Raw genomic sequence first — 72089 nt, 5'->3', positions numbered from 1 at the left:
CAAACGTGGGACGTGAGCCGCCAAGAAGTTTTTTTTTTTCTTTAACGCCCTGTTGAGCCACCGAGAAGTGCCTTTTTCTACGTTCAAATGGCAAGCTATTCATCTACCACTTACCGCTGTTGGCGGGCATCTCGAGGGGAACTATTGTGTTTTCAGCATTATCACCAAGATGGCGCAATGCGCGCGCGGCGGCTCTCATCTCTCACGCGTACTTTAGCCCGCGTAGAGAATAAGGGGGTGTACGGTCGAACGCGCGCCCTTATCTTGCAGTGGGGAGAATCGTACATCTCTGCTAGCCTTTGAGTTTCGTCGGAACGATTATGTTCTAGTTGCCGGGCGCACAAAGGTCACTGCGATCGTTGCACAGCCTCCGTTTGCGAAAAGGGCACGCTTTTCAGACACAGCGAAGCAACAACTGAGACGCTTATTTGCGTTAATCTGTACCTGTGAGTACGTTTCGTGCGTTCTTTGTGCGTGAGAAACGCGGGTCACGTTTCGACCTTCTTGCCATTCTGCGCGTGACCTTCCAATTTTTGCTTTCGCGTTCATTGCTTCGCCTTTGCGGCAAATCTGTGACAGTTTTTTTCGAAAGCCTGCCTTTAAGCTTATTAGCGACTAATAATTCCGCATACGTAGTATGCCAAAGTGAGCGTAGTTAACGACCTAAATAAGTATGCGGATACTATAACCTTCCGATATCCAAGGGACCTTGCAACACGTCATTCATTGCGTTTTATCCTACATATACTTGCATACCCTGTGCCTACCTTGAGGCGTACACTAGGTCATTTATGCCGTGTGCACAAGGGATGCACAAGTTCTAGTGCGCACAATGTTATCATTTTCCTCATTAAACATGAGCTAAGCTCGTCTATACCCTGAAACAAGAATTTGGAGCAACCACGCTTTACTGATTCATTTTGCTGTTTTCTCCTTGGTTTGAACAAACGACACAATTTAAAAAAATAATGTAAGCTCTAGAAACAGGAAAAGCTTGGCGGCTTGGTTCACGTTACAATGCGAGAAAAAATAGCACAAACTCAGGAAAGGGATGCAGAAGAAGGTGCATTCAATCACACACCGGCGACAGTATGTGGTTGAATGTGGCCCCGCCGCGGTGGTCTAGTGGCTAAGGTACTCGGCTGCTGACCCGCATGTCGCGGGTTCAAATCCCGGCTGCGGCGGCTGCATTTCCGATGGAGGCGGAAATGTCGTAGGCCCGTGTGCTCAGATTTGGGTGCACGTTAAAGAATCCCAGGTGGTCGAAATTTCCGGAGCCCCCCACTACGGCGTCTCTCATAATCTTATGGTGGTTTTGGGACGTTAAACCCTACAAATCAATCAATCAATCAATCAAATCGTGATTGAATTGGCCTTCTTCTACGTCAAATATGGTTGATTGCGCGAGTTGATGATACGTGATTGTTTTGAAATGAGAGCGCCCTACTTAGACGCGTCCTTGCTCTGAGTTTTCACTTGCTTTTTTCGCATCTTAAAACGTGCTGAAAACACTAATTTCTTTGAGAAAGGGCTTGAAATAGCTTCCTCCCTTGTGGGTGAGCGGCGGGCGTGGCAGCAACAGCCCCATTCAGAGAAAGGAGAGAAAAAAAATCCCTGTTTGCCGAAGTTTCATGAAATGAAGAAATGTCAGAGTTCTCTTGCGAGTGTGGGAACAAATGCACAGAGAAGCATATTTTCTGTAAATAATCGGACACAGACAACGATCTCGTCTCGCACTATCGGCAGAGGACGACGTTTGGTGTATCCGCAAAACCCCAAAAGTGCGACCAAGATTTGCTTTCACGGACCCTGCTTTTTATTTATTAAATTTCAGACATTTTCTGCGCCAGAATCGGAGAGGTTAGGGCACTTTTCGTGGTGCTACGTAGCGAACCATATTGCGAATAAAGCGCCTGCGAATAATTTTTCTTATGTTGTGTCAAGACACGTGGAGTCAAACCGGCGAACAAAAAAACAAATGGTATAAGCGAGGGTGGCGCAGAGAGAATGACGAGTGCCTGAGTGTGTTCTCTCTGTCCCGTCCGCGTCAATTCAGTGCCACGCTTAACGTTAGAAACATGCGAAAAAAATAGGGCATTTTTACGCAATTTCTAACCAATAAACTCGGTAGGAAAAGGATTAAGTGATTAGGAACGCGGAGAAATTTCACTGCAGTGACCTCCCCCCTTTCTTATCTCATTCATTCCATTGAGGCTCTTCACAATCATAACGCAGTGCGAAAGCGAAAAATCGCCTCCCTCTGCCACCCTCCGGTGCACACGTCTATAGTTCGTACCATTCTTGCAGCCAGGCGGTGGGTTGGGGGTGTTCGAATACCGAAAATGAGTATAAGTGCACACATACGAACACACATGAACATACATAGAAAAGTGACTGCGCCCCATGCTGCTCATAAAAAACAAAAAAAAAAGCCAAACGGGTGTACGCCTTTGATAAAACAGGTTACACGTTTACACATTCACACCTCTGTATTACGGGCATTGCGTCCCAACGTCTTAAGCCCAGCGGCTTGACGTGTTCACGATGGCATCAACGAAAAATAACAATGAAAGAAACAGTCATCGGATGGTAATTCAGGGGGAAAAAATTACGTTGAGAAACTACACTTCGAGTTAAGGGGGTACCGTGCGCAGCCTTACTGCTTGGGATTTCTTAACGTGCAATTTTATCCAATCCAATCCAATCCGACTTAGGGTGTATGCGTTTCAGTCACTTCAGAAGGTGGCCATCAAGGGTGGATATTGAACCCACAACCTCAGCCACGTGGCCGGTCAGTCCTAACGTTCTCTTCAACGTCTCGCTATGCAAATACTTGCATGTCAGAGTGATTTCGCAACTATTTTTTGCTAAATGGGCAAAGAGGTAAAGTTAAGGAACCACTACGCCGACGGCCCGCGTTATGCGACATTCGCAGGCATTTCATCAAAACGTGTAGAACTTGATACCTTACCGTTTTTGTTCATGCTAACAGCGAAGCACTTTTGGAGCCTGCAGTAGGGACACCAGTTTCTGCGGGCCTTGTCGATAATGCAGTTACCATTGCCCGCTGTGAGGGAAAAAAATGAGGTTGACTTCATAAATGTTAGTCGAAACGCTTTCTTTTTATACGGATAAGCATGATGCGCATTCATTTGTTTTGTCTGAAGCGAGAGAGAAAGAGAAAACAAAAACGAAACAAAGGCAGAGAAGTTAACCTGGCCTAAATCCGGTAAGCTACACTACTCTGAGGAAGAGTAAGAAAATTTAAAGAGAATTCATTTTTTACACAAAGTTATAATTCTCACTGAAAAAATTGCCCTACGCTTTCTTGGCCAATCATCTTGAGGTGGTGTGTGCCATGAGTTCAAACAAACAAACAAACAAACAAACAAACAAACAAACAAACAAACAAACAAACAAACAAACAAACAAACAAAGATCAAAGTAACTGTTTCAGGCGACGTAGCAGTTCTACGTTTTATAATACCAAACGGCTAATGAAACCGGTATTCTTGACAAAACTCAACAGCTCTTTCGTTGCCTTTCGGAAGAGTAATGCGTCAACTGTGATGGGAACTGGGATGAAATTTGTGGATATCCGAAGAGGTTAGTGTGCGGCGGATGTAATCGAGCAACGACCGTGTACATTCGCACCTGCGTGTCATGTGCGTGCATGCTGATACAAGCCTCGATAACGTCTGCCATCGGGCTATTTGGGGCGTAGCTAAAAATACGACCTCCCCCTACCACCTTCTTCAAAGCTGGGAGCACGTTGGGCTGGCCAGGTCGCTCGGCGAAAAGCTCCACGTGTATCTATCACATCGAGGGAGAGCTTGCGGCCGGAAGAAGTCTCCCACCCCTTGTTCTTTGAGTGCCTTGATGATGATCACTTATCATCATTAACATAAAAAAGAAGTTATGCGCTTGACGTAACGAAAGCAAAACAACGTATGAAGGGGCAGCAAGCACAAAATATAAAGACGAAAAAAGGAAAATATAGGGAGAAAGACAGAATTAGCAAAGAAAGAGAAAGAAATAGATAAAGAGTGGGGAAAATATAAATGAATAGAAATAGAGAAGAAAGAAAAATTGAAGAAAGAAACGTCAAAGGAGAAAAGGCAAGAAAGAGAGGTGTTGAAAAAAAGAAAAAAGAAGAAGAGTAACAAAAAAGCATGCCCTGCAGCTCCGCTCTTCTCTCAGACTTGGCACCACCATAGAGAGAAGCGGCCCTAATTTTTTTTTTCTTTTTCTAAATGAGAAACAAGACACACACAAAGGGAAAGACGAAGACAATCGCTTGTCTGCACTTTTTTTCTCACCCAGGCCTGGTTTTGCTCCTTTAAAGAATAGGACCCTTCATTAAAAAATAAAAAAAAATGCTGCAGCATTAAAACACTCGAACAAAACAAGCGTAACAGGGGGGTCGAGGGCTCTTTCCTCTGTTAGACACGGCCTATTGAAATCAAAAGATGATGGATTTGAGGGAGGTACATTATTTGCAGGTTTTAATTGCAGTATAGTCATCATGGCGTAAACAGAAAGAAATTAAAGTAAATGAAAACACAACTTGCAAGAGGTAAAGATCAAATCTACAACCTTCAACTTTTTTTTTTTCAATTGAGCTGCAGTGGCAGTTACTTTCCCGGCCATTTTTATTGGGTATTCATTCTCCGTGCAATCCTGAAAGCGTCAGTCAGCTCCAATCGCAGCCATGACGGCGATTGCTGACCACTATTTTTTTTTTAACCAGTTGCCGTCACCCGAGCTCGAAGCTGACCAGTAAGCCCTCGCATAGAACTCAAGGCATCAAGTCTGCCCTGACGAGACCCTCACAATTCTAAGAACTTTGCAGGTTCGGTCTCTACCCTCGGTAACCTGATTTGTCATTCACTTTAATTGCTTTCTTTCTACTTATGCCATAATAGGCCACTTTCATAATCCGCAAGTGTGCTTCTCGGCGCTTCATATTTGCCCCACAAATGGCGGCACCTGTCGTGCTTCAGGACGAGCCAACGTCCTAGTTGCACTTACTGGGGTGTTTTCCTATTATGAGTGCTTGTAACACGACAGTCGAGTATACATTTTGCACGTTCTAGCGCAAGCAAACTGTGATTGAATACGTCGTTTGCGGTTAGTGGCTAGTTGCCACTAGTTGGGAAAACTGAATGGCAGAAAAGCAAGCTTTACAGTTATGAAAAATGTCTAATAACTACTATACTAAAGTCAAAACATAAAAATAGCATTTTCTATACCCTCTTACCAAGATGATATATGCTGGCTTCACCACGGACGGAACAAATCCCCGACAAGTACTTGTATTCAACTCACCAAAATCGCCAATTTAATCATGTACATATCCATGTAAACCTCAGTAAGTATCGTTACGCATTGATCACCGTCTTAAGGTTGCAGCTCCCTTTTTCAGCCCTTCTACTTTCCATAATTCTTTTCTTTTCCTATGAATTGCGAATATTCAGATTACCTTCCTACTCTCATAGCAGATATTAGTGTTTTTTAACGTTTCCGGACAGCTTCAACAATAACTAATTAGTTTTACCTAATGCACTTTTGTTGCCTGTTCATTATATTTTTTATGTTTATCTTCATTGTAATACTGTTTGTTGCTACTCTCTTTAATGCTTTGGCCCTCAGGGTACAATAAAAGAAATGAAATTAAGATTTTGTCAGAGAGGACCCGCCTTTTCCTCCTCTCTGTAAAATAGAACAGAGCAAACGTTTTTTTTTTTCTGACGGAACTCTCCTTCTTTCTCCCATTACAGGTTTCTATCTTTCTGAGTGAGTTGATGAGAGGTGCATTTAGTGACACTCTCACGCTACAAGATGGACAAAAACAAAACGAGCGGCCTCGCATAAGCACTAATCCCAAACGTTTCACGTGAATATTGAACGAAAGAAAAGAAATAAACATTCTGTTATATTGGCCTTTGTCAATGTCGCTCCTCCTTCGTGGTACTATTCATCTCGTATATGCATGTACTCTAACGTTTCAGGACGTTTTTCTAACAAACTTTACCCGAAATGTCTTACCCTCTACGCCAGGGTTCTCAAAGACATAGCCCTCGAGCCTCTCGATTCTGGCCCACGGCCCTCACGTGACTCTCTTCACTCCACTTTTTTCTTCTTGATTTTCTTATTAGGTATGTTCGGAAGCTGCACAGCTGATACTGCTATAAAGCGCTACTTTCGTGAAGTACCCCATGTGGTCGCCATGTTGCGAAACATAACCGTGAAACAAAAACTGTATGTCAGAATCGGCTTTTAAGTTTTAGTCATTTTGGAGATCGGTATCGACATGTTGTTGAACACCTGGAAACTAATGTTCTCTAGAAATACCGAGCATAACATATATTCCAACGTTTATATATGCAACGGCAATCTTTTCTGACAATTTGTGCAAACCCCGCTCCTACCTTCTCCCCTGTAGCGACCGGCCCTTGCAGGACTAAACTACTTGACTGCGACCCGTTTTCCTAGGTGAGTTGGAAACCTGTGCTCTGCGCCTTCGTCATGCTCTCAACGTTGCTCCTTCGCACCTACCTATGCAGGTGTAAACAATGCCACGACGTATGCTTCGCTTGAAGAAGCAGCTGCATCCGTCGCAGCAGTAGACGCCGTAGTGCTTGCCGTACGAACGGTCGCCGCACACTTTGCACGGCACGGGAACCGGCAGCGTGCGCCCTGAACAGAAAGAGTGGGAGAATGAAAGATGTGCGTACGCGTTCTACTAGACAACATAGCGCAATTCACTCTTACAAAGGCGTGACAGTCAACCGACTGGCATGCCAACACAGCGGATAATGAGGCGGCGGGCACATTTGCTCTGAATGCCTTTGAACTTGGGCAACAAAGAGGTGGGGTTGAGTTGGGGGAGGGGGAAATTCTTGGGGTTCTAAAGGGGTTGTTGAAGAATCTGTGACCAGACATTTTCATTATTCAAGGTATTATCAGCCCCCGCCGCGGTGGTCTAGTGGCTAAGGTACTCGGCTGCTGACCCGCAGGTCGCGGGATCGCATCCCGGCAGCGCCGGCTGCATTTTCGATGGAGGCGGAAATGCTACAGCCGTGTGCTCAGATTTGGGTGCAGGTTCAAGAACCTTAAGTGCTCGAAATTTGCGGAGCCCTCCACTACGGCGTCTTTCATAATCATATGTTGGTTTCGGGACGTTAAACACCACATTCCAATCGAGACCTTACCAGCCATGTGTTTTGATTTTCATTTGGTCTAAATGACTTATTATTTCGTAAATGTTTTGTACTGGGACACCCTCCCTTAGGAGAGGATGGTGGGGTGGAAGTAATAACTCTATGCAAAGTCATTATGACCATCATATGTGGGATAATGTAAGAGCATAACACCGCCAAAATGCCTGCGCTTTCATGTGGTACAAAGGTGCAGAAGTCCACGAGAGTGCATGTCACAAACATACTGCTTGGTTTCCTAGACAAACAGTTAGAAAAAATTTGCAATGCAAAGTATGTTTAGTGTCACAAACCTGAAATGACTTCGATGTCAGATGCCCGTGTTGTATACGAGAAATACGAGTACGCGAGACTGATAAATAAAACGCGCACAATTTTGGGGGAACTTCAGAACAGGAAAGAAGACTGCTCCGACGAGGGGACCTGGATTGAGTCATTTCTCTTCTATAGTTCAATAGGCGTGGTCCTCGGGATTCGTTGAAAGAGAAACCAACTGACGAGCAGCTGTCGTTTCGCACTGACGTGACCGGACAACGAAGAATGGCGGTGCGGTTTTTTGCGTAGAGATAATGGAGCGTTTCGTACTAGAACAACAATTCAGCCATGCTATAGTATTTTTTTGTTGTTTAACGTCCCACAATTTACCCATACAAGGGTACAATGATGTGCTTGTCACTTATTTTCCGGCGAATCTCTCATCGAGCATCGTTTCTGACAATTGGGATTGAACTGGAAATGCTATACGCAAACCCCTGAGCGTCAACGCATGGTTGCTCGCAATAAAGTTTAGCCTTTATGTGCTAACACGTCATTCGGATATATAAAAGAACACCCACCTGTCCGGTCCCGGCTGTGAGACGAAAACATGCAATATAGGAACGGGAGCTTCGCTGATGACTGAAAAGATCAGTAAGGGATATTCGAAACGATAACTATAGACGCACGACAACCTGATTAGATCAAGCAAGTACGGTGACTGATATTTTAACCCATTATCTCAGTTCTATCTTCAGCCTTATACATAAATCGCATTTCACGAACATGGACATCTGACTGTATAGTGCCTCACATGCTGCAGCGTTTATGACACATCGCGTCGTTGGCGGACTACTGATTTAATATGCCAAGAAAGAAAGAAAAGGAGTAATTGTGAATAACGCGAATGATATCTAAGAATAAGTTTAGAGCGTGCATTGGGGTGTTGTTACTTGTGATCCAGTGTTGCTACTGTATGTTACGGGTGAAGCTGCCTTTATCGCCGCGTGACCGTCTACGCCACACAGTACCACCGGTACTATCGCCGCATGGTGGTATCGTACTGCCACGTGGTTCTTTAGTGCTGTGTTAGTTCATTGTACCCAGAATCGACCCACGAAAATGGTTTAACCGTCACAAGAAATTTCGCTTAGTTCGTACACAGACAATGGCAAACGTGTTTAAACATATTCATCTATTGAACATATGACGGCATAATTAAGCTTAGATATATCTTCACTGCTTTAGGTTGCAAAAAACGAAGTGCCGACTTTTGTTTGTGCTAAACGTATGTGAGTTCATTTGCAATCCAAGGAATTTAAATACCGACTGGTTTTAAAACATCACGGTGAAACGTGAAGTCAGAAATTATTTCTAATTGTCGGTGATTGAAATTACAATGTCCGCGAGCAAAATGCAGAGTGACATAACCTTCCACCTGGAGCTTCTACTTAGGTGTAACTTCAAGCATTAGCACAGTAGAAGTATCAAGGATCTTAATTATATCTAACCACGTATAACATTTGGAGAAACGAATTTTTTTAAGCTTATAATGTTTTAATTATAGCGATTTTAAAACTTGTCCTGAATTTTCTCACAGACGCATTAACTTCTTGTTTAAGTGTTCATTGTAGTATTGTAGGCAATGTGCGGAAAAAGAGAAAGTATACTGTGTTTTTTAGGCCGGTAAGCAAGCTAAGAAAAAAATAAGCCATAAATAAGTCGTAACTTAGCCTGTATTCGCTGTGGCTTTATAAGGAATTAAATTCTCCATATAGGAAAGGAATGAAGCTGAGAAAAAGAATATTCTGTGACGTCATGACCATGTCCCCGTGGTTCGAAATGTCCCGTCTATGCAACAGTAGGCGATTAAACCTGTCGAAGGCGTCTGCTATAAGCTTCGAAAGTAGAACGATAATCACAATGCGAGTCACGAATCGGAGCCAGCTCGGTCAAGTGATCGGAGGGGTACTCACCCATGGTTCGATGGTTGACGGGACGAAGTGGATCGAGATGGAAGAAGCAGATATCAGGGAGCATCCCGTGACGTTGCCGTCCGGCCAACCGCGCGACGGTTGCCATGGCGACTGCGTCGCCGGTCGCGGCTCTCCATTGGTCAGAAGTCAGGCTCACCTCTTCGCCGATAGGAGGAGCACGCGGGACTCTTCCCCGTTCCTCATTAATATTACGCGCCGAGTGCTTGCGCTGGACGCGACCGGGGCAGCGACTGGGATCGCGGAGCGAGTGAGTTTTGATTTGAACGTAAAACAGAAAGCGAGTGGTGATTGAAAGGGGGGATCGTGGACGTGAGGAAAGCGTTCGATAATTCGTTCAGTTGAATGAGAAAGCAAGCATGCGATGTTATATATGAAGAGAGGGAAAGGGGGCGACGTGAAAAGAGAAATGGCCTTCTAAAAACAAAAATTGATAGCCGTCTTCTACTCTTGCGAAGCCTGTGGAAAATATAGATAGCAAGAGAAAGTGTGTGATGGAGAAAGAAAATGGAGAGGAGGGCACAGAAATTGGAAGACCACGTGATAGAGAATAACATCAAATATTTCTAGCTGAGAAAAAATTTTTGGTACACGAAATGAAAATCGCACGGCTAGAAAATGTTCGTGTTATACCTGTTTTTGTTTAATAATATTTTCTAAATAAGTTTGCCAACGATTAAGTGTCTTTTTTGTCTATTATGTAGCGTCTCGCTTTTGTTTTTACAGTAAATAACACTTATGAGCATTACCAGGTAACAGTAATGTGAACTTCACTTAATAGAATTCGTTGCTGGGTGAGTTGCTGCATTGTCTGACAATCTTTCGCACTCTACTTTAAATATTTTTATTAAAGTACACGTTTGCCACATCTGTGCAAAGATGTAAATAAAACACGTGTAAGTCGAACATTAAAATTGTGTCACAAAAGTAAAATAAGTATTGTGGAGCGGTAGAAAGAGAGATAGAAAAAAAAATATTACACAGATCAGTTTTCCCGTTTCTGGAAGGAGATCAAATTATTTGTGCTGTCTTTCAGCCAGACCTTGCGCATGAGAAAGCTTTTCTGCGTGCATACTAATGCTGAGGTGGAGCATAATCTACAGTACAAAAGTAGTCCGGATTGGTCTGCATTACCCTCCTGTTGTCCGTTTGAATTGTACCACAATCGGAAGGCGAAATTCGGCTGTGGAACCACCGGTACTGCAATGGAGTACCACCGGTAACACAAGTGGCATGGTGGCACTACCTGTACAGACACTATCGGTGACATTGGTACCAGATAACCTTGCCACTGATACAGTCGTACGCCGGCATCACTTTCATTCGGTGGCTCAGTTCAGTGGTGTCTCTTGTTCTAATACCGCGCGTTACTACCAGTACCAGTAAACCTTGTGGTGATACTATTGTTGTCGATAACTTCGACAGCACCAATATGAGACATACGTTCAGGGTTGCAAAATGGAAAAAGGTTGGGAGCATATACGACCAGAAAATGTGGAGGTAACTCACCAATATGTCTTAGCACTTATCCCTCCGCACATTTACTAACATTGTGGTGAAGTACCTTTTACAAGACAAAGGTTATCTATCTATCTATCTATCTATCTATCTATCTATCTATCTATCTATCTATCTATCTATCTATCTATCTATCTATCTATCTATCTATCTATCTATCTATCTATCTATCTATCTATCTATCTATCTATCTATCTATCTATCTATCTATCTATCTATCTATCTATCTATCTATCTATCTATCTGTCTGTCTGTCTGTCTGTCTGTCTGTCTGTCTGTCTGTCTGTCTGTCTGTCTGTCTGTCTGTCTGTCTGTCTGTCTGTCTGTCTATCTATCTATCTATCTATCTATCTATCTATCTATCTATCTATCTATCTATCTATCTATCTATTTCTGTCTGTCTGTCTCTTTCTGTCTGTCTGTCTGTTTGCCCGTCCGTCCGTCCGTCCGTCCTCCTAACACTGAACCATTCGAAGGGAGAGTCAACAATAGCTTCTCCGCAGCAATACTTGTGGTCAGGCAGAGCACGCTTTACAGGACAAAACGAGCTCCTGTTAGGTGCAGTCGGTCAGTTTGTCGTTCAGAAGGCGGAGAATGACGACAGTAATATGTTTATGATGAATTTAAAAAGAAAGCACTCTCTCACTCTCTCTCTGAAAAAAAGGGAAACTTATGACGTGAATGGTATGCGTATCAGATACGAAAAATACAGTTGTAATCAGGACACCTCACAATCAGCAATGAACTCTCCCAGCCAGCAGGATGCCAGTAGTTGCAGAAAGGCATATCGTGACAGAAACCAACGTTTGGTAAGAGTGAGCGAACGAAAAGAAAAGCTTAATGGCACAGCTACGATCACGCAATGCATGTGACGCGCAGGCGCACATCAGTCGCGCGGTGACAGCGGTGAAGCGACGGGGTATGTGAACGCAGTCGGGAAAGGACAGCATCGTCGTGGAGATCGTCACTCTAGCTCCAGGAATGGATCAAGGAGGACACAAAGCTACAAAAAAGAAGTAACGGACACCGTAAGCCACACATCCAAAGAGAGCCAGCCATTTCGCCGGCACCTCGCTCGAACGTTATCGACACTGTGCCCGCCCCGCCGAGCTCATTCATTATTTCTATCCGCCGAAGGATGGCGTACGCTTTTTTTCCCGGCGGCGAGTGGCTTTGTCCGTGAGTGCGAACGAGTGCGGATGCCGTTCGCAACGTGACACCCAAATGGCTGAGCAGACACGTCAGGCATCAAGTGTCCCACTCTCTCGCCACTCGAACTGCTGCAGCTAAAAACCTGCTCCCTTTCGTCGTCGAAGGCGACAGCGGTGCCTCCCCTCACGCTCGCCATCAACGCCAAGACGCAAAGTGTATTCTCCTTGCCTCGGAGACTCGCTTCAAAATCTAGCTTTTCTCTCTTTTCGATCCCTCTAGCGCACCCTCACGTCTCCTGCGCGTCTCCTTGTCCAGCCTTCACCTCTTGTCTTTTACTTCTTCCTCTTCATCAGTTTCCAACCATCGTCTCCATTTTGTTTGTGTTATATTTTTATCGGTGCTTCACATTGCGTTTTTGTCAGGACGCCGTTTCTGAGGTTTTAATTTCTTCCAGGCGGGCTGCCCCTTCCCCACCTCTCTTCTCTCGCGCCGCAACAGCAGCAGAGCTAAAAGTTTTGCTCAAGGTTTGTCCGCAGTGGCGATACTTGTAAACTTGTTTTGGAACTTATAAAGTCTCTACCGCTTTGTTTCGTTTGTCTCAAATTTCACCGTCTTTCGTTTTTTTTTTTAAATCCTCCCGACGCGCCGTCAAGAGGAAAGATCTCTCTTGGCTCTCTCAACGGGTCGTCTGAATAATTTCCGAGCGTGGTGACGGTATCGCACCCGGTTCTAAGGGAAGCCAAGAAACTAGTCGCATGGCCCCCTTTTTTTCGACCTTAAATTGGTGTTGAATAGGAGTCCTTGATCGGCCTGAGTTCTTGCTTTTGCGTGCGCTGTCTCTGAGTGCTATAACGCAAGTTGGCGAACGCTATGTTAAGCGTTCTCATTTCAGCACAACTTCACGTTTTCTTTCGATTGGATAGCTTTGATGCTGTCATTTTACGAAAAGAACGCAAGAAGCGACGAAGCTTGCAGAAGTTTTGCAGATATGGATTCTTTCGTCAAACAAAGCAACATAGAAATGAATATGCTGGAATGGATGGCTCGGTTTCTTGTTTCACTTTGTGTTTTTGGCAATTGGCGCTATGCAGAGAGTCACCACACAGCTTTATCAAACCGTCCAACTTGTTACTCTTAGAAGTCTCGTTCCGTACGTACTAGACGTTGACTAATGTATACGCGTTCAGAGTTCATAGTTACGCGTATTGAATTTCATTCATCGAATGCGAATGGTTGCATTGCGAATGCGAATACAAATGGTTGCATTGATTATACGATTTGCCGTGGCCTAATACTGCTATACAAAAGCTATAGAGGTGTTGTAGTTAGATTCTCTTTAATTACTTTTGAGAGCATAATGAAGGGCCATAGTGATTTACGCCAGACTTGTCAGTTCGATAATAGGCACACAAATACACAAACTTTTGGAGTATATGTCGCCAGATACGCCACCAGTTTTTGAAGTCTTCTCTAATTCACACAGCCTTTACGTTCACATGTCTGGCGTGTATACACGTACTTTTACGTTATTTCTTAAAAAAATGAATCTTTATAAAAATTTATTTTTTAGCTTCTTTCTTTCGAGAACTTCGCGTGAAGAAGTTCATTATTCCGGTAATACTGACTTTGCCTGATATGCCGCTCCGCGGAACTTTCACACAGCAGGCATCTTCACTGTAGGATGCTACCTCTCATTTCTTGAGAGAGACAAGAACAATTGCGCTGCGAAGGTTCCCTTTTGAAGGCGAGGCCTCACATATAGGCGACGCTAACCATGTCGGGCTGTTTTGATTCCACCTATTTCGTAGCGCGTCTGACGACTGGTTCCACAGAATGGGTTGTGCCAAGAGAATCAAGCAGGAGAGCAAGTTACCGAAGCTGTGTCCGCCTCAACCTTCGACGATTAGTACCAAAGCAAAGGGCAGCCACGAATCGACGCGATCACGCAACTGCCTGTTCGACATGCTGTTTCGCTGTGGAGTCGTTAGTCACACGAAAAAAAAAACGTAATTGAAAAGAGCGAGCATACGCACGTCATGCGATGTTCTGCGTGTCGCGTGGGAGAAAAGCCACGAGCTCGAGCTGCAAACCCTACGCGTGGCTTGGTATAAACACGGCTTCGGGTGAGCCTACTGTGGTGACTCTAAAATCAACTTTCATTACGTTGTCTCTTCAGTTGTGTTTGTTTTTGCCGCCTTGAAATCGCGAGGCGCTGGTGAAAACAAAAAAAAAGGGGGGGGGGGGGTGGTAAAGATGAAGCGGTAGACGTCTTAATGACTTCGCTGGGCATGAATAATTAACCGATCGATCGTTGTACTGCCTAACGGGTGAACTCGGAGCAAAGCATCGTTAATGTGCGTGAACTTGCGGTCGAAAAGAGAACAGAAATAACAACACTCACCGTGGAAGGCCACCTCGGTTTGAATAATTGATACAAGTCGTATAGGTCGGCGGCCGTGCAGTATACTGTTATCCGCAACGTTTGCGCACGAAGCATGTCGTGCACGAGTTGTATTATTTGCAAGGTGTACGAAAATGCAGCGTCAACAGCCGTGTTTTGCGTGTAGTGAAGCGCGGAAAATTTTTTGTTATATATCCAGCAAAAAGGCAGCCCGCTGACGGACAGTAGGACAGTGTGCAGACGCGGGTTACACAGAAAAGGTCTGGAATGCGGGAAATTGAATGCTTTTTTCTGAATGCGGGAGCAGCTCACGGTTAACAAGCAGTAAGAAAGGGCACTTTTCGATCAAAAAGTAGCATCGGTGATCACAAATTTACATACAAGCAGCGACAACGATAGCAATTGTCGCGTTCGAACTCTTCTGGTGGTATAAAACTTACCAGAATGCGTTGCTGGGCTAGTTGATCCATAATCTAATAACTTGGCACCGCAAAATCGAAGAGGGCAGAAAGGAACACAGAAATGCAGGACAGAGCGCTAACTCGAACCTTAGCTTTATTCAAAAGTTTCCTTTAATATATACACAGCCAAGCAGCGCATGCAGGTGCAATGCACATCACAATCTGCAACGCCAATCAGAATCGGCAGAGAAACGTATATTAGGTATCACAACCAAGTTTCTAAGAACAGTTTTTCTTTACTGCGCAGCACAACAAAAGTGTAACTAATACAATTACCTTCTTTCTTTTTAATGTGATAAGCCTCCATTAGTTTTCTCGCCAGAGCACTTCCACTTCTGCCCAGAATTCGAATGCTAGACAGCGCTGGTTTACATGCACAGTTCTTGCAATGCATAGGCAGATGAAACGTACGTGGCAGTGCATACGCAGATTAGTATTAATTGCGAGTAAGCGCTCTGTCCTGTATTTCTGTCCTAATCGATTTCGCGCTACCGAGCTTCAAGTCTTCTGGTGGTAACCTATAACACTACACTGGGTGCGACACCATAGGATTCGCAGTGCGTGACTTTATACACTGCCGAACACTCCCGACCCGGGTGCAGTCTTTTTTACGGCTGCACAGAGCAGGCGGGAAGTATAGCTGGGACAAGAAAAAAAAAAAAAGGCAGTGTACAACACGTTCAACGTAGTGCGTGTTGTACACTGCCATGGCTGATTGTCGAAGGCAGCGACCTTGGAAACGTAACCGTGTCCGTGGTACTACTACACAGCCGTTCCCACAGTTCTTTGTTTTATTCTACGCTCTCAATTGTTTGTAACTACCACCAAATAAAAGCGTCGCTGGGCCAATTACGAGGTGCGCCATGCCAGCATATCCAGTAGTTTACCTTGTACGGCAACGCGCACGCTAGCTACCATCCCCCCCCCCCCCTTCATACACACGCACACAAGAAAGTACGCACCCCTCTTTTTAATCCCTCCTCCAAAACAAGCAATGGAGGCCGAAAAGAGCTCCCTCTACCGCCGCTCGCGGGCACCGGCGGTTGTGTGTGAACAAATGAGCACGCGCGCCGGGTATTTGCGAAAGAAGGGGTTGCACGACGATTAGATTACGCGCTCACTTCCTGGCTTGGGAGCTTTGGCTTTACCGGATCGTTTGATTTTCCTTTCTGTCTTTTCTCAGCTTTAACGACGAATAACGTAACGCGAGTGGCCTGGTTTTGTTTGTACTGATGAAAGGGTGCGCCTTCTCTGCAGAAGGTTGGCGGACGGAGAATGGGGTGATGGATCTAGGAAGGTAGATCGCACGCTTCTTCTGTTCCGACGCTGTGTAACCTCGCTCGTTTAGGTGTTTTTTTCCCCATTTACCTCACGTTGACCGCACCTCGGCACAGATGAGAATCAACGCTTCTTTTCGCGTCCTTGCCTTAGTTTTCCCCGTCAATTTTACTATTAATGATTTGAGACTGCCCTTCGCACAGTGTCGCTAGAAGCACGCTGTTGCTAGGTGGGTCAATGTAAAGCATAACGAAAAGCCAAGCTGGTTGGTGATAGTTCGTACGTTAACAAATTTGATGCGCGAACACCTCAAGGTACAATGAAGACAAGTGCTCACGTTGTCCCTTTCTTTTTTTTTTTTTTTTTGTCAAATATCGTGGCGCACCACGCGGCCTGGAATTTACGATAGATTAGATCAGCATAGAAACACGAAACACATAAGAATAAACGCACACTCACAAGACAGAGTAAGTAATTAATGCGTTCGAAGTAATAAATCAGTTCTGAGTTCAGCGCTGTGTGTGTGCTTGTTTGTGTGTGTGTTTCTTCTTAATTAAGCGTTTAGCTTTTTGCGCGGGTAAAATTACATTGATATTGCACCAACTTGCCCACGCAGCAGTTTTAGCTAGAATTTACAACTAATTCTCAGAGTCAGCCAGGAATCGTTCCCTATTATTTCTACAAACGGTACCATATACCTCATATAACCGTGCCATAAACCCGAATTCACGGCCATTGGCTCACTTGAGCATAGTTACCGAGGCCGCCGCAGGAAGCCGCCACATGCAAGCGCTCGCGATAGCGTTGAACGTTAAAAGCCGCTCGTTTGAAAGAAAAAAAGAAAACATACTCCAAGTTCTGACGCGCGCGTGGCGTATAACTTGCTTCCCCCGTGCCATCCCTCCTCCTTAATTTCCAGCGCGGGCGTCGGGGCAAGAGAATAGAAGGCAATTACAGCATGCGAAAAATGTCTAAAAAGTGTTGCAGGGCTCCTTTAACATAGATGTACCATGGTCCTTCAATACTTTTTTATGGATGTACTTACAAATCCCGGTCAACTGGTTTGAGAAGATACTTTTCCAGATCGACAGATATCAACGGCCGACGTGAAACGTCGGCCGTTGGCTTAACGCGGGTTTTACTGGCGTGACCGACACGGGCGACGGCGTGATTCTTCTGCTGAATGGGCGTACAGCGCAATTCCCCGTTTTCGTTCGAAGATAACTTTACTGCCCCGCAGAAATTTGTCTTGCGCTGGAAGGTGTGATGACGAAAAGCCTAGGTGCAGCCCTTCCATTTCCCTCGGGGATGATGGGGGAGGACGGGGGAGTGGGGAGCCTACTCGTGTGGAAGCCCACCGTGCATCTGCGAGAGACATACAAATTAAGTTATATCACCGCCATCAAAATGAAAAAGCTCATTTACGCGGATTAGATTAAGGACGAGCAAGCGCGCATAATTTATTAATTAAGCGAGTGGGTATGTTTGCCAAATATCGGTTGCACTATCTGACAGAATGCGTGGCAAGGCACTGTGCTTTTTGGTGCAATGCTTTTTGGTGGCTTCCTATTCTTGGATCTTTTTCCTGTTCTTAGTTTTTCATTACTTCTTTCATGTGAGTAAAAATTCACTTAAAAGTGTCAGCACTTTTAACTGTGTGCGTGCATGCGCGCGCGCGCACACACACACACACACACCTTTTCCTGGGGCACCAAAGCAACCCTAATGCATTTAGCCCAGGTCACCGTTAGCAGTAATGAAACTGCAGTACTTAAATTACTTTTCAGTGCAAGAAATTATGTAATGAATTACATCAAATGACTAACTTGAAGAAAGTTACCCTTCACTTTTGCAATTACTTTTTAATAAAATACATCACATCCACTTCCTTTACAGCATAAAATCATAACAGCTAATTTAATTATAGTGTCATGCCTGAAGTTTGAGAAGCTGAACAAAGATTTCCGAGATTTAAATGCATCTGTGAAGCAAAATAAGTGTACGCAAGTTTTGCACGAGCATTTGAAAAAGTAATTTAAATGCAATGTCATTACTTACGGCAAGCTGTGGTTTGTAATGCAACTTCATTACATTTTAAACATTTAAGTTTATAACTAACTTAATTACTTTTTAGTAGGAATAGGTGTTACTATGTTCCAGGCTAATGACGTGGGTGCGGCCTGTACCACCAAATATTCCAGAATGGTGGTAGGAACGCAAGCAGGGCCAAGTTGTTACCATAAAAGGGTCATTTGCATATGGGAATATGCGCGTTTATATCTTCAAAAGAAGTGCAACACATGACGGCGACATCACACTTTAGTTGGGCAGCGTGGCCCTACGGAGTGACATTACAAACACCCTCCTCCCTCCTGCCAACCAAAACCAAAGAGGCATACCCGCGATGACTTTGAACGTACATCTACTTGGTATTCAAGAACTAAGGTCTAAGCTATGGTTCATGCAGCTGTAGTTGGGAGATTGCATCTCCAGTACTTTACAACAAGGTCTTAATGGCACCCGTCGGCCAGTCCAGGGAGCTCATACGTAAAATGCTAAAGCATAGCAGGGGCGGGTGGATGACAATGTGCAGTCATAATCAATACGTCCTGCAACACAGAAGCATTACGAGCTTGAGAGATGTACACGGCTTCAACTTGCCATCATTTCCACAGACAAAATAACATATTTTTATTTGACGCCATCCTGCGGTGGTAAAACAGCATTTAGTGATGGAAATAAGGGCCAATGGAAGCCATGCTAGATCTCTGCGCTCATGAGGCTACGTGCTCCCATTCCACAAGGGCAACAGTACATCACAATATGTCTGCCATAGGCTGTACTGCTTGCCCTGGCAACGGGACCTCTAATATGAATTAAAGTTGATACACATGATGTGTGTTCAATGTTCATAAGCCAAAGCATCACACCGAGACTGAGTCACTCACTGACAATATTTATTCAGGGTACAGGGTCGTAACTATAATCGTCACAAATATTGACTCAAGGATGAGAGGCAGGATCCATTCAGTGAGCATGTCTTGCATATTCTTTCTTTTCTTGCAAAACGCAGTTGCATAATTCTACAAAAATGCAAAAATACTCGCACAAATATCTGGTTCAGCAAAATACGTTACGGCATCTATACAAGGTGTAAACAAGCCTGTCACAAGTCTCAAAGAGGATGCTTAGCAATACTTTTCCACAGCAAAATGCGGTGCTCCGCTTGCACCCACAGCAAGCACAGATGTCGCTCACTAACTGCGTACCATCATCAAAATGCATGCACACTTATACCCACTAAATCACTGTCACTCAATAATCAAGTGTAACAGGCTGGTGTCACCTTCTAATAAACTAGTGTGACCCTATATACAAAGAGATAAAGAAGATATGTTACTTGAATATACACCGTCGACTAGCCTGTAAAACAAAAAGTACTTAGTGGTGAAAGAAACACATGAGAAACAAGTGCTTACAACAGCACTACAGTAAGCTGAGTAGACTGCCATGTGGTTACCAAGTAAACACCTGCAACTAGACCTTTTGAGAGAGCTCCCTCAAAGTTCATTGCATTGTGAGAAAACCAGACTCTACAAGGAACCACACAGCATACACTTAGCTGCAACTACAGAGTCACGAAACAGCACAAAAGTGCTACAAACCCAAATAAGGCAGGGTCTGGAACATATTGCTAAGTAAAGACTTTCATCCACATACTGTCTCTAGCTCTCTCAAGCTAAGGAACTAACAATGTCATCACAGACAGCAGAAAGCAGGCCCCGGAAAAGACTTGTACCATAAGTCATGTTGCTGTTTGCCGATTTGGAATGTTAACATGCCATTCTGCTTTGTGGCCGACTACTTGCTAAATGCTAATGATTTATGATGCCCTCATAAAATTTTTAAATGAAACCCACTTGCACAAACACAGGGCATGCAATGTAATGTAGGCTAGGTACTGCACTGCTCACCAATTCTGCAAAAGTTTCATTCTCTGTTCAATATACTGGCTCAAATAAGTGGGCCGTACATACATCAACGCCATTATCCTCGCTAACTAAGAACTTTTAAAATCTATATAGTAAGCTTTAGACACTGTCAAGCCGCAATCTTGCTCACCGACTCTCTTGAATTTAAATTTGCTGTGCTAAAAAATTCTTCAAAAGAACTACGGAGAGTCATAAAGCTATACATTGGGTCAAAAACCAACCTACAAAGCCCCAAAAAACTGGAATATATTCTCTTTTATCAAAAAACAAACAGCGATCCTGGCAGAATAACTTCATATCACTACTGCATATTCTGGCTAGAAGGAAGAGAAGTCAACCGCAATAGCACTGAATAGGGACAAACTTCCAACCATTTTGTAATAGAGATACATAATGAGTATGTAGCCACTGATGTTCCCTGTGTGGGCGCTTCGTAAGATTTCATCCACTTTATCCTGAGCAAAGCCTTTGATCGCTGTCTAAGCTTTGGCTCCCAGTTTACTGACCTCTGGCCTCTTTGACTCCAACTCCGAAATACTCTACAGCCCGACTATGTCAAACAGACCTTCTGCATAGCACCGAAAGCCAAAGATCTTTGAACCTAGATAAATTGCTGTTAGAAAATGAACTTTGGCAATATATCATGCAACACCCGTAAGAAATGCCACCGCTCACTCCAGAACAAAAAAAGTTCTAGGCACTGCCTGATACGTTGTTAGTCTTAATGATGTTACAAGAAATGGCAAGGCATATGCAATAGTAAGTCACTTATTCTGCTACAGAGGCGTTCCTCATTGGAGAGAGTACACATTACGACTTTAACAGATAAAGGGGAGCTGAGAACAGAACTATGTGTTATGAACGACAAAACCTAATGATCAGCACAGCACTAAGAGCTAGAGATAAGTATAACTTACAGAGCAAATTAGACTATATCCTATCTGAGATCAGAAAAAGAAGTTCAGCAGCCCATGTACTATTTTCATAACATATAGCCCATGTTATCAGTATCATTGCAAGAAATTACAGTCAGGGGACAGAGGATTAGGTGTAAAGTTGTTGGTAATGAGTTGAGTTTGTATGGCCTGGAAAAATGAAATAGGCAAACTATGAGAGACTGCCTCACCCCGCTGTAAACATGAATCACTTCGAGAGATGCTAATGAGAAAAACAGTCTCATCTACACCTTTATAGCATACAGTTAGCTGCTTTTCTATACAAATAAAAAGTCATCCTCTAGTTAGAACAGCCTTGGTAAACGAAAATAGGAGCAAAAATGAAGTATAGATGGTAACAATTGTCATTTAGTTTCTGCACAAGCTCACATCAATCATGAATTATGGCAGTGTCAGCTGAGGTCTAGTTTATCTCTTCTAAAAGTGGATTACATAATATTTTATTGGAGCCAAGGACTACACCTAGTAAGTCCTAACAACTCGACTGTGCTCCAATAGCCAAAATATACCAAGAAATACTTTGAAATGCATAATGCCGCACTCAGATTTGGCACTTGCATACCAGCAGAAATTTTAAAAAGAAATGATGCTTTAGAGTTCACTTTTATTTCCTAGTAATCAACCTCATACAGTAAATTTATTTAATATATTACAATGCTTAAAAAATTTTTCACATATGTCTAGACTCATTTTTTTTCTTGAGCATTGATCTTTAGGATACTTTAAAGTCCCTTTATAGCTAACTGAAGTGGTCACTGAAATAAGAATTCAAAGTTAGTGCTCCTTTACGTTACTTCTCTTGAACTAAGCTTGAGATGACGCGGTTGTTACGACAACACATGCCAGCCATGACGATAGAAAAGCCTCAGTTGCTCCAGTGCACGAGCGCTACAATGCGAATAAAATATGGCAGCATGGCAAATATGAAGTCCCAGAGAGATGTGCAAATAATCATTAGTGAAAAACCGTTGGAATGGGTTTGAGGCATAATGTACCCACACTGAAGCAAGGCTAGAGCACATTAAAAATGCTACGAGTTTTTAGACATGCAAACAACGAAAGAGAAACTATAATAACAGTATAAAATAATGAAATAACAAAAACGAGAAAAGCAAACCACCAACTGTCCGATTTGTTCAGCTGAGACAGTTTTTAAATATGCAAAAATGAATGTCAATGAACTTTCTTATGCTCTAATGACTTAATTGTTAAAATGTGTGTTAATAAAGCAAGCTATTGAACAGCTAAGAAACACAATGAAAGATACACAAAGTTATGAGATCTGAAACGAGATCTAGCAACCTGGTGGCTAAGTGAAGCAATCACTTCCATGTCAACGTGAGCTCTCAAGCATGTGATAAACATTCGCACTTTTAGCACAGCCTCAAAGGAACACATGGGTAAATTTCCACTTTTCATGACAAGAAGCAACTGTCTGAGACACGCAGATCCTTGTGGATAAGCTTCAGACAGGCACATCTTGAGTTTCAAATCATCTACATACTTCACGATCCTTTCAAGCCCAACGTACTATATACAGATTCGACCATATGCATGATAATGTTCAGCAAAAGCTCAAGAAAATATCCACACTTTCAAATGACAAGTTTGCTTACTGCAAACAAACTGTTGTCAGCCAATCCCTACAACACAGAAAACAGGAGACACTTCCTTAGTAAACATACAGCAAATTGCACTACGACGCCAAAAGAAACTTGCGGGGTCCCGAAGCTCACTCTGATGTCGTTCACTCCTTCTCATAAAAAATAGTGCACAGACTCGTGCGCTTAGTGTTATCATTAAACAGTTTGAAGTTCAAAAGCATTAAAGACCAAAGAATACCCAGATATAACTACGTTTTTCACTCATCAATGTGTTCAATGAAGTTCGTGAAGTGCAAATACAAGTATTGCGAGAACAAGGTCTCCTACATCAATTAGTGTATCACAGCTGCAATACTGTTCATTTTATCCAGTGTATTGTGTTACGTAAAGGCACAGTAACCTTTACAAGACGAAATGAATAGAGAGAACACATAAAATTATATTTTCAAGACTTTTATCTTTTCTATACCTTTTGTAACTAGATTAATATTTGCCAACGAAGTTTCAAGAATACGAAAAATTTCATTTTTCATTCACAAAAGCTTTCTTGAATTACATAAGCAAAAAATTGCCCGCAGCTTCCCTCGGGGGAACACTGAGGAGGATGCGGAGCATATAATTGGTTAACGGGGTGTTAAAGTGCGACTTACTTGGGTCGATGGCTAAATTGGTTAACGTGGTTGTGAAATGGGGTGTTAAATTGCGACTTACTTGGGTCGATGGCTAAATTGGTTAACGTGGTTGTAGGAGGGGGTGTTAAATGAGTGAACACGTACACACGTATGCGAAAGGGCGGCGCTGGTCGAAGGGACGTCGATCATTGTGCTTGTGGATTCGTTGGAATTCATTTCACCGCGACCTTGGACGTCGACGCGCTGTACAAACCAACCGACGAGCGGCAACTGAGCGAGCGAGCGCCGACCTTGAGTATATATATACAGCTTGACGGCGCATGCACTGTCAGCTGTTGAATGTTCTCGAAGCGCGACGCCACATGCGCGTCCACTGGAGAATCAGGAGAATTGTAGATGTCGAACGCGGTGTGTAGAGGAGGAAGGGTGCACAGATGGTGGAGGAGCGAAGCGCGCGCGGTGTGTAGAGGAGGAAGGGATGCACAGATGGTGGAAGAGTGGGCGACGGCGCATGCGCGCGCGTCAGCTGTCGAATGTTTGAGAAGCGGTGCGGACGGTGCACTACAAGGCGCGAGTATAAGATGCTCCGCATCTAAAAAACTACCAATTAAGATAGTACTACTGTCATTCGTTTTCTTTGAAATGCTTTTAAAGTTTGTCTTTGGCATATAAGAACAGCTTCGTACAGTGCGGCAGGCGAAGAGTTTTCCGGGAGTGCAATCACAATTGGCAGAGAAACAAAAAAGCTAATACTCAGCTAAAAACTTTGCCCGATTGATCTACAAAATTTTATTAAAGCAACATACAGATTTTTTTTAGCGTTATAAGCGCTACACAGCATTACTTTCTGAGAACATTCCAGTCTGGGTCTTATTGCACAAACGAACTTAACACAACAACGAGAACAAAATTTTAAAAAAGACTGAGCATTGCTACTTAAGACACACAATCACAGTGTGTCGAGATTCCTTGTTACGTACGAATGTTCAAACATTTGCATAATGAGATACGTTATGCTTGTCTATTTGTGTGTAGAAATTCAATGCACACCTCCTGTCTGGAATTGGACGACATGCAAGTGGGCAAGTGAGTGGCAGAGCTAGTCGTTGCTTTGTAGACTAGTACATTCTCTCACCTGTATTACATTTAAAAAAACCTAAATAATGAACATCGTGGTAACATGACTATTTTTTTAAAGTGGTATCCCGTTATGTTTCTCAATCTAATCCTTATAGCCTCTATTCTAATCATGTATAAAAATCTGTCGTGCCACGTGTCAGAACTATTCTAAAATTCCGCTATAAAAGTACAATTCAAAGTCTGCCCACACATGAAAACTGCTTTCTAGAAATGCTGGTTGTGTAAGCTCACACCTCTCGAGTCAATGCCTGCCATTTCACACTCATCATCACAGACAGTGTCAATTACGATAACGAACTAAGGTCGAACGTGGGTTTAAATGACATGACATCCTAGACCGAGTGCCATGTCAATTGCTGTCTTCATATTTGTGAGTCTCCAAGAGAGTCGCGTGCTTCTCACGCATCTCATCGGTGACCTTGAACATGGGACCGTGTCCAGGGATTATATAGTCAGCTACCTCCAGGATCATCTGACGGCTGTTGCACTGCTTCTGGGGGTCCTCGCTGCCTCCTACATCCTTCCACAACTTGGGGTTGTCAATGTCCTCCTCCTTTTCAAACAAGTCGCCTGGAATCAAAGGGGAGACAGGCACCTTCACAGCTGTTTCAAATGAAGCTGTTTTGAGAATACAGATTTTGCCAGTGACAACAGCGGTACAATTCGCAAAAAAACCTGTGCCTGCAGTCAGTTGTATAAAACTGCTGCAGCTAAGTCCTCAAACATTCGCCAGTCACGTGCACAGTATTTGTATGCACCGTTTTCCAGAAACATTCTCGATCGTGGGCTTGTTGGCAATCAGCCGTTCACAATACGAAAATCTGGTCTTTTATTAAGGTCACTTGTGAGCTTGCATTGCCACATGACATTGTCGCCTTTCATCATTGAATTTATTTGTTTCACATAAGACTGTTATTATTGCCTGTTGCAATGGGAGTCTTGAGCTGCTAAGTTGACCCTCAGTAAAGTGAAATCGGTTAAACAGAATTGCTGCTTAAAGGAAGCAACTGCCTCTCACATGGTTGGTTCCGTACCTGAATTGTGCCCCCCCCCCCCCCCCCGTCTGTGTCTCCACAAATGAAACTCCTGTTAAACTGAAAATATTTTGCTGTTCCCTTCATATTCCATTTAGCGAGAGTCTACTGTACATCAGTGAAGATATAATTGCAGACATGAAGGAAACGAAAAGTTAAAGGGGAACTGACACAAAAAATTTGGCCTCGCGTTCTTCTGCTGCAATGCGTTGCTGTAGGGCTGTTAGTCATGACACGACACATTATTTGCTGTAGCATGCGATAGATAATTAATTGTAGGCCCCTCATTACCGATCAGTTTCAGTTTGCGAGAGTTCCAAAAACTGGGTGTAACTGTCGCCACCTAGCGTGTGCAACTATTGATGACGTCAGCACACAGAACTGTGACACACATCCGCACGATCCGCAACAAGAATTACTTTCGAATAAGAAACGGCACTAGAATACCGCCAAACACAAAACTTTCTAAGCGTGCGCCACGGACACGCACTCGCAACCAGCCACCGAGAAATGCAGACTTCGGAAACTAACGCGGCAAAAGAAAAAATGGCGGCTATGACGTCTTCATAACTTGTTTGTTGGCCGCAGCGTGGTGACGTGGGGGAAGTAGGGGGTCACCTCGGGGTCACCTCCGAGGAGGGTGTCTATTGCGCTATAATGTCGGTCGCTCACGCAAACTTCAAAGTTAACTTAAAATACATTCCAAGCTATATTCGCTGTTGATATCTTGTAGATGATATACGGATGTTCACGAGAACCGACCCCGCAGGCTATCTCGGCCCCGAAATTTTGTCAGTACCGCTTAAGAGGGAGAGTTGCACAATATCATAGAAATAAAGAAAAATTGCAGGACATGTGTACACACAGAGAGCTTTGCTTTACCCCAATTTTCCAGATAGGCGAAAGGCTACGACTTCTTTTTGCTTTCAGCGTCTAACACACCATGTTCTCGCAACAAGTACATGTGGTGTACTGTGGCTGCCGATCAGAGAAACATGCAACTGCTCGATTAGTGGTAAAAGGCTCAAAACGTTGGACACATTTTGCAAAATTGCCCATCCTACCCTATCATGCGCCACAATTTTAGACGCAGTCTCAGAACCGACGGCATGCCATCATACTGCCACAGGCATGGAACGAGGTTTAGCCATGCCAATGCGAGTATGTGCCATGGTGTGAAAGAAGAAGAGGACGGTTGGTGTGCTCGTGCTCTAACTTTCAGTTTGGCTCGACGTCCAGTGCTGCTCCTGTGAACAGACGTTGTGGTCGTTCTGTGGTCACGTGACATTTTCTGGTGGAGGTGCTGGGTAGTGTTGTATGCACTGCAATCAGCAGCAAGGCCCGGACACTAGTCGCGACTTGGAAGAACCAGCTGACCTACGGCGTAGCAGGCGACAACTAGGCCTACCTCCTGAATTCGGACCATTTCCACAACTCGGCAGTACTATGGCTAGTGCGGGAACGCAAACCCGAGAAACATCAACGCTGCCTCCTCCATGGTTCTTCAACGTTCCGCGAACTCCGAAGCCGTTCCATGGTGACCCTTACGAGGACGTCGACGACTGGCTTGACGCCTACAACCGTTGCGGCGGCGTCAACCAGTGGAACGAGCAGCGAAAGCTTCGGCATGTCTACTTTTATCTCGAGGACTCTGCGCGCACTTGGTTCGAAAACCATGAAGCCATTATGACAACCTGGCCAGAGTTTTGCAACCAGTTGCGAAATACCTTCCGAAGCTCTGACCGAAAGGAGCGAGCGGAACGGCTCCTCAATTCTTGAAACCAGCGTCTGAACAAAAGTGTTGCCATGTTCGTTGTGGACATGTCGCGGCTGTTCAGGCGAGCCGACTCCTCAATGACGGAAGAGAAGAAGGTGCGCCTCCTAATGCGGGGAGTGAAAGAGCGGCTGTTCGCGGGACTAGTGCGGAACCCTCCTAGCACTGTAGAGGATTTCCTCCGCGAAGCCACGACAATGGAGAGAATGCTAAGGCAGCGTTCGTACCAGTATGAGCGTCCTGGCAGTCTTTCGTCAGTGTCGTCGGCCCTGCCAACACCCGACGTCACGGCTGTAAAAGACCTGACGGAGCTCGTGCGCAGTATTGTGCGCGAGGAGCTGCAAAAGCTGCACGTGGTGTCTTCTCCGCCCCATACTGCTCCTCTAACGGATGTCGTTCGCGAAGAGGTTCGGCAGCTGGTGCACCCCATGACGACTCTGGGTGCAGCCGAAGTCCAACCCATGACGGCCCCGCGTCCAGCCGAAGCTCCGCTATTAACGTACGCGGAAGCACTACGTACTCCTGCACCGGCTGTTGGCTATCCGTCTTGTCCGTCCACTTTGGAGACGGCACCGTCGTTCTACTCGGGACCACCGCAGTACGACAACCCACCCCTTACACGGAAATCCAGTGTATGGTGTGCTCCCGACAACCGGCCTCTATGTTATCACTGTGGTGAACCAGGTCACATCTACCGTGAGTGCGCCTACAGGCACATGGGTCTTCCTGGCTTTCGTCCGGATGCTCGTCGACCAAGAGATGGTGAGCGGCCCCGTGCTATCGCCGAATACTTGGCAAGCCAACGATCCTCAACCCTTCCGCGTCGCCAATCTTGCTCACCATCTCCACGGCGTTCCACGTCACCTGGCCAACAATCGACCTTTGCGGACGTCCTTGCAGGAAGATCGCCTAGATCCACAAGCCCGCGCCGGGGAAACTAAGAACAGCGACCTCTGGGGGTGAGGCCGCTGTTGATCGACCGTTACAAGACCCTCCGCCGATTTGCCTGCCGACATCCGGCGACATTCTTTCACCGACGTGTGCCATCGACAACAAACGGGTCTCTGCTCGTATCTCTGTCCTTGTCGACAACCACCCGCTGACCGCTCTGGTAGATACGAGTGCCGATTATTCTGTTATAAGCGCTGACCTCGCTGCACAGCTAAGAAAGGTAACGACACCTTGGGGACATGGAACCAACCTCCGGACTGCGGGAGGTCACCTATTGACACCGCTAGGAATGTGCACTGCCCGCCTCCGAATTCGTGAGTCGACATACATTGTTTCCTTCGTTGTATTGCGCGAATGCTCCCAAAACCTGATTCTCGGAATGGATTTTCTCCGCGAGCATGGAGCCATTATTAACCTTCGCGACCTGCTCATAACGTTATCTAACGACCATACAGCCCTACGAAAGGATGCAGTTGCGCCGACCACAACACTTTAAATTGCTGGCGACACCATCGCACTGCCGCCGCGAGCCAGTATGTTGGTAACTGTGGAGGGCGACTGTGACAACAAGAGTAGTGGCATCGCGGAAACTAACCTCTCGGTGCTCTTGGCTCGGCAGATTTGTGTTGCGCGTGCTATTGTCAAACTGAAACATCGGAGGACTCAGCTTCTGATCTTGAATTTCGGCGGCCAGCACCAACACTTGGCAAAGCGAACAGCAATCGCGAACTTTGAAGCTATCGATGACGAAGAATGTTCCACTTTTGCTCCGATTGCCACTGTTGCCGAAGGTAAACTGCATTAGCCAGTACAGTTGACGTGAATTGCCAGCTATCCTGTGCGCAGCAACAGCAGATACGCATGATTTTACGTACGTATAGTGATTGCTTTGCGTCCAGTTCCAAAATCAAGCAAACTCCGACCGTGAAGCACCGCATTATAACGGACCCTACCGAACGGCCTGTTCGACAGCACGCCTACCGCGTGTCGCAAAAAGAACAAGAGGCAATACGTTTCCAAGTGAAACAGATGCTCGACGACGACGTCATCCAACTCTCGAAAAGTCCTTGGGCGTCACCCGTCGTACTTGTTAAAAAGAAAGACGGCACTCTTCGATTTTGCGTCGATTACCGGAAGCTCAAGAAAGTGACGAAGAGAGACGTCTACCCTCTACCACGCATAGATGATTCACTAGATCGACTTCGACATGCCCGATATTTTTCCTCAATGGATTTACACAGCGGCTACTGGCAGACGAGGTCGATGAACGTTACAGGGAAAAAACAGCATTCATAACTCCCGATGGCCTCTACGAATCCAAAGTGTTACCATTTGGATTGTGCTCTGCACCAGCAACGTTCCAAAGGATGATGGACACCGTCCTGCCCGGTCTGAAGTGGGAATCCTGCCTCGTGTATTTAGACGACATTCTTATTTTTTCCAAAACATTTCAGCAACATTTACGACTTCAGTCCGTCTTCGTCGCTATTCGATCCGCAGGCCTATCGCTAAAACCGGAGAAGTGTCATTTCGGCTAAGAAGAACGCTAAGAAGAACTAAAGTTCCTCGGCCACCTTATCAGTCACGATGGCATTAGACCAGACCCAGAAAAGACCATGGCTGTTGCTGCATTTCCTCCACCTTCGAACAAACGGGATTTGCACCGGTTTTTGGGTCTCTGCGCCTACTACAGGCGCTTTGTCCAGAGCTTTGCCAACATCGCTGAACCCCTTACCCGTTTAACGAAGGAGGATACTCCTTTTGTGTGGGGTCCAGAGCAGAGATCCGCTTTTTCCCAGCTTCAGCAGTGCCTTCTGAGTGAACCCTTACTAGGGCACTTTGATGAAGATGCCACCACCGAACTTCACACTGACGCAAGCAACATCGGTCTTGGTGCAGTATTCGTCCAGTGGCAAGACGGAGCTGAACGTCCCATCGCTTATGCTAGCCGCATTTTGTCATCTGCAGAAACTAACTACTCGACCACGGAGAAGGAATGTCTTGCTGTTATTTGGGCGATAACAAAGTTCTGACCGTATCTGTATGGCCGTCCATTCAGAGTAGTTACGGACCATCATGCCCTCTGTTGGCTGGCCAATCTCAAGGGCCCTTCAGGGCGCCTCGCGAGGTGGAGCTTACGCCTTCAAGAATTTGAGGTTACAGTCGTCTACAAGTCGGGCCGCAGGCACACTGATGCTGATTGCCTTTGGCGCGCACCCCTCGCGACGACATCGAGGGACGATGATACCGATGGCCATATTCTTTGTGCAGTCAGTGAATCTGACTTGGCCCAACAACAGTGGAATGATTCAGAGATCCAACAACTTATCAAATACCTTCAAGGTCGCAGCCCGAGTCTACCATCGGCATTCGCACGTTCAGGGTCATTTTGTCTCCGCAACGACATTGTCTACAAAAAGAACTTCGAACCTTATGCGACTGAGTACCTCCTCGTCGTTCCACCAGGGCTACGTGCTGCCATTTTATCTGCCTGCCACGACGAGCCTTCCTCCGGCCACCTAGGATTCGCACGTACCTTTGCCCGGATTTGAACTCGCTACTACTCATCCAAGCTACTACTCACCCAAAGCTCACCCAGGATGTCAAGCATTACGTTAAAACCTGCAATCAATGCCAGCGCCGTAAAGCCCCCACCTGTGCGCCCTGCTGGTTTATTGCAGCCTGTTGCACCCCCGTCACAACCGTTTGAACGAATCGGCATGGACTTGCTTGGGCCCTTCCCGAAGTCACATGATGGCAACCGCTGGATCGTAGTCGCTACTGACCATTTAACGAGGTACTGCGAAACGGAAGCCCTACAACGAGGCACCGCCAATGAGATTGCGTATTTTTTCATCAAAAACATCGTCTTCCGCCATGGAGCGCCAACAGTTCTTATCACTGACCGTGGAACAGCCTTTACAGCCCAATTGATGCAAGACGTCACGAGACTTAGTGGAACAGCTCATCGCAAAACGACCGCATACCATCCCCAAACCAATGATCTGACGCAGAGATTAAACAAGACGCTCGCCGACATGCTATCTATGTACGTCGACCACGATCACAAAAACTGGGATAAAATTTTGCCATAGGTAACGTTCGCTTACAACACTGTGGTTCAAGAGACTACGGGTTTCACTCCCATCCGGTTGCTTCACGGTCGAGAAGCAATTACGATGCTGGATGCCATGCTCTTGCCTGACATGACCGATATTCATACTGATGCGAACGACTTTATCCGGCTTGCCGACGCGGCCCGCTAGCTTGCACTCGAGCGGATCCGAAAACAACAACGCATCGACTCGCAGAGGTACAACTCCCATCATCGCCATGTTGTTTACTAACCCGGTGATCCGGTGTGGCTGTGGATCCCCTTTCGACAAAGGGTCCACTTGAAAAAGTTACTTCATCGCTACCTCGGTCCCTATAGAGTACTACGGCGCCTCACAGATGTCAACTAAGAAATTCTGCTTGAAGACACAGCTCAGCGATCTCGATGTTCCCAGCAGGCCGACATTGTTCATGTGTCACGCATGAAGCCACACTACCCCCCGAGCCACCTGACACTGCTTCATCATGCGTCTTTGTGCGTGTACACGATTACTTTAAATTTTAATCGGCATTGGTCATCAGGGTGGTACTTTTTTTTTCGAAAGGGGGAGGGGGGGGGGGGTAATGCCACAGGCATGGAACGAGGTTTAGCCATGCCAATGCGACTATGTGCCACGGTGTGAAAGAAGAAGAGGACGGTTGGCGTGCTCGTGCTCTAACGTTCAGTTCGGCTCGACGTCCAGTGCTGCTCCTGTGACTGCTTCATCATGCGTCTTTGTGCGTGTGCACGATTACTTTAAATTTTAATCGGCATTGGTCATCAGGGTGGTACTTTTTTTTTCGAAAGGGGGGGGGGGGGGGGTAATGCCACAGGCATGGAACGAGGTTTAGCCATGCCAATGCGACTATGTGCCACGGTGTGAAAGAAGAAGAGGACGGTTGGCGTGCTCGTGCTCTAACGTTCAGTTCGGCTCGACGTCCAGTGCTGCTCCTGTGAACAGACGTTGTGGTCGTTCTGTGATCATGTGACAATACGTACCTGTGTCTACTTATCTTTAAAATTTAGCCAACACATCACAGCCATGAATGTGACAAACGAGAAAAGCCTCTCCAAGAAACGAGAAAAGCCTCTCCAAGCATTCTATGCTATGTATAAATGGAGTATAAGAGCCCTATGCGAGGTATGACAAGGCTTTTCAATGTGTTTGTGTTTTGTACCCTTATGTCTCGCTGAATTCACGGTTACTTTTTGACTACAACCAGACTTCAATATCTTTGCAATAAATGCACTATTTGGAAGCTTATATGTCCCAGTGTCACTGTGTTTTTAAGCACTGCAATTTATCAAGCTGTTGTGATGACACCCAAAGAGCCACATTACAAAAGGAGTCAGCAGCCAATTGAAATCGTATTCAAAAAGAAAAAAATTATGCATTCTCATTTCCCTCCAGTGACCGACCTGTCAATGCTTCGGTCAAATCGTCCACAAAGACTGCCTATAGCCTGCTAATCTTACACTAGCACTGCCAAGAACGCAATCGGCCTTTGAACTTTTCTGATGTTTTTTTGATTATCCGCGAGAACCGAAAACATGGAAGCGTCTTTGTGGCACATTGCAGCATCAACTACGCTTTGAATCGATGGGTGCGGCTTACCTTTACGTGACAAAATCTGATTGCTACATAGAGAAACCTGACACAGGACGAGCCATTTCTGTTTACATCGTCCCTGAACGTTCAGGGTGCATCGAGACTCTGCCGAGAATTTGTGAGAAACTACTCTTCAACTATTCATATCGTTCATAGGAGGCATGTATTAACAGGTTATTAATGTATGCTGGAATGTAAGACGACACCTGCATAAGAATGGATGAACTTTCCCGATATGACCCCCAGGTGGTCGAAATTTCCGGAGCCCTCCATTACGGCGTCTCTCATAATCAAATGGTGGTTTTGGGACGTTAAACCCAACAAATCAATCAATTTCCCGATATGACTGAATTCAGCAGACTACAGCCTTGTCTTTTCAGTTTTCCTTGTCTCTTTGGGCACAAGTCAGCTCGATAAAGTTAGAACGAAGATTCGTATTAGCGACAACATTGATTTTTTTTGGGTGGGGTGGGGGGGCTGCCACTAATTAAACAACATGTTCATATCAATAATTGAGCAGTACAGAGATCATGGCCCAACAATGTTCACTGCAGCATAAGATCATCATGGATTAACCCAATAAGTGAATTCTGCACCAAGTTTTCAATTAATGCCTCATAAAAATATTGTAGTGCATACCTGTTATGGCCACAGTGCCCAGCTTTGCAGTTTTCACCACGACACTGACATCCGTCAGGGTGTGGCCCGGTGTGGGAATGATTTGGACGTCAGTTGCAATCCTGTAAGGCTCATCCTAAAACAATAAAAGGTCATCAAAAGCCAGGTGAGTGATGTTGATTGTGCAATCTTCAAGCTGGGCACAGATTATGTTCGTAAAATCATTCCAGAACTCTTTGCCCACAAAGTAAACAATAATGTAAGACATTATTCTGACAACCCTGCAAAACAACTTTATTCATTTATTATTTTGTTTATTTATAAGTACCTTACAGGCCTTGCACAGGCATTATGTAAAGGGGGTAGATACAAAGTGAAAACAGATTTGGTTAATATCAAAAACAAAGTCAGTACAAAAAAGTAAGAACGATGTAGAATAGCATATAAAAAAAAAAACACCGGCAAGTACAGCAAAATAATGCGTAACACAAAACTAGTCATATGTATGACAGATGAATGGGCAAGTTTGAAACACAAAACAAAGAAATGCAACAGCTTGTTAGACGGATCGAATGCAGGCGCAGCGAAACAGGTTACGCAGCTTACCAGAACCAGTTGGGATAATCAATAAGACTTAACAGCGTCCTTTTTATGATAAAATAAAAGGAAAAAAAGAAAAGAGGGATACACAAATAATGGGAGTAAATGGACCAGCTAAGAATCGCCAGTAGAACGATTGATAAGATGCCCACGAAATTTGTCGTGATTTTGGTGAAGGGCTATGGCACTGACAGTTGAGCGAGTTGGCGTGGGTTCATAGTTAAGAACGGCGCAAAAAACACCGGACACAAATTATGACAACACAAGGACGAATCCGGCGCCCGTCCTCGTGCTGTCATTATTTTGTGTCTCGTGTTTTTTGCGCCGTTCTCAACTATGAATGAATGTGCTTTGTTCTGATTAAACTGATGGGTGATGCACTTTTGTGACTTTGATTTATAGCCCTTGTTACACTGATAGCGGCAATGAAAAGTTTTACTGCATGAATTGCTGCTATTACCTGTTCTTTTTTTTTTGTAGTACAGCATGGCACTATGTGCTGATGAAAATATTGTCCACAAGCACATCGAACATTCAAAGCTGGACATCGCATCCCTTTGCAACACAGATGCATCACAACATAAACCTCCACAGTAGAGCCATTCTCAGTTCATATTATGAATATGTGCTTTTGCATAAATAAATATTGCACAAATACCTGCAATATTACATTAGATACAGCTTCACTGAATTGAGGTTAAACTCGTGTGTGTACAAAACAGAAAACAGACACGTTGATAGGGAGTTGCTAATTTTAGCAAGCCAAGCCCTCGGGAAACAGAAGGCCTCGAAGAAACTAATATTTAATAGCCAGTGAACTAAGTCTGTCCCAGTTACGCTGCTCAAGCTTGTCTGTCTGACGGTGCTCGTCAAAGCAATTTCTTCAGCAGCAGACTCTAAGCATGTTGATCCCTACATAGTTTGCCCCCCAGTGATGAAGGCTTGGCCATGGAGCAGTTTACATTGTTAAGATGGCATTGCAAGTGTCTTTATAGGTTGGCTTGAAACAGTACATGAAAAACATTTATTCACGTCCATTAACAAGAAGTGTGAAGATCTTTAATTATTTAACTATGGTTACCATTTAGGCCATTAACGGCAGCAGACAATGCTAGTGTTGGCAACAGCAATGTTGACACAATCCCTATCAAATTGTGCCTTATGTTTATTACTGTATACACTTGAACCTAAGCTGATGTTTTTTTTTTCGAAAAAATGATGTGCGAAAATGGGGGAGGTCAGCTTAGATACGAGTACCACGATTTGGCCGCTGCTGCCACCTGCCTGAAGGCCCAGCCGCGCGAGCAGCATTACGGTCCTTGATCCGCCGATCTAAAGGTACCGGTCTTGCATGCCAGAGGCTCATTTTCATGACATTCTACGGTAGCTGTGCGGTGACGAGGCCGCTCAGACCTGTTCAGCGGGAGAATAGTGGTCCCTATCGCTTTCGTACGGTTCTTTGTCCCGAAATCACACAGTCCCACGTTCATACAGCGAAGGAACGAGTGTCGTCGAGCCGGCGAGATTTCATGTTGAAAAACAGGAAGGCATGTCACGTGTCATGTGATTACCGCCGATAGATGGATGGATTGACATGGCTGTACCCTTTAGATCAAGCGGCGGCCAATGCCCCCTAGCTGTAATACTTAGTGCACAAAAACTAAACTTTTTTTTTATGTGGTGCTCAGAGTGCCTGTGCCTCTGTGTTAAAATAGAATAGAAATATCTAATTTGCTTATTGGAGTTTAAAATGAAATAAATTCCCAGCCGAACCCGGTTTCCAAACAAAGAAGTGAAATTCAACCCGGCTGTTGTCACTTTGGCCACTATCTGCTATTGCATGGCGAATGGCGCGGAGAGGAGGCGCGAGGTTGGTCAATGGTCATTCTTCTGAAAGCGATCGTGCAGTGTAATTGTGCCTTTTGGTCGCGAAACACCTACCATATTTACTCGATTCTACCGCGCCCTCGATTGTAACGCGCACCCGATTTCCACCGCGAAAAACAAAAACAAAAACGTAAGACATCGATTGCAACGCGCACCCATTTTTTCTCGCTGGCCCGCACGATCACACCACTCGAAAAAACGACTCCTTTCGGGAGCATCTTCCATTTAAATATGAGGTACGGGCGAAGCTTGTGCCCATCTGACGTGTAACAGAGCATTGTTGTCACTGTAGTTTTACCGTGGACCGATGTCAGCACGCGAACTTGCTTCGCCCCCTTCTTCTCGACGGTTGTGGTGCCAGGCATGTCGAAGTAAAGAGGCGTCTGATCGGCATTCCGGATTTGCCCGAGCAGGTAGCCGTTGTTGCGCCGCAAGTTTAGGATGAACCTCTGAAAACTGTGAAGCTTTTCATCGTACTCCTCCGCAAAACTTTTCGCATATGCATGTTCCCCTTCGGAGGGAAAAGCCTTTCCTCTTCATAAAGTTAGCTAGCCAGCACCTGCTTGCTTTAAACTGGCTCCGCATTAGACCTTTTTCTAAGACTAATTGCACAGCCCGCACTTGGAGCAGTTCTGTCGTCACGGGCCGCTGTGCTGCTCGCTGCTAAAGCACATACTTACCGAGCAGCTCTTTAATTTGCGGAAACCGACCCTGCTGTGGTCTACTGAAGCCTTTGCGTAAAGCTTTGCTGTCGACAATCTTCTGCTTTTGTTTCCGCCGGTCCCGCACGCACGTTTCGGGAACTCCGAACGACCGCGATGCGGCCCGATTTCTGTCCTTTTCTGCACACGCGATGACTTTTCTTTTAAAAGCGGCATCGTGGTGCACTCGAGTTTTTGGAGTCGGCCCTTCCATGCCGTCAATGCTAATGCACTAGTAGATGACGAACCTTTCAGCACACTTACGAAGTGCCGCACATGAGAAACACATAAAAAGAAATGGCCGACGCGCCATGCCGACGCACGTAGGAGGCGGCCATTTTAGATTTGCCGATGGCAATAGATTGACCGCAATTTTTTTGTTCGTACTCGATTCTAACGCGCATGCGATTTATGAACTCGCTTAACCGGAAAAAAGGTGCGCGTTAGATTCGAGTAATTACGGTATGTCAAATATGCTTTAGATTCAATGGCACCAACTAAGTGGTGCCACTACAGCGTGGCATTTAAGCGGAAGGTTGTGTTATATGCGGCAAAGACATCGAATCTACGAGCGCAGCAAGAGTTCGGAGTGCACGAAAGAATGTGCGTCGATCGCGAAAACAACATGCGGAACTCTTCGGCTGTGCAGCAACCCGCATGGCGTTCACTGGAGCAAAAACCGGCCGACACCATGCGGTGGAAGACATTGTCGCCGATTTTGTTTGAGAATAGAGGGAAGCGGGAATGCCTATGACGACTGAAATTATTCAGGCGTAGGCCAGAGAAGTCGCCATCGCGAAGGGTGTCTCATGAGACTGTTTTAAAACCAGCAGGGGCTGGACAACACGCTTCATGAAATGGTTTGGATTCAGCCAACGGCGACGGACCTCCGTGTGTCAAAACCACGACCCACATTCGAGGAAAGTTATTTTTTTTTTTTCTGGCCTTGCCAATTTCGGGGTGCCTGCCTAGATTTGAGTACATACGGTACTTGAATAGGCCGAGCTTCAGTTCAAATCTTGAGTTAAAATAATACAGTAGAACCCCGATTATACAACTTTCATGGGACCACACAAAACCCTCGTATCATTGAAAAACTACGATTAAAGGCAGTGACATTCAGTCTTGCATGAGTAACGGGTACAGACAACCTGAATAAGCCCACGACACGACCTTGCGCTTCCCCAAGGAAGGTAGACAAACTATTTTTGCCAATTCCAGCATTACATAGTTGAAGCAGGTGTGAGCAAATTTTCATTCTAAACTTTGAAAAATTCGAATCCAACGTGCATCTTTCTCCCGATAAATTGAGCCTGAAAATTGCCTGCACGTGAAAACAAAGCTGAAACCGCTTTGCCAATAGCCTCCCGTCAGAAGAGTTAGACACATTGTCATCACCATCACATAATGGCGACACACCTCGAGTTAGAAGGTTGGTAGAATGCCTTCGTGGTAGACTGAGCTGTGCGCATTGTGATTTGTTGCCTTGTGAAGTGCAACTAGTGATGTCCTGCTGTTGTAATGAACGTTGACGCCAAATGAACATTATTTTGCACCGTGAAAATATATGCATCGCACCCTTTTGCGTGCCCAAGCTTGTGACTGCATGTGCCACAAACCATGGCAGGAAATCAGCTATTTGTCGACCAGAAAAAGCTTCTACAAACCGAAAACATCAATATATCAGGATCTTCAATATGAGCTTTTCGGCCAGCTGGAGCTACTCTGCCCGAAGCTTCTCTAAGTAACGACCCTGTGTTTGTGTTGCAGAACTATCGTTATATGGACTATCAATAGTTTAAAACAGGACTATCGATACTACCGATAGTCCATTTACCGATAGTTCTGCGGCGAACAGTCACAACAGTTTGCTATTCGTAGTACTCGGCTCCTTTGATTTATGAGCAATTTTTTTATGAATAAAATTACCGCAGTGAAAACACCAAATATGTCCACTAAGATATTAATGCTCATAACTAAGCTGCCAAGCCTTACAAACAAAACTAAGTTCGTTATTTTTTTCATTTTAGACCCCCCGAAACACAACATAAATTCGAAGTCTTGCAGTTCTGTGACATGAACGGCTTCCTTGCTGCTACTTCTGAACCGTTCAATCCAATTTTTATTTGTTTTTTTTGCAAGCCAAGCATTTTGGTGAAGGAACACAAGCAAGCCAACCTTCGCTCTACTTAGCCTGCTCCTTCTTTCTGGAATGATCCGTCCTGCAGCGGAGAATATGCATTCTGCAGGTACTGGGATGCAAAAGTACTTCCTGGCCATTTAAGAGAGTGGCACTGTTGCGCATTGCCAAGAGTGCCCGAATTTTAAAGGATTACTCTTCCTTTCCTCTGGAGGTAACTCCAAATACTGGTGAACCATTATAGTTCTGCGTTTGAAGTGGTAATTTAGAATTCCAGTTGTTGCTTCTTAAGGAAACGCAAAATTCGGCTTCCTGCCAGAACTTCGTTTTGAACCACACGCTGTCTAGTTCATTCAGCTGCAGGATCAACTGGCTTTGTGCTTCGAAGTAGTGGCCAAATGTTGCCTTCAGCATTCCTTGCACAAACTGAACTGGTTGAGCACCATAAAGAGGTAGGCCGGCGGCATACGGACATCGTCACCTTTCTTGCAAGCACGTCCTTGCGAGCGAGGCCATTTGAAAGTTTTGTTTCTGCGTGCAAAAGGCAGTGCTCTCGCTTGAATGAACGAAGAATTATAAAGCCACATAAGATGAGCGACCGATGTTGCTTTGCTAGCTCGTTCTTGTGCACCTCGAGCTGATGACCTTGTTTTCAATTCTTGGACAGATATACCTTTACTGTTTGCGATTTCTGCTTTGATTCACTTGCTTTGTCTTGCTTTGCCAATTTGAACGTGCAAGGATCTAGTAGGTTCGAGTCTACATAAGAAGTAAATGAAGAAATACTGATTGATTGATATATGGGGTTTAATGTCCCCAAACCACCATATGATTATGAGAGACGCTGTAGTGGAGGACTCCAGAAATTCGACCACCTGGGATTTTTTAGTGTGCACTAGGGGTGCAACGGCCGATATATAATTTGGAGCAATTTTTGGAACAGCAAAATGTTAATTTTGGAGCCCTAAATTCCACATTTGGAGCAGGTTACGGAAAAGAAAAAAGGCATTTTTTTGTCATCAAATACCATTTAGAAAAAAGATCACGTATTAACCATTCAACAGCACCGAAATCGTTCAGTGTAAACATGAGCACTGCTATTTCAATTAAAGTAGTATTTTGAACCACCCCGCTAAGTGAACAATGATAAATTCCATATTAGCATTTGCCGTACCTTTTAAATCGTTTGAGAGACTCTGTGAATATATAAATCTGCCAAGCTTGCGACCTTGAAATTTGGGAGATTCGTAAAACCGAGGGCTAGGGGTGGGAAAAAAAAAGAACTGGCGCACAATTTCGTTAGATTTTTTGGAAAGGGAAATGTCCTACGCTGCTTTGAATGATTGCCTGTAGCTTATTTAGACGTCAGTGATTGTATCGGTACTCAGAATTGTGTGGCGTACAAATGCATGAATGACTCGTCAAAATATGCAGCGCCCCACTAGCACTAACAGCCCCTTCTGAATCTCAAAACGCTTTTCTGCAGAGCACCATTGTACTTCGGCAAAAATGGCTCAAGCAGTATTAAAACCAAAGCCAAGAAATGTTCTAGCCGCTACAACACCCCCCTCCCCCCTACTTCCCACCTTTTTTTTTCTTTTTTTCACCGTGGGGTTACTTGCTGCTTCGGCTCCCTTGCAAGATGCGTTCAACCAGGTAAAGTAACGACACGCGGCCATTGGACCAGTGATGGCACCGGATATCTGTCGCCAGGACCGTGGCAGGAACGACGCAACTTCAAGACAAAAATAAATGCTTTATATGCCACTGCTAAGGTAATCAACGTGGTTGCTAGCGAAGCCCACGTTCGCAGCACGTCGAGCTTGTTCACGCGAGGAAAACGCGGCATACGCTTCCAGATTTAGTTCTTAACAAGCCATAGCTGGGTTTTCAGGCTACGAAATTTACATTTCCCGTGAAGCGTGGGGGAGCTTCATTGATTTATCAAGTCCTGGATCACTTGCCAGCGGCCTGTGGATGCCTCGGCTGATAGGGGGCTACGTCACATGCACGTGATTTAAATGTCCAGAGCCAGCCTGAGCGGGCTCGAGCCATCCGGGCACTTTATGTCGTCTGCGTCCGCTGCGATGTCTGCTATGCTGTCTGCCCTAGTCTGCTCCGCACATGGCAGCAACATAGGCCACAACGCCGATCTAATTCCAACTTTAACAGTAGTTAGATAATGAATTATATCTATTTTTGTTGTGATGCAACTTGTTGTAAGTGAACTACTCGATCACGCACGCATCATAGGCCTGCATGGTCGTTCCACCACTGTTTCTCCTGGTGAGTATCATGCGTAGTTGTCCAACCTTCGGAAATACGCACACGCTCGACATGGCTCAAAACTTCTATGACAAAAACTGGCCGCGCAAACAATGTGAAATCCAGAAACATGGAAGAAGTGGACAGAAAAGCGAAGAGAGAGCAGGAGCCCATCTAAAATTTCCCGTGTTTAACTTAAGATGGGCGCACAGCCATGAGCACCGCTCTGTCGTGTGCCAGCTGCCCAATTGAAATCATTCGGACAGTCTCGAGCCGCCCGCAGGCGGCCCGGCACGCAAAAAACGAGCATGCGTCCAAGTGGTCCCAGTGGAGCTTTCGTTTGGTCCCCGGAAAAAAAAAAGAAAACAAAAAACTAATGCGGCGCCGGTGTCCGGGGCCGTTCGAAACCATCCGGGACGTGTAAATAGATGAAGCTCGGTGGCTACAGCAACGTATTTTTTCCTTTAAGTTCCGTCGACCCGCCGATAGGTATCCATTGCGGTCAGCAGACTGATGGACGTGCTGCGTTGTTACTTTATCTGGTCGATCGCGTCTCGGGAGCGTAAGACGGGTGCCTAAAATATTTCAAGTACATTCTAGGCACTATAGTTCGGATCTGTGCGCTTTTACTTAAGGTGCAAAATCAGGTGGCCGACGTGGTCTGCATTTCTCGCCGAAATATGCGCACCTGAACAAAATTTTGAGGCTGGCAGGGAATTTTGGCACAGCGTGGCGCAATTTCAGCAAATCTCACAGGTTTGGTGCAGCTCGGTGCAACAATCGGGAATTTTATCAAATTGGCACAGCTGTTGCACCCCTGAATGCACAAGGTCCTACAGCATTTTCATCTCTATTGAAAATGCAGCCACTGCAGCCAAGATTCGATCCCGCGACTTGCATGTCAGCAGCCGAGTACCTTAGCCACTAGACCACCGTGGCGGGGAGACAAAGAAATGCAGCTGGTGCTGTCTGTTTCATGTTGTAGTAAATATTCTTGAGCTATAGCACTGCCTTGTGAATCCTGCTATGGTTATCCCCACAACCATGGACTACGCCCACCGTGAAACGAGGTTACGTGACGATGAGTTAGCGCAGTTGGTTTCATACTATTGGCAGTGCTATCGAAATTCCCACTGATAGTATGCTATCAACATTACCAGCGATAGTGCTATCGATAGTTCATGGTACCATCGATAGTTCAACGGTGACTGAACCATCGATAGTATCGATTGTGCTTTTGATAGTTCTGCATCACTACCCTGCGTACGCACGCGATCGAGGCATATGCAGAAGTGCACGAGCTACCGGGAGAATGAATTTTCCATTCTACATCCTGTCTCAATCTATACTTTGCTAATAATGAGCCTACGAGAACGCAAGTTCATATTTTGTCCTCGCGAGTATTTGGTCAACGTTCGATGCAAGTGAAGGTGCGTTTCTTAATTCCAGCAGAATCAGAAAGTTGTCCTAAGATGGGGGGTCGGCATAAAACTGTGTCGTATAACCAAGATTTTTAATACATTATCTCTATAGGGATTTTGCCTGAACCAAACCATTCCGTCATAAACAGCGGGTCACCACGAAACCAGTGGACGTATAATCGAAGTTCCACTGTATTAACATACAGGATCACCGTTTCGAAGCCACACTGCTTTCTTGGTGAAAGGTGAGACTGATCAAGTCAGCAATGTCATTTTTAAACTCTTTGTTTGGTACTCACTCATGATGGGCTACAAAGCCACGAAGTCCTCAGGCTAAGAACAGAGCAAGCGCGAAGGAATTACAAGTGGCCATTGGGAGTGCTACCTAGCTCAATTGTGTGCAATAGTATTCATGTGATCCGGTGACCTCACCCATGAAGAAGGAGCCAGTTGAACGATGAAATTTTATATTCTTCAAGCTCATGGATTACACATCTGGAAGATTATCACAAGGGGGGGATGGAGGGGTTTGCCTTCCTACCCCCATTTTTTTCTAAAAAAAAAAAAAGTGGGGGAGATGCAGTCCTGTAAGTGTAAACTTTTGCATTGCAATCATTATATTCACTTATAAACAATGCAGGCAGAGTGTCCCTATTACAGTAGAATCTCTGTGATATGTACATATGTACAAATCACCCGAAACTTTGTATCTTGAAAAAGAAAGCAAAATTGCTTTTCAAACCCCGATTTACGCACAGAACATTTCTTTTTGTCAAAAGAACTTGCCTACGGGGACACACGGGAACAGATCAGTAAGGAACGACGCAGCTGGCTGCCCTGAAAGTGTGAGTCAAAGCTTCGCCACATAGATGTACAGAACATCATAGATGGCAAAGCTCTGATGCGTACTTCTGCGGCAGCTAGCTGCACCGTCTTTCATTGGTCCATTCTCTGGCTTCGCATCAGGCCAACTGAAAAGCGCTTGAGCCAACTTTACCGTAGTCATATTTGAAAATCGACATGAACAATGAAAGCTTCAGGTCTCTCTTTTTTTGTTTGTTTTTTACACCTTTAATGCCTTTAATCTACCGCTAAGTTAGTTGCGTATCTCCGGAGCTTATAGTAGTCCTCATAGATAATCGCATTGCAGCGCCCATGGTTTAGATCACGGTGGTTGCGGCAAACAGTAATTCCATTGATAATCCATCTGCACTGGCCGCACACGTGCTCTCAAAACTATGTTGCTTTTTGCCTTCAATGATTGCATCTGTCGCAGTTTTGTCATCAGCGTTCGCGGAAAGAAGCATCACTTTGACTGGGTGAGCATTGTACACGCGTGCACTTTGGGTGTTCAGTCGGTTCGTTGCCGCCATATGTGATCGCGTCGAGAGTTTGTTGGCCGTTCATGTCCTTCCGAAGCTTGCAGCATGTTGCTCTTGGCCATTGCTCGACAGTTTTGTACAGAAGTTTGTATCGGCTGGCATGACACGCTAAAGCGCTTAAAACATATGAATTTTGGCCCTCTGGACACAGTGAAATTCGCCTGGGGAATGTCATGAATTCATATCAATGAGATTCTAATGTATGTTTACATCAACACCTTCCAATTCGTTTAAATTGTAATGCGATAGTTCAATAGTTTCGTAAGAAGCCTGAATCGGATTGGGTTCAATTTTTGTTAATGAAGTCAGATCATGCACAGAAATATCGATTTCTGCGAGATTTTTTTACCCAACCGTACAGACTTCAGAATTGGTTGAAACACAGGAAATTTGGCAGGCCTGCTTGTATCAAAACCGTTTGATCAGCAACAGACCTATACTATCATTGAAGTTATTCCCCAGCTGAGCAGATATCAGTGAAATGTTTGCTTTTGTCACTGCAAACTGAGTGAGTGACTAGACATATTTTTAACAGGAGTGATGAATACATTACGTTTTCAAACGTGCACAGCTGGTACACGTCACCACTGGACACTGTGGTACCAATGATGTGAGTGGCCCTCTGGAACAGGTTGAGGTTTCCAATGTGGTCCGAATGGCCGTGTGTGCACACCACATAGTTGATTTCATCACAGGACACACCAAGCTTCGCAAGACCTAAAAAACAAAGGTGACCATGCTCAATATCACTCAACAAAGTTCAATAGTGAAACTGAACCTTGGAAATCTTAAGAGACTGATCGTACAGCCATGCATTCTTTTTGTAGCATGAAGGTTGTTCAATGCTACACATGTAGCGCAAAGCTGTACAAATAGCGAACATTTAAGTGACATAGCTTGTCTTCACAAAGTGCAGGTGTGAAATGTGAAGGATTATTCTCGTGAAAAATGTCACAAATCAAAAACAACTGAACTGAAAGACGTATCATAGGAAAGTTCTACAACACTACTACTAGCACATATTTCACTGCATTCCCTGCCAAGTAAAAAATAGAGAAAGGCCTCCAAAACAATCACTATAAAATGTATTACCATGTGTGTCACCAATGCCTCAATTATACTAGTAGCTACACATTACTTGAGGCACAAGAGGTGCGAAAAAAAAAAAAGCACTTTGTTTTAAATGAATGCTTTTTAATAATACAGACTTGCCTGTTTCCAACAGAAATAAAAAAGCCATGGCAGTGCTGAATTTCTGTGCCATGTGTTTTGAACCATGCACAGTACTTCTGGCACTAATCAATTAGGTTTTATTTTAGTAAAACGTTATTTTGTGCATTAATGGTAAAACAAGAGAGTTATTGTCCCTAAAGTACACAGCCAATTATACGGAGTGACGTCAAGGGCTTTAAATTAATTTTGATCTCCTGGAATAATTTGAAATACACATAGACCTCATTAAACAAGCACTTCTACACTTAACTGTTATCGAAACATGACCTTCACGGCAAAAAACTGGTACCTTGGCCTCACGTTGAGCAGCAAAGCACCAGTTACACAGCCGTTATGGTAAGTTTCAAGATAGAGATGTACTTTGCAAAGATGACGACTACATAAATGCAAGGGAAATAACAGGGCCCTTCAATGCTTTTCTTCTGGTCATAAAGCTCCTGTTGAAGTTTCGTATAAAAACAAAAGCTAACGTCAGAGGCGCCACTGTGAGAAGAACAGCTCTGATCTGCTGCGTTCATCAGGGCAAGTACACGTTCGCGTGGGCATTTCTGGAGAACAACATTAGGCTGCATCTTTTGCTGTGTTCACTAACTAAACATGGCAGTGTAGAATGTTGACTGAGCATGCAAACTGTTTACTAGCTCATTTTTACTAGCCCCACTACAATTTTGCTTAGATTGTGCATTTCACCATAATTAATCTAAGCTGACCCACAGATTCACATAGAGTTGCAAAAAGTTATGATATGGGATCTACAGAGCACTGGCAGGCCACGACACTCATTCTCCTGTAGATTCCCACCAAGAAGCTGCCAATGAGAATTTCATGTGCAGAACAAGCGAGTATGTTCATAAATCGGTTTTTGCACTAATTACATGCCTCTTTATCTCGGAGCCATTCGTTCTGACGACATTGCTTCTGCCGGTAATCTTGGGCTCTACAAAACGGCAGACAACAGCGCAGGAAAATGAAAATGCAGACTGCGCGCACAGAACTGCATCAGGGCCAACACGCCATTTTGTAGGGCAAAGGACCAACTGACGAGCTCAGTGATAAGTCAAGTTCTCCGTGGGCATGTTTGCATCACTGCGCATACGAGGGGAACTGGTCAGAAGGAAAAAGGCACGGGAATCGTTTTTCGAAATGGAGGGTCTGCAAGGCATGCAGCGGTGTAATATTCGAAATCTAATCGCCGTGGTATACTGCATGAATAGTCGAGAGTTTGTTTGTGGGGTGTAAAGAAAAAAGAAAAAGACAGAGCCTGTTTACTGGCCCTTTGATGTTAAACAACTGCGCATGCTACCACGGACACTAGATGGAAGTCGAGACAACACAGAAACTGGCATTTGTGTTGTCTTTACACCTCTCGTGTGTCAGTATTTGTACGCACAGTATTTCAACACGAATGTAGTAGAACTGATAGCTAGGCTAGTTGGTAATTGTTATCGAACATCTTGAAAACAGCGTGAGAAACAATACAGACAAAGGAAGATAGAAAAACACACCGCAGCTCAGAAAATTTAGTTGAGAGTCGAGCGCTGTCGTGTGCCCTTTTATTTTATAGCCTTGTTTGTCCAAGCCATATTTTATGCTGTTTTTCGAGATGTTCGAGAACATTTTAACACGAATACCTGCCAAGTAGCTCAGCTCTCCAGTAGTTCTATCCTTTTGCTGATGGAGGGATAACTGAACCGATAAATTGATACCATGAGAATTTTTGTTACGACAGCCATAATGTGTATTATAGTACCTGTTATAGCATCACTAGGGGGTATGCACCGAGCCTTGATTCACAAGGCAGCAACACCATCGTCGCGCCATTTTGAAGACCCATTTGTACACACCGTCCATGCTGTACATGCGTCGACATATAAGAGGTGTTTTGGAGGTCTATACTCATCCAGATAAATGCATGGATTTCGGACACAGTGCACGCAGCAAGTTTCTTGCACATGCGGCGGGAGCGAGTACCTTTACAATGGCGATTCCTTTGCTAGCACTCTGCTCGAATGACATCAAGTACATTCCCCCTACAGCTGTCTAGAATGCACATTGTCGCCTTCTAGCTAGGTGGCCCCTCCGCAAATGAAGGCATCCCATAGCATCCAGTTCTCCCACAGCATTATGCAGGAGTTTCACGACCAGTAGCAAAATACTGAAGGATCCAGTATGCTCCACGACGTTTGCAAGAACTGACATCTGTAGAAATGGTGAAAGCAGTGTGCCCAGTTTATGCGGCGATAACTGTGACATCAGAGATGCGACAGAAAGGTACTTACTGTCCACGAGGAAGTCCCTGTCCCAAGCAGACAGAGTATCAACAATGATGTTGAAGCCAGGTCCACGTACAAGGGTAGACGTCCCATTGGCTACCATGGTGCGACCGTCCTTGCTCAGCAATGAGTAGCCTTCCTTTATGACGTTTATGTCATAGTCCATTTTCTAAGAATGAAACATTAGGGGGAGAAGGGTAAAGAGAGGAGACACAAAATTTTACAGAATTATTACTGTATTCACTGTGGACGTACAAATAAGTACATAAAATGTTTGGATAAGCGCACATATGCGTCGAAAAGAGCGAGGTGAGCACACTGAACAATACTGTACGACTGCAGAACTGACTACTACCCGTTTCCTTGGTTTCTATTCCGTCATCCTTCGGGCATCACACAAATGTTTTGGCAGGTTACGGACAGCCAGCAAACCCACAGTAAGCGGTTTTAGTGAAGCGGTTTAAACGCGGACGTGCGCATCTCACCGGCTGTCGCTCCCAAGCTGAGACGAGGAAATCGACGACCGGAGATCTTCCACAGCTTCCCGACTCTTTTAGCAGCGCTTCCTTCTTGATCGGATCCTTGTGGATGGCGATCGCGGAGTGAGCCGCTTCTCTACGGCAGGCGCTGCGCATATCTCGTCTCCGCTCGAGGGCCTGCGAATGAATGAAACGTTGCATATTTGCTCATCTAGTGGGATACGTCAACTGCCGCAGACATCGCACACCACAAACGCGGTCAACAAGGCCCACTGACGCCATCCTGGCTGCAGGAAAAGTCACAATGAGGAAAGTGACAGGTGATACACGGGCAGCGAACAATGCATGCGGAGCTAGGAACATCTGTTGTTTTTCCAGGCGATACCGTAGAACGTTTGAGGCTTGCGCCAGTTACAACATCAACTTGCCTGGATGATACGGACTCTAAAAGGCTCTATTGAATCGACGACAGTGAGGATAGGAGCGTGGAGCACTGTGACCCGAACTTAAGAAGACCCCACGGGGTTCACCACATTCCTCGCTTTTCTCCCTAGCCCTTTTTTGAAGACACACGGTAAGAGCAAGTCGCGGCGAGTGAATCTTGTCAAATTTTTACCTTAGGTAGCGGAGTGTCAACAAACGCAATCAACGCTCTACTGCAATCCAAACTACGATCAAAACAGCACGTCACGTGCGAGCTATTTTGAATGCTGATTGCAAGGAAAAGGAATGTCTGAAATGGATCCCATTGGTCGTCGCACCCAAAACCAAAACTATTATCTACGTAAAAAAAAGACTATTTTATTTGTCTCTAAGCGTTACCTACTATGTTATTTTTTATTGATTTTTTAATTGTTTAGTTATGGAACACGTGGAAGCCGCAAAGACGTTTAAACTTTAGGACACGAACGAAACGACCGCTTGAGGTCTTCGTGTCGCTTATGCAGTGCGGGGAAGCTGGACGGCTGAGGCCGTGATTTCTTCTTTTAGCTTTTGTCGGATTTCGTTTAAACGCTGCATTTTTAAACATGTGGTATGAAATAATTCCATCTGTTGCCATCATCGGCGTTCTCATGTCAGTTCCGAATCTTACCTGCAAGCCATTGTCTTGGCTTTTCGACGGAAAGGTTAGTAAGCGCACCGGTGACCTTCGGTTTATGGAACTTGGCCCAAGTTTTTCAGTCCACGAGTGTTCTCATTTCTGTCGCGGCTCGTAACTTTCGCCTTTACGAGAGGTTTGCTGTAAAGAACAAAGAAAAAGAGTCTGACAGAGGTAGAACCGTCTAGCAGTGTCGATCACATCTCTGCGACATACTTTCGCTACCTTCAAATATGTTGCTGTCGGGCGTGCAGCTTTCCAACGGCACTTGGGTGATTTAGGTGCCAAACGCCCAGTAATGCTCGTCTAGGAGCCTTCAACAAACTCTCGAACATGCATGATGTTACGTCGAGCTTCCACAGTCATGCAAAAACTCCTAATTTGTAATGGCTTGCTACGAGCCAATTCGCTTGACGTCATTTCAACTTGAGCTGTCCGCATAAACGTGGTCGTGTCTCAGCTGCAAACCCGCGTATTCCTCTTAGTGACTATGGTTCTTCGGGGCATTGCGTGGCATAGCTGTAAGCAGTGTTGCTACAACTGTTTGCCAGTATATTGAGAACCATGCTGTAATTCGTGGCAAGTTGGATTTTTTGGTCTAACTAATTATGTGAAGCCACCTTTAGCAACCTAATATCAAGTTTGTGAAATTGATTAGCTGCAAAGCTTCTCTGTCTAGCTGACTATAATTTTCTCTTGTCAATGTAAGCAGCTTAGAAGCTAAAGCAGTTGATGCCACTGTAGCTTTTGTTGCTTTGAATGCTTTGAGGAGCAATCGTAATAAGCTAATAATCAGTTGGAGAAACAATAATAATTAATCTTCAGTGATGCTTCCTCCACCCAAGTTTCGTGAAGAGACCTGGCAGACAGAGCAAGCAAAAGTTGTGCTTCTCCTAGGAATCTGTTGTAGAGGCTGAGCGTTCCTAGCAATATTACTGGCTGACACAGGTGTATTATTACATTCCTGATGACACTGACAGTTTTCATCTATGGTGGGGACTCCACAGAGCCATCGATTCAGTGTGTCAGGGGAAATAAGCTTGCTTAACTCAAAAGCATCGTATTTCTTTTTATAAAGTTAACGTGGAACTGTTGCCTTCACAATCTACCCTGATGATTGGTCATCTCAAACTGACTCCCAAATGATGTGAAGTGCCAAATAATGGCTGCTGCTGTATAGTACCTAAGTGATAATTTTATTACTATGTTTAGTGCTTTATGCATGTCTCATTTCTACGGTGAACCTTTCTTGCACAAACTTAAAAAAAAAATTGGCACCTTGGGAATCGACGTTACGCAAATTATGTGAAAGAAAAGTGACTGCATTGTAATTTTTTTTTAGCAAAACATTACCAAATGATGCAAAAGATATGTACGTACAAAGATATGTTGAACAGTCGCTTATGTTTTGTAGCGTAAGTTACCTTGAACGTAGTTGAGCAGGCTTTCGGTGAGCAGTTCTGCACAAGCGCAAGGAGTAGTGACGTCACAGAGCTTACAGCTGGTGCGCCGAAGGCCTGGGAGATCCTGGAGCAACGTGTTCGTTGTGGGCTGACGCTTGACTAGTGTGAGGCCGCTCACTCACTAGTCCGTCTGTCCGTCCATCCATCCGTGATCGTCCGTACATCCGTTCATTCATGGTTCACTCATCTGTCCATATCTGGTTCGTTCATCCATCCGCCGTAATCATTCGTCTGTCCATCCCTAGCTCCAGCTACATATATCCTAGCATAGCCGAGCTAAGGCACGGCTAATTTTCATATAACCAGTTGTTTACACTCACGCAACGATGCAAAAAGCAACATGAGTACTAGCAACACCAGAAGCGGTAAGCTGATATCTAGCGCTTGTGCTCGTGAGGATGGTAGCCCTGAACATTGCTACATAAATCAGCTTCTAGGGATGACGCTTGACAACAATTGACGCAAACTCATCGAGACGACGGTATCATAGAAGTACATATGAAATGTTTATAAAATTGAATAGCCAGCATTGCAGCCATAATTGATGTTCCACTAACGTTATGCCTGAATAGCGTATTTTTTCAAAGTGTTATCGAGACCTGGCATGGCTCTGTGGTAGCATACTTTATTGCCACGCAGAATGCTTGGGTTTGATTCCAGTTAAGGCCCAGCTGTTTGGTCTTTGCATTCATCGAGTCAACACTGCCGATGCTAGCTTTCTTCATGACGCTATTGCGTTAAAATAACCAATGTCTATTCTCACTGTTCCCTGGTAGACATAAACTCTCAATCACCTGTAGCACATACTCGCATACCAGTGTCACATGCCTGCCTGAGGTTATGTGCCACTGTCTGGCAAAAAGTGACGATGTACACAAAGGGATTGGGACATTATTGATGTGATAGCGTTAAAAGTGCTTGTTTTGCATAAATTCCGGCATCTGCATCGGTGGTTGTGAGTAAAGAATTGGCCATCTTTGCGTGACAGAAAAATCGAGAAAGATGCTGGTAAAATAAATAATAAAAAATTATGGGTCTGACTGGGAATCAAACCTAAGTCGTTTGCGTGGCAAGCGGTTGTCCTACCACGCAGCCACGCCTCTGCTTGTAAATAAAGTGAAAATAATTTCCTCTGCTTGGAAATGCAGTGAAAGTAACTTTCATGCTTTACAAACACACGTGTTCTGTGTACAGTGATGGTCAAAAGTTTGCGGACCACAGGAGCGCGTGTCAAACAGCAACGCTGCGTCTTCTGGCGCCTGCCTGCGAAGCTCAAAAGCTCGCATTGTGCGCGCGTGCCCTTTTTTACCTACCAGCCTGTTCGTTCGTTTTCTTCAACAGCAAGTGCACCGGAACAAAAGCGCAAGGTGTCGCTCCTGCTGTTGCCACGAAAACACCGCGCGATGATATCGTCACAAAAATACGTAATTTGTACTGGCAGTGCTCGGTGCATGCCGCATTCTGCACCTTAGTCCCAGACGCTCCGTGTTTTCGAAAACGTGTATACGGCGTCAGTTTTTCGAAAATCGACCTTTAGGATAAGGTCCACGCGCTGATAGCCGTAGTGACACCTTGCCATCTTTTAGCGTTGCGGTGTGCACGCTGTTGAAGAGAGCAAACGAGCAGGCTGGCGGGTAAAAAAGTCCGCGCGTGCGCAGTGCACACTCTCTAGCTTTGCAGGCAGCCACCAGAAGGTGCTTCACTGCTGTTTGACATTCGTCCTGTGGTCCGCAATATTTTCACCGCCATTGCACATGTTTCACAACACAACATATACTGATGTAATAATGTGTGGGGCAAGCGCACATTGCCATTGTACGTCAGGACATGCAATTATCATGACATCATAGTTTAAAGTCAGTTACTCACTACAAAAGGCACACACGCTAAAGCACCCTTAACTGCCAACCCCTGCGATTTTTCGAAGTCAATGGATCTCAATGAAATTCACTGGGTGCGTTTATTTGCACGTTTCATGCCAAATCGCAAGCTTGAAAGTTTCGCATTCTTTTTCGAATGAATTTTATAGCTTGCTTCGAAATGCTCATTTCGCTTGCCAGAATTAATGGCAACATTGTGAATGTGATGTTGACTTTTGCCTGGCGGAAGTGACAAAACTGATGTGCCACTGCAGCGTCTGCTATTAATTGTCGGGGTTTGGCTGACGCTTCCTTGGTTGACCATGCGATTTCCTTTTCCATGTTTGTGGGCGTGCCATAGGTGGCAAGTGGTGTTGCGTTTTGAGCCACGCACAATTCGCTGTTTATTCACCATAACAGCGTAAGCGTTCTAGCCGATCGTGGTGGCAGCGTGGACAGACGGGCATCGTGGTGGACAGCGTGCCATCTGGTGGGCATTATGCGCAATCAGGCAGGTTTGGGCAAATGATTACATCACACATAGGAGCGCACTCGGTTGGGTTTCCGTTTCGGTATTACGTTTTTTCGGTAATAGAAAACTATTTTCAATATTGTTGAGCATTTCAGTTATCGGATGTGGGACGAGAGTGTCTAAGAAACATAAAAGCACCATTATTCTGACATGGTAAAAAAAAACACCATAGTTGGCTTTTAAGGCCATGTAGTGGGTGCATAGCAAGTTCGAATAGATTTCATACACTGAGTGTTTGGAGTACGCACTAGGAACAGAATATCACTACCGCGTTCAACTCTTAAAAGCGAAGCTTAAAGGAACACTAAAGTCAAATGACAATTTATGTCGGAGTTAAAGATCAATGTGTGACAGCATCTAAAATGGCAATATTATCAACAGCAGTGCTCTACTTACCAAGAGATATATGCATGAGTATGCATGCACTACAATAGGGCATTTGCAAAATGATCCCAATTACATCAGAGGTACCGCCTATAATTAATAAATAGCGATTGAACTAGCTGCACTAAAAAAAAGAACCTTCCGTGCATCAAAAGACTTAATAAAAGGCTGGTTGTTGATTTATGTTTGATTCATGGAAAAAAGAATCGCAGGATGTTACTATGGGGAATGGCGCGAGGGGTTCAAAAGTTCAATTTTCGTCTGGTTAAACTGGGCAAGTCGTGCCATTTAGCGGGGCCCAATTGAACCAAGCGCATATGCCATCTCGCAGGCTATGGCAGGAAATTGTTCAATGGCAGTTGTTGCTACTTTCATTCCGCTACTAGTGTTTTGTTCTGTACTAGACTGCGCAGTAAAGCAGGGCAAGGTGCACGGCAGCAGTGACGTGACACATTCTGATTGAGTCTGGTAAGTTAAAGCGCACTAACTTGATGCCGACCACTAAAACATGATTTTATTTCAAGATTAGCACATCCTTGGCACAAAAATAACACTATGAGATTTCTTGACTTCTATTTCAACAATTTACGTTGACTTAATACTTGCTTTCAGTGTCCCTTTAAGAATCCCCCAATTTTTTTACGTCATGACCAGCGAGTCGTATTCATCAAGCCATGTTACCCTCCCATACTAATTTTGGTTTGCCCCAAGTTAAGGGGGTGATCGCAAGAGCACCCATATGTAGGCAGATAGACCGACAGACAGACGAACAGAGAGAGACGCCAAAAGTTCCTGCAATATGCAAGGAAATGCTTCGTATTTATTAAACACTGAAGACAGTAAAGATACCTAGTACTGAACACGTTGCACTGATGTGTTTCATACATTTTTCTTCGTTGTCTTCAGCTTTTTTTTGTAAGCTTGTGCAAAAATGTTTATCGTGTTTAAAAACAGTAGCGCACTTAAGGTGACGTCATCCTTGAACGTGCAGGTTATGGATATTAACACTGATTCCTTCACTATAGTATTCTTCATAATTATAGTTTCAACATGCAAAGCCCAAAACTTATTTCCAATTTTTACTCGACATTGTAGCTTTGCAGACAAAATGTTGAAGTGCTCGGATGGTATTTGCAGCTTAAATTTTCAGCTACCACATTTTAATGGCGGCAAAATTCAAGAATACCCTAGTGCTCATACTTGGGTGCATGTCAGATCCCCAGGTGGTCAAAATTAATTCCGAGTTCCCCACTATGCCATGCCTCGTAACCATATCATGGTTATCGCACGTAAAATCCGAGGTTCTATCTGTTTAAAATTGTTATTTAATGTGACTGAGGTTTATGCAGCTGTTTGTCAGGTCTCTTTGAAAGGCCATTTGGATATGTTTGGAGCCTAACACATAAAAAGATGATCTGCTACATTTTATGCTTTGCCCTTACAGCCTTACAGGCGAATCTTGCATAATGTCAGAGATCGGGAGGACTGCATGCGAGACGAGCGACTGAGTGGGAGTATATACAAGACCATTGTAAGTCCTTTCCTCCTTTCCTCATTTGTGTATTTTATGGGAAGAGAAAGACATGCTGCGTCTTTTCTGTGATTAGGGTGCTTTTATGTGTTGCATTGTCGCATGGTGCAATATCATGTGTTTAAATCAAGGCGCAAGGTATAGTCTGGTACATTTTTAGAAGTCTGTGGCATTTTCTCATGCCAATGTACACAGGCCTACATCAATGTAAGTGCACTCCTAAAGATGTCATGAGCCTAATGGCCAATGACCCGGGCTTTCCAGAACATCTCCCAATGCATCAGTGGGATTCGTGGCGGCCGCATTTCGGATAGAGGCAAAAATGGTTGGAGCCAGTGTGCTTAGATTTAGGTTCTTTTTGGATAAACGGAAGTGGTTGAAGTTTCCGGAGAGCCTTCTACAGTGGCGTCCCTCATAATTGTATCGTAGTTTTTTTACGTTAAACCCTAACAATTATTGCATGAGTGGGACTATTTCTGTAGTCGTGGAGAAGACGCTGCCTTTGGGCTTCTGGGCAGGGATTTCCGTATTTAGTTGTGGCCGGTTTAAGGTGTAGATGGTTGCATGTTCGATTCCATAACAGGAGCTCAAGAGGTGTGTTGCTATGTACTTAGAAGTACGTGTTTTATTGGAAGGCAACATTTCCTTAAATGTGGCACATGAATGTTACTAGTGTTCCATTTTCCTGCTCTGCATCCAGCACCTATTCTACATTTTTTGTAGTTTACTTGAGCCAAATATTCCTTGCCTGCATGCAGCAAGACGTGTACAGTCGCAGATATAAAAGGAACGGCAAGACTGCGACACTCGGCGCTGTTTTTACCGATGACAATATCAAGAGTGTCAAGCACACACTATTTTCCAGAACAGGGGTGGTTGACGGAATGCATTTTAACAAACAGCTTTTCTGGGGCAATTACGTATCATGAAAATATGGTTGCTCGCAACTCCTGCGAAAAAAAAAAAATCACATGCAGAACCACATTTGCTGATAAGCAATAAATGAGAATTTCTTTGAGTTATAGGCTTTCAGATGGGTCGCAAGCAAGATTGGCTGCTTTCGTCTGGTCCGCCAGCCACCACTGCGGTGAAAAATGGAATGTGCTTGGCAATGTCTCTATTGACGTGCTCGTGAACAACAGTGCCACATGTTGTAATTTAGTGGCTCCGGCTACCGTCACTTGTACTAATCTTTTTTTGTTGCGACTGTACAATGCCATTCTGAAGGTAGTGAATAATTTACTATAGCTTTGAACGTCTGATGACAATGCTTGAATGCAGTGTTGGGCTAATTAACAGAGCCACGTTATGTCTTCTCAAGCAGCACAGCTTAAATGCAAAATAATTTTTATAAATCAGTGGGACTTGAAGCGATTTTTTCAAAGCTTTAGAGCTAGTAACTGAGGTTCTTTCAAGTATTTATGTAGTAATGCAACCTGTAGCACAAACAGAAACATTCCACTGCAGTAATCAAGGAAGCATAGGTGTGAGTGTTGCTGACAATTTCGTCATTTTTATTCATTATTTTTAATAATATGCTGTCACTGTATTGTCATCATTCTTGTAACATACTCATTTTACCTTCATGACCCATCCAGATTTCGTTCATTGGTGCTACAAGTTCTGATAGTTCGCTGGAGCATCCCTTGCTATCATTGTCATATCCATGTGGCTTTCATGCTGTCATTGTTAGCGCTGAGTTATTCCAAAGATTGTTGTATAGCAGTGTCATAATTTGTTTGTCACCATTCCATTACTCCAGCTGTCATTTGTTGCTATCATGGCACACCCAGTTTTGTTGTGCGTGCAAAAGACGGCCTGGCAGCTTTAACACCATGCAGGTCTCACGTGACTTGAACAGTCATCATTATTCAAACAAGGTTTCTCACAATTATAAATTTAGGTTTTTCGTGCTTCACTCCTGCAATGTGGGGCTGCATTGCACGATATGCCTGTCCCAAAGATTGTGCATACCTTAGGTGCCCTTTGTGGTGGGTGATGTAATTACAGGCATGTGGTCATACACAAGAAAATGAGGGCGGTGTATACAATGAACGTGTGTAGGCAAAGGTTCGAAAGAAGATCCAAGCAGAGAAGAAAATGGATTTTCTGCAGAATGTGAGGGCACGCATTGTGATAAATATGTATAAAATCATGGTGTCACTGGTTCGAACTCGGACAATGGTAGTGAAGGGCTCTATGCGCGGCCGGTGCAAAAGCCTAGTTCCAGTTCCAGCCACACACAGTCTTACCGTGCACATGAGCAGGTCTCCTTTCCATGGCACGAGTAATTACAGCTGCGACAGATTCGGGTGAATAAGGCAACAGGCTCCGTCAACAAAGACTTTATTGCTTTACCAGCAATAATGCATAAACGTCTCTTCGAAGGTTAGTTCTCTCTGTGCGGAAAGCAAAGGGTAAGGCTTGCACCTTTTGTCGATGAGTGGCTCGCGGGTCCTGCTGGTGATTATGGCAACCTCTAGCAGCAGAGACCCTGTCTATCTCTGTCCGGCCGACTTTCTCACCTCTTGTCTCCATGTCCTGTGAGCAGGGACACGAGGATCAGCGCACAGCGTCAAGTAGCGAGGTTGAAGGGTTTCTGGCACTTCCTCTCTGCTTGGTCTGTTTGTTTCAGCCGCCAATCCAAAATCGGGCCAGCATTAAGGAAAGGAAATTGTCAGCCGTGCTATCTCACAGTGGAAACTCTTCTATGTGGGCAAAATGCAAAAATGTTAGTGTCCTTACTTTTAGCGACACATGTAAGAACCAGTGGTGGTCAGAAGCAGTCCAAGGTCTAACACAATGATGTGCCTCATAATCATATTGTGATTACGCACTCGAAGCCCCAGAAGTTTTTTTTATCTTGTATCGCCCAACTGGTTGCAGGCACCATAGCTTGAATGTTACAGAAACTGTAAATGGTTGTGTATTTGTTGTCGACATCACTATGTCGTTATGTTTCAGACTCACCTCAGTAATTTGTTTTTCATGAATGTTTTGCATCGGGTGTTTTACTTTCAAGTGACTCAGTAAATGCTTTCCAAGCATGCTATATTGAAAATGAATTCTAGCTCTTTGAATAGTCTCTATGCTGCTTGCTTCACGCAACCAAGGTGTTGATTGGCTGAGCACGGTACATGTACATAAGTGCTTAATTTGTATCAGTATTGTTAAAATGACATAAACATATTGTACAGTTCTAATTCGTACAGTTAGCATAGCATTGGCTATAATATTTGGGTAATCATCGAAGTAGACTTTGCTTGACAGTGTCTTAAACCCACTCGTCTTTCGTCTATTGATTTTCGCACATCTGCTGAAAGCCTTCAGCTGTGTTTGTCTGCTGTCGCTTGCCCGGTAAAAGTAGCAATTTCTTTTTTTTTATTTCTTCAAATGGAACTTCCAGGATATAATAGCAGTTATATTGTGCTTTCTATACACCATTTCACGTGAATGCGGGTTTCTTGTACACGTGCTTTCTTCTGTTACAATCTGTAATTTCAACTAACCGTGAGTGTGGCTGCTTTATATCTCGAAGCGTTGTGATTGTATTCCACTCGACGTGACAATGCAGCTATAAATGAGATAATAGTAGTGATTTTCAGACAATTTATATTATGGTAGCAGAAAAATGCAAATAATCAACAAGCATGTCTTATTCATTTTTAACATTCTCTTTGTCTTTATCATTACTTTTACTAATGTTTCAAGAAATGCAAGTGATTTTTGCATTTTTTATTTTGTTTGTAGGGACTTGAAGGAATTCCAGACGAGCCTCAGAAGTAACGAAGATGTGAGCAACAGTGTTGGTGTCGACCATAGTAGTCACAAAGTGCTATAAATGATATATGTACAGTGACACCTGCTGTCTTCACTAGCTTATCAAAATACTCACTTCATGAAGTGAGTGTCTTGATATACCCACATGTTTTGTTATGTATGTTTTACAACACTTCTGCAACGAACCATATTTAAGTTACAGCATGTTCAAATAAGTAAAAAAGGGGACATGTTATGTGCATCCATTACATATTAACCCTTTGCGATCCATTGTCAGGCAACCGCTCCCCGACAATGCAACGCAATCGTAGCGGCTCGCTCTCTGGCATCGCCCGACAAGAGTGTTCGTGGTTTAAATTTCGCGGTTTTCTCAATGCGAGTCATGAGCATCTTTTATGTACATGAATCCCCATCTCTTGAGGAATCAGTGAGCTTTGTTTGCTGAGGTTTAGGAGTTTTTTTTTTTTTTTTGCACTAGGGTGCGGCCCTGTGTTCACCATGGAGCCTAGAGTGTACCCACTCTCACGTGGTTCACTGAGAAGCATGGCCATGTTTTCACTGCGTGCGTTTTACTGTGGTGCTTTTAGTGTGGTGTGAGAATGAGTTTAGTGAAGAAGAGAATTGCGTACCTTCACCGGACAGTAATGTCAGTGACTCGATAGAAGTGAGTGACAAAGATGACGACGGTGGTGGAGACATCGCCTTTGTTGACGCACAGGGGAACACACAACCCTGGCATGCGCCCAGGAGAAAGGTTTGAGTGGTATCATACGCTGCCCAAATATCACTAAGAAAGTGGCCTGTAGAATGCAGCAGGAAACATAAATATCCTGGGAGGTTTTCTTCCACAGTTTGTTTTTCTTCGCGGCACCAGAAACTGGCAATATATGGCATCTTCGGCTGGCGGCACCAGTGGCATTTTTTGTGCACTCGTGCAATGCCATGCATTTGTCTGGGCAACACGCGTGCAGTACTGCATGTTCGGTTGAGCCGACCATGACACGAGTGCATGCCACCACAAAGGTAAACGGTAGAACGTGGTGCAATCTCGTCAGCCCGCGTGCGCTGGCAGACGATGCGGTGGCGTTCCATCATTTCAGGCGCAATTTACAGCTGGCGCTGCTTCAGAACATGGCCAGATGGGACGAAAAATGTGAGTGACCTTGCATCGTCCAACCGTACGACCGCAGGTGGTAAGGAGCTGATGTAACAGACGAGACGCCGTTGTCGCTGTAAAACTTGAGAATCTCCGGGGACACAAACGGAGTGCCGTTGTCCGAGACCACCTTGCGCGGTAGGCCAAACGTTGCAAACAACGACCGCAGAGTGTCGATAACTGCTGCCGATGTCGTTGTAGCCATTTGTTTTACCTCTAGCCACTTGGTGTATGCGTCTACAACCACCAGGAACGAACACCCTTCGATAGGTCCAGCAAAATGTGCAGGGTGTGCCAAGGCGTGTCTGGTCTTTCCCATTCAGGAATAGGGGCTCTTGGCGGGCTTCTGTGGTTGCCATAATACCCAATAAGGGCCGGTGATCTGTTATGAAAGTCACTTTCCTGCCGGTAATGTACTGCCGAAAGTGATCTGCTGCGTAGACGATGGCAAGTCCCTCTTTATCTAGCTGCGAATAATTCCTCTCCGCCTGCGATAGGTGCGCGAAGCAAAAGCGATCAGGGCTTCCCGTCCCTGGTCGCCAACTTGGGAGAGGACTGCTCCCACTCCGTATGGGTATGCGTCACAGGCTAGCAGTAGGGGTCTCCTTTCGTCGTAGTGTCGCAGAACAGTAGACTTGCGAAGTAGTTGCTTAAGGGCAACAAATGACTCTTGGTGGCGTGGCGACCAAGTCCATGGGACTTCTTTCTGCAGGAGCTGATATAGATCGTTGGCCACTGTAGCTCGATATTCTAAGAACCGGTCGTAGAACATCAATAGCCCCAAAAACGACTGCAGTTCTTGCTTGTTAGTAGGCGCTCGTGCTTCGGTGATTGCACGCACTTCGTCTTCAGTGGGATGGATACCCTGCGCGTCAATTTGATGTCCAAGAAACTTCACTTCAGGCACCGCAAACACACATTTTTCTTTACTGACGCGCAAATTAGCATTTGCTAGCCTTTCCAAAATGAGCTCCAAGCGTTCTGTGTGCTCTTCATTGGAGGCGCCACCAACAATAACATCGTCCGAGTAGACGCAAACACCTGGGATCCCGCTAAGTGTAGACTCCATAAATTTCTGGAAGATTGCTGGCGCTGCAGATATTCCGAATGGTAGCCTTTTAACTTTGTAAAGACCCTTAATAGTGTTTATTGTGAGCAGTTCAGACGTTGATTCGCTCACCTTCAGCTGCTGGTAGGCTTGTGTCAAGTCCAAGGTGCTAAAGATTTTTCCATCACGAAGCGTGCTAAAAACCTCTTCCGGTGTCGGCAGTGGGTAGGAAGATGCTTTTGTCGCCAGGTTGACAGTGCTCCGGTAGTCTCCGCAGAGGCGTAGGGTACCGTTCTTCTTTCGGACGACAACGAGTGTTGTCGCCCATTCCGAATGTTGTGTCGGTTCGATGATCCCTTGTTCCTGCAGTCGGTCAAGGTCATTCTCGACTGACGTTGATAGGGCGAAAGGCACCGACCTAGCTTTCAAAAATTTCGGCGTCGCATCCTCCCGCAGCTCCAGTGTGACTGGAGGTCCGTTGTTCCCTGGTATTTCTTCGGAGAAAACCGCTTTGTACTTATCTTGAAGCTGCTCCACTGACGGATAACTGGGTGTGTGGTGAACTCCACCAATGACCACTCCAAGGGGGGTGAACCAATTTCGTCCTAAAAGGCTTGATCCAGAACCGTGGACGACTAGCAAGGGGAGCTGATGGGTCTGCCCGTTGTAGTACACGTCTACGTTGGCACAGCCCAGCAGTGGAAGGGAATGTCCGGACCACGTTCTCAGCTGCGTGTTGTCTTGCTGGAGAGCTGGCGCGTTCTCACGCCAAGTAGCGCGAAAAGTGTCCTCGCTGATGAGCGTACATGCTGCTCCGGAATCCACCTCAAACCTGATAGGGCGCTGGTGTACCATAATTTCAGTTGTAATCTTCGGTCTCGTTCCGAGGTTCACAACGGTGTTTAAGTCATATAGTGCCGATGACGTTAGTGCTGTTCGGGTTGTATCTTGCGTCTGGCCCTCCTGTGCGTCGACATTGTTGTTCCGTTGCACTGAAGTCTTCGATCCGAGCTGTTTGCGCTTCGAGATGCATGCCCTTTCAATGTGTCCCAGTTTTTGGCAAAAATTGCAGGTCGCTGTCTTGTATCGACATACCTGGGGATCGTGCATGTCGTCGCATCGCCAACAGCGCTGTGTCTTTCTGCTTGATTTCGCCTTAAACGGGGAATGACCTGACTGCTGATTGGTGTGATGCACCGACTCGACGTTCCGTCGAATATCCCTCTGCTGGTAACCGGCGCTCTCCGCTCGTTGGGCGATGTCGTAGGCTTTGGAGAAGGTGAGACCCGTCTCCGCGAACAGGCGTTGTGGTAGGCCTGCATCACGCAGTCCGCACACAAAACGGTCACGCAACATAACGTCCAAGGGGAGCATAGTGGTGTTAGCAGATGTGGCAGTCGATCCTCCCTCCTGCGCAGTAGCTGCAGCTGTCGCGGTCAACGTCCCGAAATTGCAGTCAGCAGCGAGCTTTTTGAGAGCCGCTACGTATTCGGCCACTTTTTCGCCTTCCAGTTGGTCTCGTCGTTGGAAGCGGGCTCGACAGTAGACCTCCGATGGCCTTGGGTCATAGTGCTCTTGTAGCGCTGCTGCGATGTCGTTGTAGTCAACGGCTGCTGGAGTGCGTGGCTGAATCAGGGCACGGACTGTGTCGTATGTCTGCTCCCCACACAGCGTTAGCAGGTTGGCCTTCTTCATTGCTCCATCAGTGATGTTGTTAGCGTCGAAGTAAAATTGCAGGCGTCCAAACCACGATGACCATGATGAGCCGTTGAATTCGGGTAGCCGATTTGGGAGCCCGTGCGTAGCCATAGCTTGTAGCTTGTCAATATCGTTGCGTAGCGTTGGTCCAAATCCACTTCCTCGTCGCCACTGTTATGGCCGGTGTTGTCATCGGCCCATAGACATACGCGTTGGTCGCGGTAGTCCAAAAAGCTCAGACAGCCTCGAACGGTTAAAAACAAGTTTATTCCTATTCGGATGGAGGCGGCGGCCGAACTGCCGGGGGAAACGACGATGGCTCGTTTCCGCCGAGCGGGAGAAGGGGAGGAGTCAACATCTGGAAGCAGTTTCAGCAACCGGTCCTTCGTGGGTTCAAAGGCTCGCTCATGACACAGGGGTGCTTGGAACACAACACTCTCCAAAGCTTTCTGACTTCTATCATTACTGGTGGGGTGTCGTGTGGGTTACTGTTAGTTCTTACAGTATTAAGGTCCTGGTTGTCCCGGCTACTGTAAAGATCTCTGTAGAACTCCTCCACTATTTTAACTATCCTATCCATATTGGTAGTTATTTTGGCTTCTTTATCCCTTAGTGCATACATCCGATTTTTCCCTATCCCAAGTTTCCTCTTCACTGCTTTGACGCTTCCTTCGTTTTTCAGAGCATGTTCAATTCTCTCCATGTTATACCTTCTTACATCGCATACCTTACACCTATTAATCAACTTCGAAATCTCTGCCAGTTCTATTTTGTCTGTTGTACTTGAGACTTGCATCATTTGATGCTTCTTAATGAGATTCTTCGTTTCCTGGGAAGCTTGCCAGTGTCCTGTCTTACTATGCTGCCTCCAACTTCCACTGCACACTCCGTAATGATACTCATCAGATTATCATTCATTGTATCTACGCTAAGGTTGGTTTCCTCGCTAAGAGCCGACTACCTGTTTTTAAGTGAGATTCTGAATTCCTGTACTTTCTCTCTCAGTGCTAGCTCATTAATTGACTTCTTGCGTATCAGTTTCTGTCGTTCCTTCTTCAAGTCTAGGCGAATTCGAGACACTACCATTCTATGGTCACTGCATCATACCTTGCCAACCACTTCCACATCCTGCACGATGCCTGGATGTGCACTCATTATAAAGTCTATTTCATTCTTATTTTCGTCATTAGGGCTCCTCCATGTCCACTTGTGGTTTCCTCGTTTTCGGTAGAAGGTACTCAAGATCCGTAAATTATTGCGTTCTGCGAATTCTACTGGTAGCTCTCCTCTGGCATTTCTAGTACCGATGCCATAATCTCCTACTGCCTGGTCTCCAGCCTGCTTCTTCCCTACCCTTGCATTAAAGTCTCCCATCAGTATAGTATACTGTGTTTTTACCTTACTCATTGGCGATTCCACGTCTTCATAGAAGCTTTCAACTGAAGTGTCATCATGGCTGGATGTAGGTGCATAAGCCTGTACCACCTTCATGTTGTATCTATTATTCAGTTTAGTTAGGATACCTACCACCCTTTCATTAATGCTATAGTGTTTCTCTATGTTGCCAGCTTTGTTTCTGTGAATTAGGAACCCCCCTCCCAGTTCTCTTCTGTCAGCCAAGTCCCGATAGCAAAGGACGTGGCCATTCTGTAGCATCGTATATGCCTCATCTCTCCTTCTAACCTGACTGAGCCCTATTATATCCCATTTAACACCCTCTAGCTCCTCGAATAGTACAGCTCGACTTCCCTCACTAGATAAGGTTCTAGTGTTAAACTTTGCCAAGTTCAAGTTCCAGTGGCGGCCTGTCCGGATCCAGAGATTCTTAGCACCCTCTGCTGCATTGCAGATCTGACCGCCGCCTTGGTTAATTGCTTTGCGGCTGCTGGAGACTGAGGGCCGTGAGTCAATTGACATATGCATGTGGGAGGTAGTGGCTAAACACTGCACCAGGGTGGCCAATCCTTCTTTGGTGAGGGAGTGCGTTACCGGCAGTGGTTACCGGTGAGGCCGCACCCCAGGCCTCTTAATGCACTTCCATCACCACGCGGATTTTTTTTTTAATCCGGTTGGGAACTGCGCGACACCGGGATTTGAGCCACGGACCTTTTGCATGCGAGGCGGATGCTCTAACCACTACGCCATCGCCGCACTGTTGGATATACTGAACACTCATTGCCATGTAAATAGTCAGTGCTCTGAATTCCTAAGCAGCATGTCAAGGCTCGTGGGTAACACTGCTCAATAGTAATTAACAGTTGACTTTAAACAGTGTTGGATTGCACTGCCAGAAAAAGACAATGATTTCCGATGTCTACTTTGTATATGATGCATTTCCAGCAACCATTTTAGATGTACATGCCAAATCAGCCCACCCTAACACACAAACTATGTTGCTACCACATTCTGGAATAGACTGTGAACTGCTCACAGCTTTACATGGACTTTTCAGCATATCCAGAAATACAGCAGTCGTTCGTGCCTTTGTTATCCATGACATAGTTGTGATTGCTGCTGATTTCTTCGAGCAGGATGCAGAACTGCTGTGCCACACACCACTTGGTGTAGGTTTGACACATTCATACTCCTTTCTTATATGAGTAGCAAGTTTCCTTTTTATTGGACCTCTGTAAGGAGACTGTGAAATGCATTCTCTATATGATTGCACTTGCTTTGATATACATTCCACAAAATCCTCTTCAAGTGCAAGGTCATTCGCAGAACCTATTGAATGTTTCTGCAGTCATGTCACTGCCGTTGTATGACTGATAAGAGTAGTCAACAGTGTGTAATGCAATCCTGAAAACTGTGACCCGAGTGTGCTAATGAAGCTTTGTAGCTTGTTGCTGCCATAATGAAAAGTATTTTCTGAAATTCCAAGGTGGGCCTGCCATCCCCCTCGCACCCCTCTCTGGGAACTCAAGCCAATCCTTAGCAGACAGACAGGTTAACTTATTTCAGAGGCAAAAAACTTGTGTTCTTGGTTCAATATATACGAAGTGAATAAAACACAGGACAGTGACAGAGACGGATGAAGCACTGACATTATGAGGCGTTCTGCGTTAACAAGAAAGGTGATATGTGTGTCAGTGCACCTTTGATAATGCTTTTCCCCAGGGAATTTACTTATTTGTCAAGTGAATGATTGCTTAATCAGTTTTTCTCAAACGCATACAAACATTTCATAACAAAAGTTTCACGTCACTCTTCTCCTCTCCCTCTTTTTTAAGTTTAGGGTGCTATATATACCCCCATGTATAGAATAAAACCTTGGTTGAAAGTTCAACGCTTCGTCAGTCTCTGCCACTGTCATGTGTTACACTCTGTTTTTTCACTTCGTTTATCATGTACCAACTGGCCCAAATAAGCACTTTAGTACAATATACACTCCCAGTGGACATTTTTGGGGGGATCCGTAGACCTTAAACAATAGACACCCTGTATCGTCTAGCCACTGTGCGAGTAGGCTTTCTTACCGTTCGCTTGTTTTTTGATCCCTCCACCCACTTATGCAAGGTAGCCTACCAACAACTAACATCCCTGCCTCTTCTTGTTTGTCTCTCTTCAGTATAGTCCTTTGGCGCTGACTTTTCATCCAAACCAGTTGCTGCCATTTTCATGTGGTAGAGTCACTAAAATGCTGAAAACAGGAGAGAGGGCAAACGTGGGGAAGCTAACTACTGCAAAATAGCTCGTACGCTACAGTGCACTGGGGAAATGGTGGTTCAGTTTGAAAGTTGGAGCATAAAGGAAAGAAGAGACTAAGCACAAGCTATGTAACGATCTGGATCAAGTGAAGTGAATACTTCACTCCAAAGGCTTAAGCCAGGGTGAGACACGGCGGGACGGGATTGAAACGCCCTCCCGTAAGTGTGCCCAGCATTCCCAATAATGGGGGGGGGGGGGGGGGGATGAAGGTTTGTCGTAGTGCCCCTTGTCATCCCCACCCCTTCCTTCTTATTAGGTGACTATAGGGGCCAAGGTACCCCTCTGCCTCCTCATCCTGAGCGCTCGCCTATTTACCTCCCCCGAAATTTGCATGTGTTACGTGCACGCAAACAAACGCATGAACGAACGTACTTAAAGAGGGGTCAAACATGCCCCCACCCCTCCCCCCTCGGAAAAAAAAACTACATTCTTGCTCCATTCCATCTCAAAGAAGAGATCCCAGTGCCTGGCCGTGGTGGTCTAGTGGCTAAAGTACTCGGCTGCTGACTTGCAGGTCGTGGGATCAAATCCCGGCTGCGGCAGCTGCATCCTCCGATGGAGGCGGAAATGCTGTACAGCCCGTGTTCTCAGATATGGGTGCACGTTAAAGAACCCCAGGTGGTAGAAATTCCCGGAGCGCTCCACTACGGCGTCTCTCATAATCATATGGTGGTTTTGGGTCGTTAAACCCCACATATCAAACCAATGAAACCCCTGTGTAGCCTTTTTCTTTTTTTTTTCTGCGACGTAGCGTAGTAAATACAGCGCCTCCTCTCTTCTGATCACTCTTCCGCGCGCTGCGACATCGAAATTTGCGAATGTCACGAACACCGTTTTCCGGCAATTACGCAATTAGAGTGACCTAGGTCAGTCTAACGCATGGAGGAAGGAACATCCTTCGTCCGTGTTCTAACGTGATCAGCGCTGCGCAACTATGCGCAACTCCACTTTGCGGAACTCTGCCAGAAGTGCCGATTTCAAGCACGAGGTGTCGCCACGCGCTCGCTAGTTTCGTGTTTTTCTTAGTGTTGTCGCTTTTAATTCCGTGCGCGCGCGTTTACAAAAATGTGAAAATGAGAGTTGAGGTATGGCGGAGTGTTCTTGCCAGATAAGCTTCTGCACAGTTTCATGATTAGCGTAGTCCCACAAAAGATATAAGGATGGGCCAGAACAATGCCGCTAGAGCAGTGAGCGCGTGGCTTGCATGTACGCGCTGGGAAGCCGCGCACATTAGCCCGTACTGATACGTTTACGTAATGGTTGGACGTGCCTCTTTGCCACAACTAACGCGCACAGCGAGTACGAACACAAGCCGTTGTAGAGAACAATGAAACATAGGTGTCGTTGTCCACTCGGTGAAGTTCGCTGTCTTTTAACTCGCTAAAGTTACGCCATCTGATTCCACGCCGAGCACGCTCCTTCGAGACACGGTGTGTCGACGGTCTGTCTTGCAAAATAATGACGTTTGCTTGCTTGCTTGCTTGTTCTCTTTTTAAATACCGCTGACCTGAGAAACTTTCAGCCCTTTTCTTCTCAGAAAAATGGGGGCAAACACTTGTTTTCCGTCACGTCCACACGAGACATATCAGTGTCGGGAATGAATAAACGCTCCCATATACCGCAGATATACGCCGCTCACTATCGTGTTCTGTGGGCGTTTGCGAACACACAAAGGCGAGGCGAGGAAAAAAAAAAAAAAACTGATTCGCGCCTCCATTCAAGCGGGAACCCACGAACTCGGCTCGATAGATGTGGAAACTTGATGCACACGCCCTTGCGATATGTTGCCGGCACAAACCGTGATGTAAAAGTAGGCGCAATAATTGACTGGTGTGCTCCTGCGAATTCAGACAAATGTGGGAACATCAAATAAGGCTGGCTGGTCGTTGGGCTAGTTGGCTCCATTCGTCTTGTACTGCGCTCACTGAAGCTGGATACAAACATTTACTGTTATAAAGAAACCTAAATGGGCACTCTTTTTCCTCATGCTTTTTGTATTCATTGTCGTAACTATTCATTACCAGTTTCACTCTAATATCTGATGTGTGAGGTTTAACGCCCCAAAACCACCATATGATTATGAGAGACGCCGTAGTGGAGGGCTCCGGAAATTTTTACCACCTGGGGTTCTTTAACGTGCACCCAAATCTGAGCACACGGGCCTACAACATTTCCGCCTCCGTCGGAAATGCAGCCGCCGCAGCCGGGATTCGAACCCGCGACCTGCGGACCAGTTTCACTCAGTGCAGTCTAAAACGGACGTTGTGACTGTTCAGGGGGTAAAGAACGTTTAAGCCATTTTTAACCCTTTTGACTTTTCTCTCTTCTGAAATCTTTTAGTCCCTTTCCCGATCCCTGCAGAATATACCATGCCAGCGACGTGGAGACGCCGGTAAAAATCAATTTTTCTATTAAGGACTCTCTTTCTCCTTCTTTTTGTTCATCTAATTATATACGTAGTTTTCTCTGCATAAAGCTGTTCATAAAAAATTAAAGATGAGAAATAAGTAGTTGCCGACTGTGTGGTTGTTCGCGATTCCATGGCCTTCAACCACTTATGAACCATGCTGGGCTGCACCTGCTATGATTTCTCAGACATTATAGAAGCTCGTAAGGAAAAACACATAAGTTAACAATTAAGTCGCCGGATTGTCTTGTACACTAGTTCGATTCGCTGGCTTTTAAAAATGACACAGGTTGGTTTCGCGACCTGTCACATAATCTTCGTGCCTGCATTCACTATCTATGTGGAGGGTGTTAATTGAACAAGCCTGGGTATGAATATACGTGTGCGGTATACAGCGGGCGAAAGAGATACAGATGACGAAGGACAAGTACGACAGCAAGACAAAATCTCTACCTTGCTTTTCAAACATCATGGCGGAAAAAAGCTTTCACTACCAAGGGATGGGAAGAAGAAAAAAGCGCAAACACGAACGAGAAATACAGCTGAGCTATGTACGATCTGCAGATTGCGTATGCTTGACTCTTTGAACAACTCCGCGTGTGGTTAATTACTGCGGATTGTTACCTCGATATGCGAATAGCTGTGAATCGGCAGAGGCCACCAACCTAAGCCAAGAATGTTTGAGATGTGCCGTTTTTACTCGAATGTAACGCGAGTTGTCTTTTCCAGATTTTCTCTCCCTAAAGTTGACCCCCGCGTTGCAATCAAACACCGGAATACTATTTCTACGTTGCTTGTTCTTCCTGAACGCAAGGAAAAGTCACCCCTCGCGTTACAACTGTGGCCGCGTTACTATAAAGTAAAAACGTATAGCATATACTTTACGAGGCCTAGATTATACAGCTCGTTCGCTTGAAGGTGTCAATCTTGAAAATGCTTGGCAGCGAATTGCCCCGACTGCGTACTTTTGAAAGCACCGCACATATCAATGAATGAGTCATGGTTACGCTAAGCGCTCTTTCGTTCGTTTTCTATAATACGTCGCAGTTGCGGCTTACTTTGGACTTATATAGCCTATATAGGCAATTCAATCGTGTTTTCTATTTTTTTTCTTTTTGTGAAGTCACCCTGAGTATAAGTTGTAGCCACACGCAATAATATTCGTTGCTGGAATCAGGAGGCATAGTAAAAAAAAAAAAAAAAACATGGTTGGTCACGGAACACGACGTGTCGAATACTCAGTAAAACATATGGGAGTGTCATCAGTGCAAAGTAGTACATATAGTTTATATATACGCCGATAAATTCAGACACAAAATGCCCAACGGCAATCGGCCGTCTTCCCCAATGAGCCCTATGGGGCAAGCCAAGGGTTCAATCAACCTACATCTTGATGTCAAAGAGTCTTCTTAACTTTTGCGTCGTGGTTGAACAGAACAATGACACAAAACAAAAACAACAGGAATGTGTACACCGTAACTCCAGGCAAGGTGGTGCAACTATAGGCTTAGCGCCTGCGCCATGCTTCTTTTTGACGAAGACAATCGTAACTTGGTTAGCACTGGCCGTAGCACTATGTGGCCGTAGCACTATGGTGTAAATGCGAAGCACGAATCAGTAGCCAGGGCAAAGACTTTGCCCCGCCATTGTAAATTCAAGGACAGCACCAGGAAAGGAAGCGCATACCAGCAGACTCGCGTCGCTGCAGTTGAACTCTATATACTACTGTGCATCACCACAAGGAACACGAATTCGTTTTAATTGAGAGAGATTGGAAGCCGGAGATGGGGAGTAGGTGTTCCGTTTATTGTGCGGAACCTAGATACAAATGCTTGATTCTCGAATGGGCGCATTGCGAGAAACTTATGCGGGCGCACAGGATCAGACTGGTCCACTACAGGCATGACGAGGTAATGGAGGTGGTGGTAAATACATTTATTAGAAGCAAGGTATGAAGGGACTGCCTCATAAGAGGACGTCACCCACAGCTATTAGGTGGGGATTACGGGACGCCATCGGCGTCGGCTGCTGCGTGGACTCGTCGAACCTTTTGGGCCTGAAGGTCAGAACAGCCAAGCAGGGTCGCCTTCAACTCCTCCCTGGTAGGATTGGGGATTGGCGATATGTGAAAGATTCGCCGTCTTGTGATGTATGTTTCGATTACGAAGAATAAATGTACAACAAATTGATCACCCATGGTTTCCTGGTGCACCTGTTTCCTGCACTTCAATGCATTTTATTCGTTGTTCTTGTTTTTCGCGCATTGATGCTTACGAGGGGACAAAAAAAGTCCTATATACAAAGAAATGTGAAGGAAGAACTCGTGGATACTGCGAGTCTTCCGTGCATGGCGAGTAATTTCGGGTGGCAAAAATTATAATGAAAATGTTTTTTACCCCTTCTTTTCTATAGATATATAGTTCTAGAAAGAGAGAGAGAGAGACTATACCTATCGTGGGAAATATACGAGACTTACATCCGATGCGAGCGTTTACCATTGTGTCTCACCTTCTCTAAAGCTTCTTCCCATCATTTTTCCTGCACTGCGTGTTGGAGTTGTTAAAACAATGCCATATCACGACTATTGCGCGCGCATATTCATCTTAAATTGCCTTTCGAGACACCGTACTCGCTAGGCTTCGTGATAAGTACCAGACTTGCGTTCGAAGCGCACGTTCGAAGCGGATAGCTAATGCAAGTATGGCGATCATCTACCGACAGCTTCTTTAAATATCAGCTCGCTATTCAACAAATTCGCGCCAAGTGTATACTCCCGAGTGTTATCTTGTTTTACGCAATACTTGTCACTGGGGGAGGTGACATCGCGACCGGGGAACGTTATCGGTAACATGATGTCATCATTCTGATAACAAGCTTCAGAAGAGAAGAGTCAACTCCATCCTTGAAGGAGAGTACAAAATATTCTCTTGTTAATAGTTACACTGTCGCACTGTGCAGCACTGCATAAAGCTTGCATACAAGCCACAATATGAGCCAGCTGCTTTTACTGCCTGGGTATTAAATTTCCGCAACATTTTTACGACAGGATTTTCGACAGTCATTTATGGAGTCGGCATGGCTGTAGTACATACCAAGAGTACGTGGCGCCAGTCTATGTGTACACTAACCGGAAACCAAGCTAATATCTAGTCTTTATATTCTGCACTGGTATACACGTACGTTGCTGATTAATCTTCTAACCTCCCTGTCCTTCCTCCTTCCTTCATACTCCTCCTTCTGCGTACGCATTGTTTTCCGAATGAATATTTAAACATAATTTGTGACAGAAATCGGCTAGTTTCGAGTATAGTATTCAAAATACAGACAGTACATTGAAGTGAACGTGCAATATTTCTGTGT

The 72089-nt window shown here is 45.1% G+C and overlaps 2 protein-coding genes across 2 annotated transcripts; one reads left to right on the top strand and one right to left on the bottom strand.

Annotated features, from left to right (window-relative positions):
- Window positions 1-24748: 24748 nt before the first annotated feature.
- Window positions 24749-48816, bottom strand: LOC142802753 (metallo-beta-lactamase domain-containing protein 1-like). The gene is made up of 6 exons (XM_075887784.1): window positions 48681-48816; window positions 48071-48241; window positions 47592-47754; window positions 44633-44796; window positions 33705-33819; window positions 24749-25173 (listed from the first exon to the last, which is right to left on the bottom strand). Exons 2-6 carry the CDS (start codon window positions 48218-48220, stop codon window positions 24953-24955), a joined length of 813 nt encoding a protein of 270 aa, XP_075743899.1. The 5' UTR covers window positions 48221-48241; window positions 48681-48816; the 3' UTR covers window positions 24749-24952.
- Window positions 48817-48986: 170 nt separating this feature from the next.
- Window positions 48987-58791, top strand: ND-MWFE (NADH dehydrogenase (ubiquinone) MWFE subunit). Its single transcript, XM_037429254.2, has 3 exons — window positions 48987-49191; window positions 54846-54932; window positions 58683-58791. Exons 1-3 carry the CDS (start codon window positions 49093-49095, stop codon window positions 58716-58718), a joined length of 222 nt encoding a protein of 73 aa, XP_037285151.1. The 5' UTR covers window positions 48987-49092; the 3' UTR covers window positions 58719-58791.
- The last annotated feature ends 13298 nt before the right edge of the window (window positions 58792-72089 follow it).

This window comes from Rhipicephalus microplus, chromosome 1 (assembly GCF_043290135.1).
Source record: "Rhipicephalus microplus isolate Deutch F79 chromosome 1, USDA_Rmic, whole genome shotgun sequence".
NCBI lineage: Eukaryota > Metazoa > Arthropoda > Arachnida > Ixodida > Ixodidae > Rhipicephalus > Rhipicephalus microplus.
The sequence above is the reverse complement of the archived record's forward strand: the minus strand, read 5'-3'. Positions and strand labels throughout refer to the sequence as shown.

What these genes read in the sequence shown, in the direction of transcription:
- LOC142802753 (XM_075887784.1), bottom strand. Translation starts at nt 48,220, where the DNA reads ATGCGCAGCGCCTGCCGTAGAGAAGCGGCTCACTCCGCGATCGCCATC. An exon ending in CAGGGACTTCCTCGTGGACA is followed by an intron (nt 44,797 to 47,591) that starts GTAAGTACCTTT and finishes TTTGTTTTTTAG; the next exon opens with GTCTTGCGAAGCTTGGTGTG. An exon ending in AGCTGTGCACGTTTGAAAAC is followed by an intron (nt 33,820 to 44,632) that starts GTAATGTATTCA and finishes TTATTGTTTTAG; the next exon opens with GATGAGCCTTACAGGATTGC.
- ND-MWFE (XM_037429254.2), top strand. Translation starts at nt 49,093, where the DNA reads ATGTGGTATGAAATAATTCCATCTGTTGCCATCATCGGCGTTCTCATG. An exon ending in CTTGGCTTTTCGACGGAAAG is followed by an intron (nt 49,192 to 54,845) that starts GTTAGTAAGCGC and finishes TTGCCCTTACAG; the next exon opens with CCTTACAGGCGAATCTTGCA. An exon ending in GGAGTATATACAAGACCATT is followed by an intron (nt 54,933 to 58,682) that starts GTAAGTCCTTTC and finishes TTTTGTTTGTAG; the next exon opens with GGACTTGAAGGAATTCCAGA.